Genomic DNA, 72,089 nt, shown 5'->3' on the forward strand with positions numbered 1-72,089 from the left:
AAACCACCTTCCCTATATTCCTCATCACATGCATTGACATCTTCACTTCTGCCATCCATCCATCCTCTCCACAAACATTTACTGAGCACCTACTACATGACAAGCATCATCATGCAGGAGCTCACAACCTCAGAGGATACGAACCCATGACAACCAATCTGAGAAAGCCCTCATGTGCTACGTACTGACTATCATGAAAGCATGGAGAAGAAAGGTGTGAACTGCAAGACCCAGGAAAGGTTTAACTTGGGAGGTAATATTTGCTCTGGGTTTCAAAGGATGAAAAGATACTTAACAGGTATAAAAGAGAAAGGTATTTAAGGCAAAGGAAATAGTATATACTAAACTCCACTTAGCTTACTTTTCCATTCTTAGGATTTCCATAGTTCATACTTACATTATGAACCTCACAATTTTAGTGCTTGCAGTTTAAACATTATTATGTCTCAGACTATAAACTTCTTGAGGCCAGTCTCTATACAGTTCTTCTTTTGAATCTTCAACCCCTAGCATAGTGCTGAGCATTGGGCACACAGTAAGGACCATGCAGATATTGACAGATGAATCTAATACTCTATGAACATTTATGGGTTTCTTAGTTTTTACATGTGAAGGAAAGAAGCTAATACTTCTTGGCCACTGACTACATACCAGGCTCTACGTTAAAGCTTTACATGTATTTCTTCATTCAGAGAAATTTATCAGACAGGATGTTTTTGGAAGATGAAGGTATTAGGAAAAGGAGATTAACATAGACTTCAATATAATGAATCAGGAAAGTTTGAAGAGGATGCCTCAGATGGAATCTGATCACTCACTAGGTTGTGAGGGGGAAGGAGAGAGAGAAGACATTTTGCTCTTGAAACCTCTCTTTTTATGAGTACCCAGTGAATATATCATGCCACTGGCTAGTAATGATATCCATGCTTTATTGATTGCATTGTGCTGGCATTTATCAGGAAACTCTTCTTAAAATAGGCAGTATGTGACAGTGGAGACAGCAGGATCTTTTGAGTCCAGTGAAACTTCTCCACCCTGATTCTGCATGTTACTAAGCATGTGACATTAGGCAAATTTCTTTTTCCTTTTTATTTATTTATTTATTTTTGAGACGGAGTCTCACTCTGTCACCAGGCTGGAGTGTAGTGGCATGATCTCGGCTCACCACAACCTCCAACTCCCTGATTCAAGCTATTCTCCTGACTCAGCCTCCCGAGTAGCTAGGATTACAGGCACCTGCCATGCGTCCAACTAATTTTTGTATTTTTAGTAGAGACTGGGTTTCACCATGTTGGCCAGGATTTCCTGACCTCGTGATCCACCCACCTTGGCCTCCCAAAGTGCTGGGATTATAGGCATGAGCCACCATGCCCAGCCTAGGCAAGTTTCTTAAGCTCTTGAAGTTTTAAATTTCCTTAGCTATAAAATGGATACAATACTAGCTACCTCATAAGATATTAGATATAAATTGCCTAGCATACAAAAATGCTTAATAAGGCTCCCTTCCTTATTCTGCTTTCTCCCTATGTACAACCTATTGGACCTGAAATATTTGGAAGTACTAAACGTGACCAATAAATAAGAAGTGCTTTTCTTTGGCAATATCCTATATTGCAAAAATTTTGTTTTCTCAAATGTCAAGTCCTGTTGATATTGTAGTGTCAGTTATTCGACATATTCTTGGAAGACTAACATTGTTTATAGATGCTTCAGTTTGCATACCTAAAAAAAAAATCCAGATAGAAAAATTGTCATTCCTTAATCATGAAGGACATCAACACAAGTCCTGAAATTCTGAGCTCCCTGGTTTCAATTCTTTTGCTTAAGTCACTAAATCACCTTTTTTCCCTCAATGCCAAAAAAGAAGTGTTTGTATAGAAGGAAAATTAATATTCTCTTTCTCAGTTTCACCAAGAAGTACATTTATTATATGTTCAACAAAGTTGTATTCACTTTTCCAACTGAAAAACATTTAAGAGATTTCATCATATTTTGAGAAATTATTCATCCATCAGAGATTTAGTAGCCACCAAAAAGAACTCCACATTTAATCTTTTATAACATGGGTGTGACTTATAATCTCTACACTAAAAAATTATTAAATGTAATGGAAAACTGTTCATAGACCATAATATTTCTTGGCAAAGAAAAACTGCTTTGTGTTTTTAAAGATATGGTTGAGAATTTAAATGAAAGCTACATGCTTGAAATTAGTGCCAGATGCAACACAATTCAAGCACAATTCGCTAGCTGCATCAGATATTTCACTATGATTTAGTAAAAGGTATCCAACAATTCTATGTTTCATAGAAATCTCACAAATACAAGTATTTCATTCACAAAACGCATGGTTTGGCAGGCTTCCAGGGCAGGAATTTGCTGGAAGGAAGGTAAATTTATTGATTAAAATAAATCAAAGGACTGACATTTTCCCTAGAAAACTGGCAAAACAATAATCAGAAACTGAAGGTCTTACAACCAGAGAAGAAAAGTCTGAGCTATTATTTACATTTATTATAGGCATCCAGTAATGTGATAAACAATTAGGTAGTTAAGCATTCTCAAATCAGCATTGAGAAACTTAATTTTAAAATGTTAGATATTTTTGAAGTAGGATTTTCCAAAAACCTTTGCTATGAAATCTGGTGTTTGTAAATCTTTGTAGTAGTTATAATTATATGCCACCTCTATACTTTACATTTATTAATATGTACACTAAATAGTGAGCATCCTTTAATGGACTATATATAGAAACAATCCAGATCTTTTTTTTTTTTGAGATGGAGTTTTGCTCCTGTCGTCTAGGTTGGAATGCATTGGTGCGATCTCAGCTCACTGCAACCTCTGCCTCCCAGGTTCAAGCTTTCGTGTGCCTCAGCCAACTGAATAGCTGGGATTACAGGCGTGTGCCACCACACCCAAAAACTTATATTTACACAAAATATAAGTTTTGTATTTTTACTAGAGATGGTGTTTCACCATGTTGGCCAGGCTGGTCTTGAACTCTTGACCTCAAGTGACCCGCCCGCCTCGGCCTCCCAAACTGCTGGAATTACATGTGTGAGCCACTGTGCCTGGCCCCAGATCATCTTAAACATGCAAAAATTAATTCCTTCCTACCCCATGCCTCAGTTCTTCCCCCTCTGCTATCTCTTTCCCCATTCTGGTCACATTTCCATCATCAGCAATTGTTATGAACTGAATGTTTGTGCACCCCTAAAATTCCTATCTTGATGCCATAACCCACAGTGTGGCTGTACTTGGAGATGTGGCCTCTAAGCCAGTAATTAAGGTTAAATAAGGTCAGAATGGTAGAACCCTGATCCAACAGGATTAGTGTCCTTTTAAATACAGAGAAGAGACAAGGGAGAGCTCCCCCAACTGTGCACACAAAGAAGAGGTGATGGGAGCACAGTAAGGCGAGGGTGGCTGCCTACCAGGCAAAAGAGGCCTCAAAATGAAACCGACTTTGCTGGCATCTTGATCTTAGACTTTCCAGCATCTAGAATTGCGAGAAATAAACTCCTGTTGCCTAAGCTACCCTGTCTGTAGTATTTTGCTATAACAGCCTGAGTAGATGAAGAACAATTAAGAGGCCTAATGCAGTTACAACAGCACTCCCAGGCACACCTTTCTGTTAACCATTTAACTTTTTAAAGATTTGGATTCAAGGAAAATCCTATGGAGAAGCTGAACAGATTTGGCCAAAAGAGTTTTATACAGATCCTTAACTCATTCAGCCTTGCTTCTACTTTAGACTCACAGACTGTGAACATGAAAAGGGACCTCATCGATCCAAACTTGTTGATTCAGGTTTTACTATGATTCTGGGGTTATAGAAAACTGCTCTCTAAACTTGGTGCATCTTCTGGAAGATGTTGGAGGTGAGATGGTGTAGTTAAGTAATAGGATTAGCCATTTGTTGATGCAAAACTGAGATATATTACTGAGTGCAATGCAAAATTTTATACATGTTTAGCTTGCTTTGAAGAAAGACATTATTGGTAATATTAACAGCAAAAAAGCCAGCTAAGATTGAAAATTAGTGTGGGCCAGGTAACATGTTAAAGGCTTTATGTGTATGGTAGCCTTCCTTATCCACAGGAAATACCTTCCAATAGCTGCCTGAATCCTGGAATAATGGTGAACCCCATATGTAATTTTTCAATCTGATAACCAAGTTGGCTACTAAGTGACTAAGAACCTGATAGCATAACAACATACATATGTGGGACAAAGCGATGATTCACACTGCAGGAGGTTTCATCAGGACACCCAGAATGGGCTTACAATTAAACATCTGAATTGTTCATTTCTGGAATTTTCCACTTAATGTGTTTGGACCTGGGTTGACCCCAGGTAATTGAAATTATGCTAAGAGAAGCCACAGATGAGGGAAGCCTACTGTATTTTCTTTCTTTCTTTTTTCTTTTTTTTTTTTTTTTGCTTTTGAAACAGGGCCTGGTTCTGTTGCCCAGGCTTTTATCATATAATCATCACAAAATTAGCAAATAGGCACACTTATTCTTATTATAAAACACTATTTCGGAAAATGAAAATATTTCTAAAATAGCCCTATTCCCATCCCTATCACACGGGATATTTTATTTTCTTCACAGTACTTTTCTCGCTTATTTTTTTTTCCCCTTATTTTCTATGCTTCCCAAGCACCCACTTCAGGGCATAACACAGTGTCTGCCACAAAAAAGAAAAAAGTTGGGTCAAGTACCCTAGACTCCATCACCAGATAGTAAGCGCCACGAGAGCAGGAGTCTGACTGTTTTCCGCTAACCAGGGACTGGCACGATGCCTGGCACAAAGTGGGCGCCCAATAAGTAGGCGAAGAAAGAAAAAAAAATATATATATATATATATATATAGAACGGAAGAGAGGGAGGGGAAAGGATGAATGAATGAAAACGTTTACAGAAGGGCCTTAGAAAGAAAGCACTCTCCAAGAGTCTCCCTCCCGGTGGCATCAACTCTCAGTTCAATGTCTGTCAGCCCTTTCCTCGCCCAGACGCAGTGGCCTACAGTAGGGAATCAAGAAAGAACAAAGTCTTTAAAATAACGTTCGGAAGAAAGAGAAAAGAGAAAAAAGAAGAAAGAAAGGAATTACCTCCTTCGGGCGTACTAAAAAGTGAAACCGCGCGAGGCCGGTTGCCCTGGCCACCTTAGGGCCAGAACGGCCCCAGCCCATTGGCTGAGACACAGGAGCCAATGAGAAGGCGCGATGTTGACGAGGGTCTTAAGATGGCTGCTGGGCTGCCGCTTCCTGACAGGTGAGTACGGCTTATGGAGGGCTGGTTACCCGCCAGCTCGGGCTCAGGCGTGATGAGTTCGGGAGGGCCTCTTGCGGGCAGCCGAGGGAGCAGGCATGGGCGGCCTCATAGTTCCTTGGCCAAGCCTTCTGGAGCAGGCTAGAAAAGCCCCCGGTCCGGGCCTGCGGAAGCGACGGCGGGGCCGCCCTCAGCTTTCCTCGGAAGGGGTGTCGCAGCGTCCTCCCCAGCCTGTTAGGGGGAGGGAGTTTCTCTGTCCCACCCCGGTCAAAGTGAGAGGAGAGTGAGGAGGCTTTCGATTTGGGAAACAGGCTCGTGTTTACAGTTGCTGTATCCCGGAAAACAGCTCCAGTTAATGAGAATGCCAGCAGGCTAGACATCCTTCGGAATCTGCAGCGCTTAGTTCTGTGCCCAGGAGGGGATTCTTCCCGTTTTGGGATTGGAGTGTGGCATTGCCGCCAGAAAGCCCGCACAGTTCCGGGTTGTGCAGCCAAGCAGGAACAGGTGTACCTTTTAGACCCATCCTCTTGCAATCTTGGACCTTGTAAGTATTTTAACGGTGGAATCGACTTAAAATGAGCTTTGAACTGTTAACTTGGTTTATTGTCTTTTTATGCAGGATCTTGGGTCTGGGGAAATGTTTTCCAGGCCTCAAGTAAAGGACCACTCTCTTTAATTAAAACAGTTGCATACATGCAGAATCTTGCTAAATAAGTAGTTTTTCTGGATAGGCCTATTGTCAACTTAAATTCGCTTTCAGGCCTGTGATTCAGTTGTCCTTTCTGTACCCTTTTTGAGAAAAGGAGCACATTCATTTCATAAAAGTAAATAGGATATTTACATTAATGTTGATGTTAGCATACTTGAAAATAGTAACTATTTTTAAGTCACAGAAACTTGATTATAATGTAAATTATTTAACAATCTAAATAATTGTGGTGGCTTATGATTAGTATACAAGTGAAATTAATTTTAGATCAGACAAAATTCAGGTTTCTGGGATTATTTCTAATCAAATACAAAATATAGTAAATAAGACAGCCTTATATGATGAAAATGGAATTTAAATTCTGGAAAGGAGCCAGAAAGCATTTACTCATTGAGCTGCTCAAATATATCTTGTGGGTTTTGGTTAAAAGCAACTGCCTGGTTGTCCAGAAAATATGACATTATTACTCAATCCTCTGACTGTGACTTTGAGGTATGCAATTTAGTATAGCATCTTACATAGCTTTCTGTACTCAAAAAGTACAGAAAAATATTCTTCTTAACCAAATTTAACAAGTCTTTAAATGTAGGCTAAAATCATTCTCAGACCCAGTCTCAAATTCTTGCCCCCACTTACAACTCTGCCCTGTAAAAGTTCATAATCTAAAGCCGTGGGGCTCTATTTTTGTAAAACAAGTGGATCAGAATCTATTAGGCAGGTGAATTATTCCATCTGTAAGTTGGGGGCGGGGCGGGTAGGGGAACGGTGGATATAGATAGGAATTCCCAGTGGAAGGGTTGTTGTGAAGACTAATGGTTAAACCAAGGCCTACCACAGTGTTTGTATGCCATGTGTAACAGTGACCCGCTTTGTTTCCCCTTTCTGGTTCTTGTGTTTCCATTTGTAACTAGGGTTTCTTCCCATTCTCAGTGTCCTGAAGTGTAGCGTCTCTCTGAAAACATCCTCTTGCCTGAGTTGCTAGGTAAAGGAGAGAAACCTGGGATACTGGCCTCTAATCAGGATTGCAGTCCAGGAGAGAGTGGAATGTGACATCCAGGAATGAGGTGACTCTGGGCATTTAGGGCACTGATAACATCAAAATCATAAAGAGACATTTTTACAGTTGTAAGACATCTCAGAGATCATTTGAGCAAACCTTCATTTTATAGCTTAAGAATGGAGGCCCAGACAAATGCAGTGGCTTTCTCCTAATTATGTTGCTCAGGACTAGAAACCATCTTCCGACATTGAAGACTGTTTTCTCCTATAACCAGTGCACAATCTAGAACAGTTTTTATTATAATTTGATTTCTCCCTGGATGCTGTATTTTGAAAGATTGTGTCTACTAAACCATATTTATGAATGGTTTTTCTGATAAAAATCAGGCCTATAACTACCAGTGAACCTCTGATTAACATGTGGTGAAGAATAATGCTTCACTGAATTTGTCTTTTCCCATAAAGGCAAATGGTACTGTCACACTGAGGGAAAAAATAAAATAGTTTGAGCTTTTTGAAATTAGCTTAGAGATCCCTGTTTCTATATTCTTACTTAGATTAGGACCTACTGAACTGTACCCTGTTTTTGATTCATTGTTACCTGACCAACTATGCTAAATAATGACAATGGGTGGTTTTCAAGGGCAAAAAAAAAAAAAAAAAAAAAAAACCCTAGTTATTCAGACTAGGACAGTATATAAATATTTTCAGTTCATGTCAAATTGTGTCAGCCCAAGACTAAAGATACGTTCTGCATGGTACACATAGAATGTCTTTGACAATAATTGTGGGATGGAATAAATCTTAACTCTAGAGGTGGAGGGTGTGTAAAATGAAGAAGGTGATATATGAAACCATAGAAAGACAAAGGATCCTGAGTCATTTACATTTTCCTTAGGGCTAAAATAATTACATTGAAAATTATTTGGTTGCAGGGTAAAAAAAAAACCTTGTAAATTAATACGTTGGCTGTTATATGGACTTGGCTATAATCTATACTAAAAAAATTAAGTTTCTGTTTCTCTGGTATTCCACGTCTCCTGAGACTGGCTGAGTGAATTTTCACAGTTAAAGGGTAATTTATCTGCCTTAAAATAAAGAACTGTAATCTGAAAGGCGAGAGTAAGAGACACTTCAAAGAAATAGAGAATCATCCTCCACAGCAGCCAAAACAGGAATAACAGGAGGCCTAATGTGGTGCCAGTTGGAAACTTTGTGAGTGACAAGTATATGCTATGAATAAAAAGGTTGTTTTCAAACATTAGTCCAAAGCAAGTCACTAAGCAGCCACTCCATATTGGCTGATCTGTAATTGGGCTGCTGCTTACACAGGCAACTCCGTTTTGCAGGCTCCGCAGTGAGTGGCAGTAGTTATCCGTGTTTATCAGTGACTGCTTAGTCTCCCTTGTATTTTTTTTTGAGAGTTGTGGGAAAATGGCACATGACTTTAAAGATTTTCAAGAGTGGAGTTCAGAAGCATACCTGATTTGAATTTTGCCTGGATTTAGTGGTGGATTCCATTTTTTTTAAGTTATTTTAATTTTTTTCCTTTGGGTATACTCAAGAAATTATCATACCAGGCAGATGCCACATTGAGGACAGATTTTAATGCCACATCAGCAGGAGCTGAAAATATATAATTTTGAGAAAATTTTAAAAGCTATAAAAATGCATAACTACTTAAAGGCTGATGAGCAACAACAACAGCAAAAAGCATGCCTTCTTCAGGGCAACTGAGACTGCTCCCCAGAGGGAAGCATGTTTGGGTGTCCAGAGCATAGACTGTCACCCTGCAGAGATGCTAAAACAGTGGTTTAGTGGGAGACCTGTGCACTGCCCATTGGAGAGTCACCATTGGGTGACTGCTTTTCATGAGCAGTCACATCTGAAGTCCAGGTCAAGGAATACTTGACTCAAAAATTCAACAGAATCTTGCCATGTGTGCAGATGTCATTTCATGAGGCTAGAGATTTTTGCCTGTTTTATTATATACTTCTTTCCCCATGGTCTTGAAGAGTGTCTGGCACACAGGTGGGCATGTAAAAGATTTTATGGACCGGAAGGGAAACAGTTGCTAAGAAATCCAAACCTGAAATTTCTTACTAAGTCCTTAAATGATAATGAGCCTAAAGGTATATTATATGCCCATGACCAAGTCATACTGGAACTTATTACTGCTTTCTTCCCCTTGCTCTCAGAACAGGAGAAATCTTTTTTTATTAATAGCATGACATCTGTTTTTCAATATTGGCATATTTTACATGATGTCTTTTGTGGTATCAGAATATCTCAAGAATACTTCTGCCTCAACTTAAAAAATCCACAGACAGGTTTAGGGCTAGATCTGGGTTTTATGGGGCCTGGAGCTTATGTAACTTTGGGTCTCTTCTTTTAAAAAAGAAATGCAATTTCTGAATAGAAAACTAGGTACAGTGCTTTGGAAGGACCTGTGCAAATGAAGAACCTTGGAGCTTAAGGTTACCATTATCTTCCTGGTAATTTGCCTCTCATTTTATTGCTCCATTCAGAAAACCAAACACTAACATTTGTTATAGATACTTCACATCAGACTGTGAATATCAAGGAAGCAAATGATTGCATCAGTTGCTAAGTGAGTGCACCACAAGTTTTAGAAACTTCAAAACTATATTATGAACCCTGTCACCCATAATAGAAATGATAAAAATGTAATACATGGGCACAGAAATAATAATAGCAAAGAGAACTTAACATTTATTGAGCCCCTAGGACCTCCTAAACACTGTGTTGAGGGGCTTATCTCATTTAATCCTCAGAATAACCCTTTAAGCAGTATAATTATCCTTGTGTTACAGATAAAGAAATTGAGGTTCAGAGATGTTAAATGATTTCCTCATACCACTAGTAGTGGCAGAGTCAAGATTCTAGTTGGAGCAGTTAGATGCCAGAGTCCTTCCTCATAAAAAGCCAACAGAATATTTGGTGAGGATATTTCAGAGAGCCAGCAACTGAGGAGCTGGACCAAAACCACAAAAAGTAAGATCTGATTCTTTGGACCTGGGAGGAAGTCTTTAAAAGATAACAGAAATCTATTATTGCAGAATCCCCAATGCGTTTGTCTCAGAGAGAATGGTAATTTTTTTTTTAACCAGGTTAATCACAATATGGACAGAAAACTGCAAAACAAATTTCTATCCTTCCATTTCATTCCTTCAGATTGATAGTAAATCATTAGCAGTACAACCGACTTCTCTATTTTAGGCATCTTTTGAAGGAACTGGTTTAGGCTCAGTATATGTGCTAAAAGAGACTGTGCCATGGAGATCAATAGTGAATATGTACTCGAGTATTATAATGTTAGTAAATGATTACAATTCTGCTATTTTAAGTCATTTTATTAAACTTAATGGTTCTACCAATGGACTGTATAGCTATTGCTAAATTTTACCTTGAACTTTACTGTTAGCGTCCCAAATATAGTATTGTTATTTTAAAAAGCTGTACATTTTTGTTAAATTGTTAGGATTATATTTCATTTAATATTATTTTAGCAAACAGTATTAAACTGAAAATTAGGATATCCTTTTTACTACCATACCTGCCTCAAACTACTTACGTAGCTTAAAATTTTTCCTTTAGTTTTTTTCCTGCTTCTTAGACAATACACCCTCTGGAAGCTTTGTGAATTAAATATAAGTGAAACATGGAACTTTATTCTCTAATTGGAATAGTTTGAAATGTGGTATTTTAATCTTAAATTGCTTGCAAAAGTATGTCGTTAGGCTTTTAACATTCTTGAGCAATGCTTTATTGAATTTTATGTTTTTTTTAGACGGAACTACTCATATTAGAGAATCAGGGTTCTATTTTCTTTACCTGTAGGTGTATGTTGTAACAAACTTGTTTAAATAGCTTTTAAACTTCTAAACTTTTTTTTTACTTACACAAGTGAAGATTTTAATCATTTTAATATAACAGGTCCATCCTATGACATTTTAGATTAAAAAAAAAAAGGTTTAGATGGACTATTCCCAAGCCATTGTTTTAATTATTAGGCTCCTGGAATGTCTTGCAATGGTCTTAAACTTATTAACATGGTTATTCTATATGTGTAAATTAATCTTTTTCCTCATAGAAGAAAAGATGTGGAGTGGGCTGCTACCTCCTGGCCTAAATGAAAGTGATGTTGAGTCAAACTCTGAAGATGAAGCTACATTGGAGAACTCTGGACTTAACTTACAGGAAGATAAAGAGGATGGGAGCATCAGTAAAACAGAAATCACAGATTTCTCAACAGATGAACCAAAAACTGAAACGGAGTCAAATGTAAATGCCTATGAAGAGTGTCCTTCTGGAATTCCCATAGATATGTGGAATGTAGGTTTTCTCTGAAATGCTCTTGCTAAAGCCTGTGTGTGTACACAGCCCTGTGTGGATCTCTACCCTGATCAGAATGTGTGTGTGTTCTTGGGACTTAACAGGGAGGGAGATGGACTCAGAATGCTTTTACTATTCTCTGAGGCATTGGCCACTTAGATACTTTCTTTTATTTTGTTTTTCATAGAAAGACAAAGGGGAAAAAAAAACTCAAACCACTATGTAGAATTAGCTGTTTGCCTAGCGTGGAACGTGAGGAGTTTCTGTCTTTATTTTATGTTTTATCTATCTTTTTTGTTATGTACGTGAGTTTCACTCTCAAATTATCAAATGACTTATTTCAAAACAAGTGAGTATCAAAACTCAGGTTGTGAATCTCAGAGAACAGAGCATCTCAAGAACTGACTACTGTCATTAAATTGGTGTCTTTATACATGCCAGAATATAATTGTTTTATTACTTAGTGTGTTACTTTTTAAATGCATGTTTTCCTGGAAAGTTTATTTGCTTCTCAATATTTTTTTTCTTTTAAATAGAAATTTCAAGAATTGCATAAAAAACATTCTGAACAGAAAAACACAACCTCAAGATTCAGAGGGAAAAAAAGAAAACGCTCCAGAAAAGGTGTTTTGTTTTAATTCAGGTTGTTAGTCATGCTAATGCTAAGTTGTGACTGAGTTCCACAATTTTTTAAAAATATGATTTTGAAATTACTGAAGTTAGGTATTGACACTGTGAATTCTTTTCAGATAAATTGAAGAATGAGAAAGAATCTCATAGGTAGGTAGAATTTAAAATAGTTATCTATTTTAGGCCATTGTAGAAATTGTTGAACTAATTGTCTCTGATAGTAATTGAACATATGAACTAGTAATTGTAGTAACCAATTAAAAACAGTAAAAATAAAAGATAGTCTATATTGTATAAAACAAAACTTATTATCTTCTTTTAGTGAACAGTCCTCAAATGAAACCCAGTGGAAGGAGCTTACTCAGTATTTTGGAGTCAATGATAGATTTGACCCTCCTGTTAAAAGGAAAAAAGTTGAGAAGGTAAGATTTTTGTTATTGCATCTTATACCAGCTAGAAGGATACGTCTGTGATTAGCCTTGCCTAGAGTACTTGTCCTCATTAATTCATTCAGTTAAAAAGTTAAGATGCTTACTATGTGCCAAAAAAGCTGCTAAATAAGTAAATATATAGTTGTAAATTATTAAAAAACTGTTAACAGAACAGATCATTGTGAAAACATTAAAATGGGACTGCACTTTAGCATGGATGGTCAAGGAAAGCCTTTCACAGAAGGTGCCATGTCACTGAGACCTGAAGGATGGAAAAAACTGTCTATATAAAGAATGCTAGCACAGAGACATCGGTAAAGATCCTAGGGAAGAGTTGTCCTGGGACATTCCAGTAACTGTAGGAAGGCCAGCTTGGCTGGAATGGGGTCAGCAAGAAGGAGGGTAGCCCATGATATGATTAGAGAGGCAGGCAGGCAGTGATCAAATTGTGTAGGAACTTAAAGGGCATAGTAAGGAAATGGGTTTTATTCACAACACAATTGAGAGTCATAAAGGCTTTTAAGTCAAGAGAATGACATGATCTATGTTAAAAAGATTCATGTGGCTGTTACGTGGTGAATTGATTGTGAGACAGCAAAAATAGATTGGAACAGAACAGATAAGACACTTCTAGGCATAAGATAATGATGGACTGAACCAGAATGATTCTGCTGAAGAAGGAAAAAAGTGGATGGATTTGAGGCATATTGTAGAGTAAAATTGATGATATTGGCCTCTGGATTGCTTGAGAAGTGTAGGGAGGGTTTGGGGCGTGTGAAAGGAGAGAGACCCATTCAAAGCTTTGGCTTAAGCAGTGGTGTGAATAGTTATGTTACAAAGAGAAATTTGAGGAGTGGAAAGGATTGAGAGTGGGTCCTAGCCAAAGTTCAGTTTGGGACTTGAGTGTTACTGGAAAGCAGGCGCAGAGTAGATGGTTAGTATAATGAGGTAGGGGTTCAGGGGAGAGTCTGACCTTGAGATGCACATTTGGAGTTGTCAGTCTCTAGACATACTAATACTTAGTAAAGGCTGGTGTGAATGAGTAACTCACATCTTCATACAGGGAAATGTTGACATTTACACGGGAAATGTTGGAGCATGAAAAACAAGTGCTCAGTGGTAGAGCTGGAGGCACAGGGGGCTAGTTGAAACCCAAGTATATTGTATCCTGTATGTAGTAGACAGATGCCTCTTTCATGGATCATTGCTGTAGACTATTGTGTGTACCTAGAGACCTTTGTCTTTTTCTGATCCGTCAGTATTTCTTCCAAAGTACCTCTGACTTTAAGTCCATCATTGCATGGTACTGTGTCATTGAGGCTGCACACATTAAAGAACGGGCAAAACAGAATTTTGCATTTGAATTTTTTGATTCCAACTTTGCCAAAGTTTCTTATCATCCAGAAACAGTCCCTGAAACACTGGGGAATTGGAACCAGAATCTCTTTCTGCCTCAACTAATTATTGCTGCTGAGCAATCTCCTTTTTACAAGTGTTCAAGCAGGTGCAGAAATGCTAAATTTCTTGCAAAGAAAAATCACTAGTACAGTTGAAACTAGAAACCAGGTTTCATGACACCAGTCTCAGTTTCCTAGGCTCAATGCAGAAGGGGTGGTAACTGTTTGCAAGTGTAATTGCCATTCTCTTGTGATGCCGATGGGCTGAGAGCAGTGGCTATGTGGCGGGGGATGCTCTTGACTATACCAAATGTGTTCTAAGGCATTATGGAGGAGGACCTTGCTGGCACCTCGGGTTTGTGTGTTATCTCTGGCAGACCTGTCATTGAGTTCCAGCTGCTCGATGGATTGTTCTTTTGAGGGAAAGAATGGTCAAAGATTGGTTCTATTAGGAAATATATTTTTTTAATTTTACTTGTGAATTAGATGGTCTTTGATTTTTACCTGTTTACAGTATTTGTTGTTTTCTCATAACTATATTGGCATTGCAATGTTTAAATTATTTTTTAGTGAAGTTATAGCCACGAAATGAACTTCCTAGCTACTCTAAAAAGTACAAACTTAGAGATTTGTTTTTACAGTCTATCTTTATTAAAATTTTATTATCCTACACATAAATTGTACCTTCTTGATACCTGCTAGACACCAGGCTTACTCTTATTCATTGTCCAGGATTTGGAATTTGTATGAAGTTACTTTCATATGGGTTACTAGTATTCTTTGCACAAAATTAAACAACTCAATTTTAGGAACCAGTGTTCTATTTCACATTATGCATTAAATGTGTTCTAGAAGAATATTATAACCCAAACACTGTTTTGAAAATGAGGTCTCTGTTTAAGGGAGTCTGCTATAAGTCCTTTTGTGATTGCCCATTGATCTGTTTTATAAGTTTGGGTTTTCCTAATGGTGGTTATTCATCCATATAAATGACATCTGGCTAAGGAAGTTATGGCAGTTTTCTGAACAAAGAGACTGAGCTGGCTAGGCGTGTATCTGTCCAGAATTTTTCCCACATTTAATATTTCACAAATAAACACAAGCATAAGAGGAAAGGAAGGACTTAGTGCAGCCAGATTCTTTCGTGTTCTCTTGGTAGTTTGGTATCATTGCATGCCCCCAGGTTCCCTCTCATTCTTTGGTTTGGGATCATTGGTTTACATGGCACTCCTTTGGCTGTCTGCTGAAGTTTCTACTGTGAATCCAACAGAGTAAATAAACTTGAAAAAATGTCCACATTGGAGATGCTGAGATAAAAGCTAAGACTAAATTTAAGTCCAGCACATAGTGGCAACTGCTCATGAAATTTAGAGATGGTCATGAAAATCTATGATGCAGTTAGAACAAAACTAGCGTGAATTTCCATCCACTGTTTGTTTCTCTGCAGCAGAAGCTGATCTGTTAAAATATCTGAGAGAACCTTCTTATTTCGTATTCAGTCAGCCCTCTAAAATGGTAAAACAAACTTCTTAATCTTGTGTCTATCGTGCAGTCTTTTTTTTTCCTTTTCTTTTTTGTTTTTTGGAACACTGCCAAGCTGAAACTGTTGCTCAACCAAGAATGTCTGTTTACAGCACTGCTGTCACCTGCCTCTCAGACAATGCAGTGGCTTGTATTTTTTAAACATAATCTTCCTAATATCCAAAGCTGTTTTAAAGTGTTCTTTGTATTAAATACAGCTATAATTGTGTTTCTGGCAGCAGTTCTGGGACTTACTAGTAATTCTATAATCATAACATAATTATTCTGAATCTGTGGGAATTTCTTTAGAATAAATTTCACTCCTTAATTTCACTATAAATGTCTCAAGTATTCTTTAGTTGAATCAGTTTGATTAGTCAGCAGTCATTATTGAAGTAATTTTATGTATACCTAATGGATACCTTTTGGCATGAAAAACCAGAGGTACTTTATTAAATGTTAGAGTAATTGTACAGTGTCTTTGATGAATTTTTCAAGTTATTTATGAGAGGAAACCGGTATTTGTGTAGTGTAGCTTTTTTGAATTTTTTTTTTTTTTTTTTTTTAGCAGAGTGCTTTTTCCAAACAGACTCTTCCATGATTCTCCACTACATAGACCAGTTAAAAGGCTGGCTTCCTTGATTGGGTGGAGGGACGGTATAGGGTATAGGGATGTGGAGGGAGGAGGTATAGGAGAGGGAGGTTTAGGGGTGTGGCGGGAGAGGTATGGGGAGTATTGTTCCCTGGTATCAGTTACAAAGCATTCCCTCTCCCTTCCTGTGTGATTCCTGTGGGGTGGGTTGATAGGTCCAGTGTTATTCTCATAATACAGGTGAAGAAACTGATGCTCAGCATAATTTGCCTAAGAAAATAAACCGGGTGAGAAGTGAAGTGAGACTTTAAACCCAAATCGTTTGGTCCCAAATCTAGATTTTTCTGAACCTGTTTTTTTTTTTTTACCTGACTCATTTGATTTCGTGTTTTTTTTTTGTTTTTTTTTTTTGAGGCAGAGTCTTGCTCTGTCGCCCAGGCTGGAGTGCACTGGTGCAATCTTGGCTCTGCTACCTCTGGCTCCCGGGTTCAAACGATTCTCCTGCCTCAGCCTCCTGAATAGCTGGGACTACAGGTACACGCTACCAGGCCCGGCTAATTTTTGTATTGTTAGTAGAGATTGGGTTTTACGGTATTGGCCAGGCTGGTCTCAAGCTCCTGACCTCATGATCCACCCACCTCAGCCTACCAAAGTGCTCGGATTACAGGGGTGAGCCACCAAGCCCAGCTGACTCAAGTGATTTTAAGTGGGTATGATTTATATATATAAAGTTAACAAAATCATAAATAAATAACATGATTTACATTTATATATGAAGGTACCTCTTCTCTCCCACACGTACTGCCCTTCTTTATGAAGAGATTGCCTCATTTTTTTCTAGATATTTAAGTTCAGTAAAGCAAACTTTAGTGGATAATTCATTTGTATTAAGCTTTAAAAAATAAATATATTATCCAAATAAATATTTAGTAGCAGAATATTCATAGAAATATATTGTGGTATAGGTTGACTTTAAAAGCGTTAATCACGTATAAAAGTTATTCTACGTATGCACATATAGACGTTAGCCCATAACGTTAAACCAAGTACCCATACATTTCTTAGATATTTGTAGTCCTATCTTCTTGGCACCTATAGTAAAACTTTAATAATTGGCAATTGCTGCCTTATGGGTTAGATACTTACTTTAGATGAATTTTTTACCTGTGACCAAATTGTCATTCCTAGGTTTGTCTGTGTTGAGATATATCTTAAATTATGTTTTGATTCTAGCCAAAAGGCAACTTAGAAGCACACCAAGGCACTGCAGGCTGTCAATAGCTCCTTTGTACCTCCTGCCACTCCTATGGTATGGAAGACATCCTAGATAAAGTCAAATAAAGGCTACTCTTGAGTCCAGCTTAAAACTTTTCAAAAAGCCTTAACACTCAGACTCTATTTCATGAGACTGCTTACCGACAAAGTTGAATGCTTGGCTCTTGTGCTTGGATCTGAACTCTTGAAGAAGTATGATAAAGTCTGTAGCCTTCTAGAGATAAGCCTTCTCTTTTGCACTAATGGTATCCTGATAGTTAGGTTTAATAATAGGAGCAGCTTATTATTTATTGAATGACTACTATATTCTAAAAATGTGGCTAGGTATTTTGTATACATTTTCTTTGACTCATCATAATCTTGCAGAGAATGTGGTTTTATTCTCATTTTGTTACATGTGAGATAACAGCAACCCACAGAGGTTTAGAAACTCACTCAGGGTTGCTTAGTTCATAAGTAGAGGAGCTAGTCTTTGATCCTAGGTCTGACCCTGCCAGCTGTGCTCTTTGTTAGCTGCTAGGAACTTGTAGTATTTAAGGAGATGGGAATGTTTTACTAAGTGTTTTGAGTATATTTGGAATATTAATATGTTTTCATGGAATCAGAGTTTGAGTGTACATGGAACCAGGAGTTTTTTAGAACTAAAAGAAGCTATCGCATTTTATTTAAATAAATTGCCAGGAAGAGATAGAGAGAAAAGGGCTAAAAATGAAGTTGAAAATGTGATAGAAACCTGGAATTTTTGTTTCTAGAAGGGTTACTCATTCAAGCCAGTCTTCTCATTAGCTTTGAGGAAAACGAGGCTTATGAGTCAAGTATGTCATTTACCCAGAGCTTTGATCACACTTCCTGTCTTCTAGTCCTGTGCTCTTTCCACTGTAATATGCTGTCACCTTTAGATGCTGCTCTGAATGGCTGGGGGAATGGACAGGCTTAAGAATGGATGCTGTTAGTGACCAGGTTGCTGAGATGAAAGGTTGGAGCAGGTCTAGGTTGACTGCTTCCTTGCATGAGATTGGATAAGGTCTGAGTTGAGGTATCAGGCTATGCAAGAATTTGTAGTGCAAGGAAAATTGTAGTTTGATATTAATGTTTTGTACAAATACATTTTGACACATACAAATATGTGTCAGTGGCATTTGAGGCAATGCCTAATATTCTGCACAGGAAAGTCAGGCTATTGTATTTACATTTTTTAAAGAAAATAACTATTTTCAATATAAATTAAATAATAAAGCTGTAGGCGCAGGTACTAGTTTAAGCTCTAGGAGCCCAAGTTGGAGAAGATATTCTCCATGCCCTTGAGGAATATATATTCTAGTACCAGGATAGATTTTTATATAAATGAATACAATACATGTAACTCCTTTTTAACCATAAGGGCGTTATTACTTCAATATTACTGTTGTGAATTGTCTTGGAAGCTTCTCAGAGTAGTTGGTATATAATAAATGTTCCCAGTTTGAGGGGTCCTTTCAGTGTGAATGCAAACATGGATGACTGCAATGTGAATATCAGCTCAGTAGCAAAGAATGAGTGAGTGTCTTCTATATAGAAGGAACTGGGCTGGATCCTGGGACACACCAAGCCAGTGACACACATTCTGCTCCCACTGAGTATAGGACCCAAGAGGGGAGAATACACTACTCACTGTAGTGTGTCAGACAATTAAGTGCTGAAGGGACACAGATACAGCAACAGCACAGAGTGGAGAGCCTGGTGTGGGGTTTCGGGGGGTGATGGGGTCATAGGTATGTAGGGCTGAGGAACTCTGCATAGATACAGAAGGTAACATTCAATGTGAGCCTAAAGGGGTGATTAATAATTTTCAAAGAGAAGCATGTCAGAGGCACAGGGAACATTTAAGAAAATGGTAAATGTGATCACAGATGAAAAAGCATAGCATTGCTGAAGATGGGGCTGAGAAAGCATTTGGGGACCCCACTGTGAAGGGAGTGGGATGTTATTCAAAGGGAGATATGAAGTAAGTGCCTTAAGCTGGGTAATGACATGATACCTGTTTCAGAAAGAGAAGGCTAGTTTGGAGATGGTTATAATATTCCAAATAAGGGATCACATGCCCCTGAAGAAACACAGAAGGAAGAAATGAGAGACTTTTTGCCAAAATAGAGTTCAGATAGGAGCAAGGGGTTGGAAGCATTGAAGATAACTGAGGATTCTGTCAAGGGTGACTAAGGAGGAGGAGAAGCAGGGCAGCAAGGGCTTGTTACAGACATCATGAAATTGAACACCTTGCCTTTGCAGGCCTTCAGTATGAAGATGATTAGCAAGTAGCCGGAGATGTGAGTACTGGTATGGGGAGAAGTCAGATGTTTTGAATTATTTAGAGAGCTAAATCAGCTCATAAAAACTAATTGAAGCTCCAGGACAGAGTAGATTACTGGGGAGGGTGAAAAGTAAGAAGAAAAATATGCTAATCAGAAACTTCAGGAACACTGTGATTAAGGGACAACTAGAGGAGATAGTGGTTAGTTTTAAGAATGAAGACACAGTTGACATATATTTTAGCATACATTAGAATCATATGGATTGCTGGGCCCCCAGCCCTGCGTTTTTCACAGAATTTGCATTTCTAACAAGTTTCCAGGTAATGTTGATACTGCTAGTCTAGTACTTAAACTTTGAGAACCACTGGCTTAGAGTTTAAGGTAATCATGGGTTGCAAGTTAGGGAGGGAGAAGAGAATCCAGGAAGGGACTAAAGCACTGTTCCAGGGAATGAGGTTCCAGTGAAGACAAAGCAGATTGATTGGGTAGAAAGACAGGATGAGTGGAAGAATTGTATTCAGGGAGTAGAATGCTAGATTACAAAGTTTTGGTGGAACTTGCCGATGATGTTTGTCACATGACATACAGCAATCTTACCAAAGTGTACTAATGTACAGAGAGATAAGGAGTGTATGCCTGAATGTAACTCAGTGTACTGCTTTCCTCATGGAGAAATTCTTGTCTCCCACCAACCCCAGCAAAACTCATCTAGACAAAACTGTTTTGTTGTTGTTTTTAAGAGATGGGGGTCTTGCTCTGTCACCCAGGTGAAACTGCATTGGATTGATTAGAGCCTATTTCAGCCTCAGACTCCTAGGCTCAAATGATCCTCTTGTCTCAGCCTCCCTAGTAGCTCTGGAACTACAGGTGTGTGTCAGCATGCCCAGCCAGTACAAAACTGTGTTTAGTCATGAAGCTGATTTATATTCTGGCACAAGCTGCTTATGTTTACATGGACCAAAATAAACAATTTGTAGATTGGCACTGTGCACAGACCAGACTTGGTACACAGGCCACGGCTGAAGCAGCACCGGCCTAGAGTATAGATTTGTGAAGCGCATGAAGTTAGAAGTCCCAGGGTGTTATTTGGACCATCAGGAGAAGAGTTCTGCAGAAATGGAAGAAAGGGATGTTTCTGGAGACTGTTAGATGATCACAAGACAAGAATGGGAGGTGGGCATTAAATCCATATGGTCTCAGGTCAAAGACCATGAAGTGCTGTTGAATGGGCTCCAGCTACACAGGAAAGCAAGCAGCAAAGCCTGTTGGCCTTGCAGGTATGGACTGCTTAGGTGGGGTCTGTGAGAGGGGACTGTGAGAAGGAATAGTCTCTTAGCAACAGACATCAGTGATAACCTCACTGGTCTTTGTTTCTGTAATCTTTTTAGGAAAATTATATTGTGGTTATTTTTTACATCTCAGCAAAGGCTACACAGGAACAAAATTTCTCTCAGTTGACTGGCATAATCAAGCAATATGCTGATGGAGGAGACATTCTGTTATTAAGGAAGGAAGGAGAAGTCTGTAAGAGGTAGAGTATTAACTGTGAATGTAGAGGTTAAAGGATATACTAGATAAGCCATTGTTGGGATAAAATTTGCTTCTAAGAAGCATATATTAGACCATATTTTAAGTTTTTTATTATCTATAGTAACTATTTTCACAAGCCAGAGCTCCAGTTATTTAAGTCCAAGCATCTTTTTATAAATGTGTGATTCAGTCTATCCTAGTCTGTTTGGTAATCTTATGAAAATTAAGATTTCCTGAAGTATCTTTAGTAAATAAAAACATATCCATAAGAAAATAAAATCATTCTTATGTGTAATTTTCCTCTGCTGTTTAATATTCAGTCTAATGGTCATAGTCAAAGACTATGGAGGGCTATTGATTGAAAGTCTTGAGCTATAGGAATGGACAATAAGGAAAGAGACAGAAGAAACTTGTGGTTGAAAATGTAGGCTCTGAGCAAACCTGAATTCATGTGATGGCTTTACCACTGACGGACTCTGGCTTTGGCCCAGTTCAGGAGTCTCAGGCTCTATTTCCTCATCTTTAAAATGGGATAGCATTATTATTCATGGAATTGTTATAAGAATTAAATTAGCTTTTTCTTTTCTTTTCTTTTTTGTTTTTTGACATGGAGTCTTGCTCTATTGCAAGGCTGGAGTGCAGTGGCATGATCTTGGCTCACTGCAATCTCCGTCTCCTGGGTTCAAACGATTCTTCTGCCTCAGCCTCCCAAGTAGCTGGGATTACAGCTGCATGCCACCACACCCAGCTAATTTTTGTATTTTTAGTAGAGATGGGGTTTCACTGTGTTGGCCAGGATGGTCTCGATCTCCTGACCTCATGATCCGCCTGCCTTGGCCTCCCAAAATGCTGGGATTACAGGCATGAGCCACCGCACCCGGGCTAAATGAGCTTTCTTACAGTACTAAGCCCAGAATCTGCCACGTAATAAACACTGTAATTTTTAGCTATTGTTATTATTAACATTATTGTTGTTATTAAGGGAAAATGTAGGCTTTAGATTCACAAAAATCTGGATTTGCCACTTATTTTTATTAGTTCAAGAAGTTATATGACCTCAGGTAAGCCATTTATTGTCTCAGCCTTCTGGTACCAGTGAGAATGGTAACAGCTACCTTCTGGTGTTATTGTGAGAATTAAATGGTCTATATATGTAGCACATTCAGTGTAGTCCTGTGGTATAGTCTTGGCTAGCAAATGTTTGCTTTTCCTTCCTGCCCTTAATTTTTAGGTTTCTTTTCTTTCTAGTCAGGCCTTGAAAAGAGGATAGACCAGGCTGTGGATGAGTGGAATATTGAGAAGGCTGAGGAACTTAGCAACCACCTAGCTACTCGAGAGGTGAGTCAAATTGGTTACACATTTTCTGTATTTTCAATTTGTCTAAAATGAATGTGTGTTCTTTTTATGATCATTAATGAGGATTAAAATATTTCGTCTTAAGATTTTCCTTTTTGTCCATTTTTTTCTCTCTCATTCTGTCATTTATTTTGAAATGCTAGGTTTTATTTTGTCTTTAATGTTTTAAAATTATTCTAGTCTAAAACTCTTGCTAGAAATAATCTGTGATTGATATTGAACCTTAGATTTTACCTAGATCAGAGAGGTTTGTTTCAGGTATGATTAAAAGGCTAGCTTGCTTTTCCATTTGCATCTTTAACTCATTTGAACTCTGAGGGCAACTGTATATTCTAAGGTGACACCCCTCAACATTTTCTTAACCCTTGGTAAAACGCTTTCTTACCGTTCGCTCAGCACATTCCCCTCAGCCCTAAAGAATTTTGAGTCATTTTGTTTTCTATAGTATAAAACTAATAGATACATTGGATATTCTTTTTCCAAGTACAGAAGGCCGCAAGAAGATTCTGACTTACACTCCTGGAGGTGGGTGTGGGCAAATTCTCCTAGTTGAGAATTAATGTCAGTATAGATTAAAGAGTTTATATTGGCATGTGTTTTGTTGGTGGTGGTGTTTTGTAATTCTTTTTTTTCCTTTCTAGGAAAAAATCTCTACCATAGCCTTTTTTAGTGCCTTGATCCTTCCCTCCTTCACCTCAGACTTTAACTACTCCATAGTGTTTAGTTAGATAGAGAGCGTCATGGGCTATCTAGGTAAATTACTGGCCACACTCACTATTCTGACTTGTATGTGGACTTTTTATCCTAAACTGAGACCAGAGATAAATTTGTGATTTCAGCAAATTATTCTATGGAAATACTGTTGTACTCTTTTAATATTAGATCTCATGTAAAAATGTCTACTATGGATGGATGTTTGTTGTGATTTTTGCATTTTTCGTTTTGTCTTTTTCTTTTTGGCTACAGGCCTTAGGTATGTTGCGAATTTTTTATTTTGGCCTAGGGAAAAAACAAGTTCAGAAAGAGGATTCAGAAATTATCTCTTTTTCTTTAAACCTTTTAAAACATTTGTCACATTAAATACTTCTGTGCAGTGTGTGTGTGTGTGTGTGTGTGTGTATGTGTGTGTGTCTGAGAGAGAGAGAGAGAGAGAGAAAGAATATATATTAATGACTAATATAAAGGAAATTATTAAGCCATGGACTTCAGTTAGGGAAATAGGCAAGAATTAACATAAATGGGAGTTATATGGCCTTTCAGAAAATAAGCTGACGTTTTATATAAGGTATTTTTTAATTGTAAAATTTATATAACATAAAGTTTACCATCTTAATTATTTTTAACTGTGCAGTTCAGTTGCATTTAAGTACATTCACGTTGTGCGACCATCACCCCCCTCCTCCAAAACTTTTTGTCTTGCAGACCTGAAACTCTGTACCCATTAAACTCTGTACCCACTCTCCCCTCCACCCAGCCTTTGAATGCTACTCTTCTGTCTCCATGAATTGAATGCTAAGGGTATCTCCTATAAGTGGAATTATTTAATATTTGTGCATTTGTGTTTGGCATATTTCACTTATAATGTTCTCAAATTTACTCCATGTTGCAGCATGTCAGAATTGCTTTCCTTTGTAAGGCTGAATAATACTCTTTTGTATGTCCTTGTTGCATTACATTCTGGGTAATGTATTGTACATTACAAACCCAAAATACAAATACATTCTGGGTTTGTATTGCATTTTGTTTATGTATTCATCTTTCAGTGGACACTTGGGTTACTTCTACCTTTGACCATTATGAATAATGCTGTTACGAATATTGGTGTACAAATATCTGTTTGAATGCCTGCATTCAGTTCTTTAGGGTATGCACCCAGAAGTGAGATTGCTAGATAATAAAGTATTTTTAATGTTTATTTTTTTCTTATAAGATACAGTTCTCCCCTTCCCATCTTTTAAGTTCTTGTGCTTGGAGTTTGACCATTGCTCTGTTTCATCTCTAAGGTAGCCTTATTTTGATTCATTGAGTATAGCTTTCATTGTGTATCACAGCATTTTATTAATCTATTTTAGAATAGAAATGTTCAGATATCTCATTTTGATAAAGTGTGTTGAATAGTGCCTCAATCTCAGTAGGGTTTCAGTATTGTTATTACAGTGGCTTCTTCAGTATGAATAAAGTAGGAGTCCTCCCTGTGATGAGCTCTGTGCTGAAAATCATCTTTAAAATTCTATTCAACAAACATAATGTCTTTTGTTTGTTAGTAAGTAGACTCTTTTGGCACTTGGAATTTTTATTTCCATAGGAAGGCTTTTAGAAATAGTGGCTTCATTTCTTGGCCAGCTTGGAAGTATAGTTATTTTCAAGTATAGTGTATACTTTCACGTAATTATACTTGAAAGCATAGCAAAATTCTACCAGTAGTATATCTAATCTCCAAATTTTGGAGGGTTGACCATGAAAACGTCAGGGAATGGTGGGGAGGGAGAGACAGTGCCTGTGGGGTTGGAAGAGACTCCAATGCTTAGATACCTTTCAAGACTCTAAGGATGGAGTATAGTGAGGAGTAGCTCAAGATTTAAGGGAGCTTTCAGGAACTGAAAGGCACACAAGGCAGCAGTAACCAGTCCCTTGGGATGCAGAAGCTGGTGGCAGTCTGGTCTGAATATCTACTTCATTTGGATCAGAAACAAAACCTTCTAGAGAACTGATAGTTAGGCATTACTGGTGGTGATAAAGTAGTCCATGTCCTGCCATATGTTGAACAAGTGTCTCTAGAATCCCTTTAACAATTATGGAAATGTGTTACCAGTTGCTGTCAGATGCTGGCTACTCTGGTGTCTGTGAGATAGTTCTGAATAAAGCTTAAGACAGGCACACAAGAAAAACCAGCAGGGTCGTAGAGTATGGCTGCCCTGTTCTTAGAAATGGTATGCATTTTTGTCTCTTCACTAGTCTCTTCAGGATCATAGGACTCAACAAGCTGGTGTCCTTTTGCCGTTGCTTGTCCAGTCTTTCTTTTGGAAGATCCCAGAGTTGTGTATTGTATGATCTCTTCCAAGTAGCAAGTGACTGACCAGCAGAATCCCCCAGGTCAGTCAGTTTCCTCAGATTTTGCCTTGGTAAAGGAATAAAAGGGAAGGCAAAGCCTAGTCTTCAGGGTTAAAATATGAACTCCATGTGATCCATGCACAACTGTCCATTTTTTTATCTTTTTCTGCTTATTAGTGCCCCCATCTGAAACAAGAGGAATTCACAGAGAAGCATTTATTTTACTACAGGTTCTATGTTACTTTTAGTAGAGTTAGTAAAAGTTTTTACTAACTGAAGTTTTGAGTTGAACACATTTTACTTAAAACAAAAAAAAATACCCTTTGTGTTTTGAAATTATTTCAGACTTTCAAAAAGTTGCGAAATTGTTAAAAGAGTTCCTATTTATGTTTTACTCAGATACCGGAAATGCTAGTATTTTATGTAACATTTGCCTTCATGTTTTCTAATTTGACATAGTTTATTTAGATTTGCCAGTTGTCTCACTAATTCCCTTTATAGCAAAAGAAACTTCTTTTTCCTGGTCAATGACTTTGCATTTTGTCATCATGTTTCTTTAGTTTTCTTTAACTTGAGATGGTTCTTCAGTCTTTCTTTGTTTCTCAGGATGTTAATATTTTGGAAGAGGCCAGTTACCTTGTAGCATGTCCCTTAAAATTTTAATTTGTCTGCTGTTTCCTAATGATTAATTTTAGGTATGCATTTTTGACAGGAAAATCACAGGAGTAATATTGTGTGTTTCTCAGTGTAAGCTATCTAGAGACTCATGCTATTTATTTGTCCCTTTACTGATGGTGTTATTTTGATTAACTACTTCAGGTAGTGTCTCCAGATTTCTCCACTGTGACATGATTGTTTTTTCCTTTGGAATAAGTAAGTGCCTTTTGGGGAGTTAGAAGATAATCTGAGACTGTAAATGTTCTCTTTCTCATAATGTTTTCTCCCACTTGTTTTAGCATCCACTGCTGATTGTTTTGCCTGTGACGATTTTTATTATGGTGACTGCCAAATGACTTTTGATCTTTAAAATATGATCTCATTGTACTTTTAATCTTCACCTGGCAAACTAAATCTAAAATTTGGCTTACGTGAGCTATTGGATTATAGAATCTTTTATGTGTCTTTGTTAAATCTCTCAGTCAATCTGACTTGGATAAAGTTTTCCTAAATGATGCATGAGGCTGGTGTGGGGTCACCATGTGACATTCTGCCCACCATTGGTTGCATATGAACTCTGTCCTCGTCTACTTTGCTAGTATTCACTACAAGCTTTCCTTTCTATGTACAGTTTGAAGCTGTTTGTCAAAATATACAGAACTAGTGCCTTAGAGGTTTCAGAAATGTGAGCTTCCTTTGAGGATATTAAGATTCTGGTTTTTTTCTTTAGCTTTGTCATAGTGCATTTTCAGAAATGGGAATTGTATGATACTGACTAGATGTTTTCCATTTCTTAAGGGCTATTTCCTGTCACACTTGATGACAAATGAGATTGGTTCAAAAATACATGAGATTTTCAGCACTTGTGAGGATAGTAAATGTTTTTCTCAGTGTTCTTTTTATGTTCATACAAATACAATGCTTTGTTCTGGTAAAATAAATTTATTTGATGTGGGATTATAGCATTCTGATTAAAAGAAAAATAATTTGGGCCCTATTCTTTGCCCTGTATAAGTGGAAAAACATCTGGAAAATGTTTGCTGTTCAGACACAGGCATTGGAAAGATACTGATGTTACTTTCATTAAGCACCTGTGAAGAATAATCAAGATGGAATTTTTGAATAAATAGTTTAAGATTTAATTTTACATATTTATCTCCTTGGTACCAATCACCGTGGATATGAGAGATGGGATTTTGAGAACTAAATATGAGTTTGGGGGCAGAAGCCCTTTATGAATTAAATGTATACGTGCATGGTAGGTGTCCTTTTGGAAATCAGGTATATTGGTTTTTCATCAGTACCGTTTTCTTTTTTCAAGCGGCAGTGACTGGGACCTGCTGATAAAGCCTTTGCTCAGAGGCACAGATCCCAGAGTTCTTAAAGCCTTTTTCAACCATAATAAGTGAAACTAATTTTTGATGTTTAACATTTATAAGCCTATGAAACCAATGGGGCAGCATCAGTATTGAGAAAAATGCAGCCAAAAGTAGAACCATGTCTGAGAATAGGCCTTGAAAACAGTTCTTTAAAAAAAAAAAGTGTGCCAAAATAAGACTGTTAGTGTGTTCCCGTTGTGATACAGCAAGAACATAATTTTCCAGAATCACGTTCCCTTAAATTAATGATGACATTAAGATGTATAGATTCTGGTTTAGGGGGAATGACTCAGTCACGTTCACGTTTGAAGCCTAGATTTTGCCGTCATCTTTGGTTTTGCCATGTAATGTGATTGTTTGCTGACTGTCCCTCCTGTTGGTTAAATACTTTGTTAGCAGTCTTGGAGGAGAGATGAAGTAGAAACATATACTTGGTTTTGTGTCATACTGATGAAATTGTTCTAATTGTGTGTGTGTGTGTGTGTGTGTGTGTGTGAATAAAATACATATTCAAGTATTTGAGCATATTTGTGGCTTGTTAAACTCAGACTTGGTTGGATGTACATTCCATTCGTTGATAGTGATCCTTGAAAATGCCATGCTTTTGTACTTTCTTTTTTTATACATTGTTTAAGTCTAAATCATACCAATTTATAGAAAACAGTAGAAACAAATATTTTAATATTAAATGCTAAATCCTAGATTTAACTAAGGAAGCAGATTTAACCAAAAATTTTACTAATTAAATTCACTAAATTTTATTTTAATAAAAGTTATTATAAATGAAATAGAGTGCTTAAATATTTGGATTTTGAAATACAGGTAAAGTTAATAATGTTGAAGTAGTAACTGCTTACTAATGATTACTTAGATTGAACCTCATATTTTGTAAAGGGGATTTCTTTTTAGGCATCTTTATGTTAGTCTGCTGTAGATAAAAACTAACTTGGTTTGGCAGCAGAACAGTGAATTTCTGCCATCCAAAACGTCATACCTATTTCTCAGATTGATTTCAGTTATACCTGTATAGTGTGATGGCAGAAATGAATGGGGAAAAGAAGGTTGCCTATGAATTTCATTTGAGCTTTCTTATGCCCTTAAAGATTAAGCTTTTTCTGTAAGTGGCTGAAACAGGATTGTCTTTGACAGCAGAGAGTAAACCTGACTCCTTGAAAATACCAGAACTTCATGTTGTAACATTATTAACAGTTTTGCACAAGATACAAAGAATAATCATATTAATTTTTGATGATTTGCAAGGCATTTGATATTTAATATTTATATCTGAGATCCTTTGGTTATAATGCACTGCCATCTTTGCTGAATCCAAAACTCTTTGATTTAATGATATGATAAAATTTTCCATATTTTAAAGCTCAGTTTTTGAACTTACAAAAAAGGTACTAAGGCAGTGACTTCAGCCTTTAGTGCTGTTGAGCTTAATATTGTTAAGAATATAGCCAAGGTGTATCACAGATAGAAATTATATATATATATATATATATATAATTTATACATATATACATAATGAGATAAACATATATATCATATATATCATTTATACATATATACAAAATGAGATATACATATATATATATATCTATGTATATCTCATTTTAATGGCACCCTCTTGTAAAGATATGTGTTGTATTGGCAGAATGAATTGTGCCAGAAATTTAATATTTATTATAAATGAAGTAGACTGCTTACATTTTTGGATTTCAAAATACAGATAAAGTTAATAATGTTGAAGTAGTAATAGTTTGTCAATACTTCAAGAAGTAGGAATGGCTATTTAAAAAAAAGTTTGAATTGAATTGTATTTTATAACTAAGTGAATTAAATGCTTTCTAAATTTGGGTAGGCTGTTAATTTAAAGCCTAAGCTCTGTAGAGCAGTTGCCTAGAACATCTGAAGGCATCTCCTTGAAGAGGACTCTATATGTACATTTGAGGAGACAGATTTTTCATTTTATGTTAACATCTGAGAAGTAGTCCCTTCTCAAAAGTGCTGTGGATGCTGTAGCACTTGCTCAAGTATTCAGGACTTTTCCAGTCAGTTTATTGTTAGCTTTTGGTTTCCTTAAGAGGGTTCCACTACAATTCTTCCTTTTCATTTCAGTTATTAGTTTTATATAGATGTAAGTGCTATTGTCCTGATGGAAAAGGAGCTTGAATTCCCCTCCCCCTGGAAAAAAAAAAACAAAAACCTTTCCCAAATAATGCAGTTTTGATCAGAGTACCTAGAGTGTTATCATAGCTGAAGTTCAAAACATTTGTTTAAATTTTGAGCTAGAGATGCTCTCAAACTGAAGTTTAAATTTACTTCTAGTCAGTGCCATTATGTTTGCATCAAAAAAATAACTGAATTGAAAGACAATATTATATAGTGAAGCAGATCTTTATTGTGTAATCCGGAAAACAAAATTGTTTTCTATTTTTGTGAATACTTTTCTTTGTGTAGAAATGTCTTGACAACCATCTTTCTAAGGTAAAACCGTTTGCTCAGATAGGAAGCTGAACAGTATATTCCAATTAGCTGTTATAAAAATGTATCACTGGAACCTGTGACCCTGCTGAAAGGTTGCAGGTCTTTTCTATTGTCTTAATTATGATTTCTCACCACTGAAGTCTGAGTAAACATAGTAAAAAATGTATTAAGTATTATTTATATGTATTTTAAGGGTTTAAATTTAGTATCTCCATTATTTTTATGGAAAGGAGGTTATTTCATTGCTGTTAGGGATGTGTGTGACGAATATAATCTAGATTTTGCTGTAAAAGCAAATGGTTGTTTTTTTGTTTAAATGATTGTTTCATAGAGTCATCTAATGTCTGCACTCTCTGGCAAAATATATTTTATGTCTCTCTTTCAGATTTTACTACTGTGCCTTCTGCCCCTTACTTTTTCTTTTGTTTGCTTGTTTATTATTACTCTTTCTAGTAAAGTGGTAGAGATTAAGAGACCGTTTTCTTTTTGGTATATTTCACTAATTAGCAATGAGAAAGAATATAGGAGACTGGGGAGGGAAAAAGCCTCTCACCAAAAAGGCTTGTGTTGGTCAGCAGCTAATTCACCAACTAGGGAAGATGGGAACTCTGCCTTTGGAAAAGGTATGTGTGTCTGTTGAGGATCATCTTGAACTGACTCTGTTTCATTAACTTTGGTCATCTTTCAGTGCTTTTTAATTTAAAAGTTCCTCCATGTATCATTTTGTATTATGCACATTATCTGGGGGGCTTTTAAAGGGCTATTTTAATTCTTTGAAGCCTTGTTCTCCTTAATTCTTACAAGTAATTCAGTTATTACATGTGGATCAACAATTAGCACGATGTATGGAAAATAAGCTGTGTCTTCCCAAGTATGGGAGGGCCTGGATGAATTTCTTCACACCTAGTTTAAAGATATGTTTGTTCCCATACAAAATTGTGCACAGCCGTGACGTTGCAGCATTTTAACTTCAGAAAAATAAGACTGGTGTTGAGTGAGTGTTTTTTTCCCAGGTTTTTAGGTGTGCTTATTCAGATCTCATTACATTGAGGATGTTTTCTTTTAACCTTTGGGGTATGATTGGGTGATCACCTCGAATGACGTTCCTTATGCTCTCTTTTAATTATGTTTATCTGTGCCTTTAACTAACCTTAAAAAAGATTTCAGATGTTACAAGTCTAATTAAAGAGACAGACAAAGCACAGTTTATACTGTAGATTTTTTTCTGCAGTTCAATTAATCAGCATGTTTTCTCTTTTAATTAAAACCATTTTAGTAAATTAAAGCCCACAGCAAAACACATATATAATTTGTTTGTAATTAGCTCTTAATTGGTGGTAGTTGAAGCTTAGCACCCTTGGTTTCTTTCTTCATGATTGCCATTTTATTAGCAGCCAGTCATTAATTAATCTTTTTCTAATTAGCTTATAAAACTGTTGATGGCACATTATTGTAAATGTGATTTTAAGTTCAAAGCTTGTTAATAGGCTTTCTTACTTAGAAGAACAGAGATAAAGAAATTGCTGAAAACAGTACTACAGTTCTTAAAAAAAAAAACTCTTTCTTATGGGGGCTGTGTAAAGCATCTAACAGCTTATGGTTAATTTTTTTTATGCTTTTTTCCTTTATGAATGGCATAAGTTGCTTGAATATACATGTCTGTATCCAGGAGTAATTTCAACAGTAGAACATCTTTTTCTCCCTCCTTTGGAATAATGTAATCTACGTATAATTTGAAACCTTAATAGTCATCATTAAAACAGGTGTTATGTAAATAATTTCACTGTGAAATCAAAGTTGAGTATATGAATCATATATGCACATATACACAGGTATATGAATGATATATGTGCATACATACATATATGATAAAAGATATATATTTGTGTTTTAAAAACAATTTATTGAGTTACGCTTTGAAATAAAGTGATAGGAAGTTGTAGGTATAAAAATAAGTGATGGGTGTGTATCCAGTTGTACATATGTATAGCTATACATAGTACACAAACGTGCAAACATATACAAACTGCATGCACATTTTAAGATGACAGTGAAATTAGGTTATTTCTTAGAACAGAGAAAATGATTTGATTTCAAGTAGGAGTTCGGTGACTGGATGTGGCCTGACTTATTTGCTGTCACCAGAGCTTTGGCATCTCAGGTGTGACCTTGGAGGGAAACGTACCAGTTCAGATGTAGATATCTTGAATTTACTATAGCATATACCATATTAAATTGTGGTTTGAGTGAAACACATTAGTCACATTATATTCTTTGTTGAAATATACCACCAGTTTCTTAAAACTCCTTCACTGCATGGCATTCTGAGCTGTTTCTTTAAAATCAATATTAGTACAGAGTTTCGAAAGTTATTTTTTAAAAACACAGTATTATCAGTCATTGGAAGTGCTTTTTCTTATTTGCTTCTTGAACTTTGTATGTTATTTCAACTTTGGCTATTTCTTTACTTGTTTTTTGGAAGGCATTTTATGATGCCTTGCAAGAGACACTAGAAAGGGATAGCTGACAAGGAAAAAATTAAAAATTGGATAAAAAGTAAATGAATAATGTCATATTACTAAAAAGATGAGAGGCTAATTTGTGCCGACTTTTTGCTAATTTTGTTCAAGCCTCAAAATGAGGAGCTGTCACCCGTTCTGTGTAGCACTGATGACAGTGCCAATGATCCATGAAATAAGCTGCCGCTGGCTTTGTTCTGATAAGAATGAACAAATCTGCACAATGTTCGGCTCCCAGAATCTCATTTTCATACTTGCATGCAGGCTAAAAGAAATAAGCTGTTTGCAGGCTTGATTAATCAGACATTGGAGGGGTTTTTGTCTCTTTGATCTCTTTCGTCTCCTAGGTAACTTGCTTGACATTAATGTTGAGCTTGAGTAAAGACAATCAAGAATTGTCGACCAAACTGATATAAAAATTAAAGACCTTAACACTTTAAGTACTCCAGTAATGGTTCCGCTTTACTTCAGAAAACATCTGTTTTCATTTAATTAAAGAACAAAAGAGAATGGCATAAATATTTTTCATAGAGACCTATTATTCCATAAAAAGTTAAAGTATGATAATTGGTATTTTTAAATAAGTGCCTTGAAAGTGTCCAAAAGGGAGGAAAACTTTATAAATCTGTAACAAGCTAGTAATTTTGAAAGAGTAAAATATATTCTGAAATGGATAAGAAATTTACAGTTATGCTAGAGTAAGCTGTTTGAATCAGATGCTTCAAATGATTATCAGCAAACTTTATAATGACAAGATTTTGCAAGAAAAACTAACTTTATTTTGAAGTTTTTGTCTTTTAAAAATCTGTACTGTTACAAGGATGTGCCATTATATCTATTTTACAACCCAATATGATTTACACACGCTAAACCTGTAAAATTGAAAGGAGTTAAAAAAATGTCGCCGTGCATTTGCTTGAGGTTATGCAGACGCTTTTACAAATCTTCCAAGTGGCTGTAAAGATGAATGCCTCAAGGGTCCAGCCAGGGCCCTGCTTTTCCAACCAGCTAAAGCCCTTATCTTAAATCCAAGCAAAGTACCATTAATCTTTTTGAAAGACCTTTTATGGCTTTTAATATATCCCAAATTAGAACATTTTACACCCTTGGTTCCTGAAATATGGTGATAAAAAGCCTTTAGAGCTTAATTTTCCTTACTGCATGCTCTGACCAATTTGCAGTTCTTTGTGATAATGTTTAGACACCTTAATTAAAATGCAGCAAAATATTGGATGTTCTATATGGAAAATGCTGATACTTTGGCTACACATACAAGAAATTTTGTATATATTTTTATTCATTTAAAAAAATTTATTTCCACATTGTGTTGCTATAGTTATCTGATGACCCAAAACAATTTTTTAAATATAAAACCATTGACCACGCTTCTGTGATGTTTACGTCGGGCATAAAGATGCATTTTTCTTTTTATAGAAGGGAAAGGGAGATTCTTGTCGGCCTTTTTATTTGTTTGTAATACTGCAACTCAGCACGATATTCTTTTTTATTCTGGAACCAGTCAAGGTTAATCATCTTGACTGGGAAACTGCGTTTCCTCTCAACTGCCTCTTTCGTAGAAGGTCTTATTATCCTTTTTTATTTTCAGGTATTTTTTCTTTCTCCACAGAAATAAGTGAGACACATTCATTTTAATTATACAAAGGACACAAAAAGACTATGAGTTTTCATCGTCATTACAAGCTAAAAGATTTCTTTCTGTAGAAAATACGCAGACCAGGTTTGTTTAGTGTTTTATCAGCTGAAGAACATTTTATTTAACCTAAGCCAAGGTAAAATACAGTTAGAAAATATACCTTTTTATAGGATCAGGTCTGTTTGAAAGTGTTGGCCTATGTACCTAGTCGTTTATTATAGTTATTAAGTTCACAAAATGATGGAGCCCTCTCATGTAAATAGCTGTTTAATATGTTCTAATGAGTTATTTTTAACAAGCATGTACTGTATTAAGTAACATGTACTCTAAATCTTTACTGTGATGCTGGTTGTGCTGGATTTGGCCTTAGCATTGCTAGAGCACTAAAAGCTTTTACATTCTTAAGAGTACATGACCATGTCAAGGTGAAGAGTCTATTGAAGTCAAATGACTGCAGGCCCAGTCATAGGGAGCTGCTCTTTGGCTTGATTAGGACAGCCATGTTGGGAAATTCCAGTGAGAAAAATGTAAGCTATGTCTTAATTGACAACAGTTTTAGAAAATAATTTTCTCACATTATTACTAGTACATGGCAAATATGGTTCAGTTCATTTTTGTTTCTTACTCACAGTATAGTCTTAGTTTAAATTAAGGTAACCTAGCTGAGTGGGCCATTTTTGGTGGGTGGTTTTGGCAAAACTGAATTTGCATTTGATAGAACACACAGGAATGGAGTTAATGGAGAAATGTGGATTTTTCTGTTTCACCTTTTGGCAATGAGGAACAGGAAAGAGACTAAATTGTCCACTTGAATGTGGAGAGACTTATATGTATCTTAAACACAAGTAGCCAGCTATGACTTACAGCAGATGATAGTTTATTAGGTATATTTACGGCTCCCTTCGTAGCCTGCTGTACCTCCACATTTCCCAGCCCCCTTGTATTTAGTTGGAGCCATGTGAGTAGTTCTGACATGTGAATAGTGACTGACACAAAATGATTTGTGTCACTACTGAACTAAAGCATCAAAGAGCCATTGTGAGGCCCTCCAGCTCTTGTTCCATCATAATAATCCTGAAATCCATATGTTGAGATACTGGCATCATAAGTTAGAGGAAAGCCCTGCCCATCCACAGGGACTTAAGGTGAAACAAGAAATAAAAGTTAGTTAGTGAGATTTGGGGATTTGTTGGATACTGTAAGATTGACTAGTCTTACTAGTTGACAGGTGTTAACTTGATTTTTTTTTTACATGTATGACAAGTGGATAGTTTTTCAGTGGATAGAAATTTCATCTTAATGATAAATTATGTCACAGCCTCCTTCCAGAGTTTCATTTTCTCCTGGGATGATGATGATACAGCCTTTTGATTATTAACCTTTTTTATTTGGTTGACTTATGTGAACTTTTCTTCAATAAAGAACTGCAAATGAAAGAAGAACCAAAAGAACAAAGCCAGCACTGAACAGTCAGATGTAACTGCCAACTCCTTTTCCCCAGCCCCACAGTTTGAAAACAACCTTTTTTGTTCAATGCTGTATCTCCAGCACCTAGAACGGTGCCTGGAAAATTATGCATGTATGCCTTCATAAAATTTGTTGAATGCATGCTACCCTTTTAAAAAGAGGAGCACGACAGTAGTGCTGCTAAATATGGGTTTGAGTTTTGAGAAGACATGGAGGCTGGTCTGCTTTACAATGAATCATCCTTTCTTCATCACCTTTCCTGTTGATGTTGACCAATTTGGCACTGTAGTTCAATTGTTAGCTTTCGTCCATTTGTTTATGTTCTTTATATATATTCTTTACTGAAAAATCAAATCGATTTTTGCTCTCATTTATAAACTCCAGACAGTGCTTGATTACTACTTGTCGATTTCATCCTAAAGGAAACTGTTCTCCAAGATTAAGCTGAAAGACATATCAAGCATGCCACACTTTGCTCTCCTAAGTTTGCTTCTTTCCTTACACATGCTTAACCTCCTGCCATGCCTTACTATTGGCAAGCAGGTCCCTAGGACTTAGGCTTTAATCTGTTGACTTCAGAGTGGCTTCTAGGTCATTTCTTCTTTTTCACATGTCCACTAATATGCATCAGATTGAGTACAAGGGATAGAAAAAGCAAGAAACACCGAAAGAGGTACTTAGTTTTTGTTGTTTAACCTGGGTTCTTAATGGATACTCTTGAGCATCCACATTGGTGGACATTTTAAAAATAAGAGCACACTAAAAGTAGAAGATATCATCATGCTTATCCTAGAGATACTTACTGGGAAACAACTCTGCAGCCAGAGAGCTTTGTAGAGCAGAATGTATAACTGTACGCTGAATGGCTGGAGAAATACAGAAACAAGGCCTGTTTTAGGTTGAGTTAAAGAAGACTTCTGGGATGAGGGGATTTCACTGTGAATGGACCTTATAGGACTGGCAGATGTGTGTAAGGGGGCACACATAGAGGGCCCTGCACAGTGGACACTTAAGTACTGTGGTCCTGGTGCCCAGCCTTTTCACCTTAGCACCCCTGATACTCTTTCTTCTATCAGTGAATTGAAAGCTGTTGTCCATCATACCAATGCATTTATGAAGTAGTAATTAGCTTTCCCATGTTTTATTAATCACATCTGTGACTGCCAATCAGTGCTTCTGATCAGGATGAGATAACTGGTGTGACCATACTGAGTTGCTGTAATTCTAGCCCAGAGCAAAGAAACTTGATGTCTCTGTCAGTGTCTGCAGCCTTATCAGGGGTAAATTCCTGTTTGGCCTGCTGCAATGCTGAAATAGCTTGAAGATCCTCATTACTACCTTTGTGGACCCTCGAGGGGCCTCAGTTTGAGAAGGATTTCCATCCAGGAGACTGGTATAACTAGGGTAGAGGGTCTGTTGGTAGTCAAGGGAGATATGGGTCATATCTATGTATTCATTATACTTTGTTTGAGGGGGACTGAATGTAGAATTTCTGATTTCTAGACATGGCTTTCTTATCCACAAGTTCTCAATTATTTGTATAAATATAATTATCGTATTAGCTGGAATATTTATTTTCACTTTTTTTCTTTTTTTGTACTTTGTATTTCTTAGCTTGGTGTCAAAATTGCCAAAGCGGTTGCCTGCCACAATTTTGTAAAAGCCAAAAAGGAGGTTGAAAATTCACAGGCTGCCCGAAAAAAGAAGAAACTCGCATGGGGGTGAGTTTACTTAACACTTTTAGTAGTAGTTCTTCTGACTTCATAGAAATTGTAGAAATTCTGCTAATATATTTTGTGATCTAGTTTGTGTATAACTGTTACTCATTTTACTTTTTTTGTCTTTGTTGAATATTTATCAGATTATAAAATGGAGGCATTTCTTCATCCTGTTTAATGTTTATTTTGTAATCATTGGAGTATGTGAAAAATTTTTGTTTTGCTTTGGTCTCTTAAGTAAACATGTTCAGCAAAGTTTTTTTGTTTTTTTTTATTAAGAAATAAATTGAGATTTTTATGTTCTTCATTTTAGGTTTGAAGCAAAGAAGAGATGGGAAACCAAAAGCAACATGGGATATATGTAACTTGCCAGAGTGCTTCAAGATATTTGTACTCAAATGCTCAATTTACTGAGAACGTTTTCCTGCCTATGTTAAATACGTCAGAAAATTGATAGAACTAGAATACAAATAAGCATAAAATTTGGGATTTTGATTATCATCTCTTTTCAATCTTTCTCTAAGGACTTTGTCCTATTGCAGTGAATAAAATGAAGCATTCTCTTATTTATATAAGAAATGTAAGAAAAAATATAGAAAGGAAAGGATAGGATTTTGTTTGTTTATTTGTATGGACCCACAGTATAAAATCAGTTTTGCTGCTTTTCATTCATTTGGTTTAGTATAGCCAATGAGCTTCTTGTACTTTCTTCTTATTTTGAGACAGAGTCTCACTCACTCTGTCACCTAGGCTAGAGTGCAGTAGCATGATCTTGGCTCACTGCAACCACTGCCTCCGGGTTCAAGTGATTCTCATGCCTCAGCCTCCTGAGTAGCTGGGATTACGAGTGAAGGCCACCATGCCTGACTAATTTCTTTTTGTATTTTTAGTAGAGATGGGGTTTTGCCATGTTGGTTAGGCTCGTCTTCGTCTCCTGGCTGACCTCATATGATCCACCTGCCTCGGCCTCCCAAAGTGCTGGGATTACAGGCATGAGCGACCATACCGGCCTTGTATTTTCTTATCTGTACCTAGTGTAACTACATGTTTACTGGAACTGTGTTTTTAAGATTGACAATTGTTTATAATGGATTAGTCTAAATACCAAAAAGTCTCAGTTGATACTATCTTTACAAATGACTTGACCTTAATGTTATAAAAGTAGTTACTGATTTTTTATTGGAGGCAGACTTGATATTTCAGAATTGTATAGTAAAAGCAATTTATTAATTTTGGTGTACTTTCAGATAAACTTACAATAAAGAAAGGGCCAAATGTAGTATTTGGAAGATGATTTAAATTCAGCAACACCTAAAAATGTCTTCCTAAGTATCTTTCTTAGCCATGTCATTCTTTAAATTATGAAATGGTTCTTAGAAGAGATAATGGTGTAAGTGCATTAAACAGACAATTATAACTCCAGATGATATAACTTTGATCGTTCTAAGGACTGGTTTGTTTGGTTTTCCTCCCATTCCCCATTCCTCCTTAACAGATTGAATGAATTAATGAGCAGAAAGAAAGGATTGGTAACATGTGAAGTTGTTTTCATTAGATGTGCATCTACTGATTCTAACAGGAAAGGGGCTCAGGGAAATCATAAAACAAGTGGGTGAACAAGACCAGGATTGATTGTGTTGGCACCTCCCTGCTCAGTGTCCAGCAGAGGTAAAGAACCACTCAACATGGTTTTTTTCTCTTTGGTCTTTGTCAGAGGTTTCCTGGCTGTCTGCTATAAACTTTCTCTCGGTCGATAATATAAATTCAGAAACATAAAATGCATCATGATTATAATTATATAACTGTTATTTTTAGACTTAAAATAGTAACACAATTTTATTAATTTATGGTGGCACATTTGAAGTTTTTTTTCCTATGTTCTGGAATAAAAAAATACCTAGCTCATATTTAAGCGTCAAGAAATCATATCTTACTTTCATTTATTTGAGAAAAGCCAGCATAGAGAAAGCAACATTTTAGAAGATTATGTGTCATACTAATTCGGTATCCAGACCAAATGTTGGAAAATCTTATGATTTAATATCCCTTGTTCCATTTTACAGATACGATCATGTAAAACTCACGTACAATATGCATTTCAAACTGCTAAAAGGTAAATATAGACTTTTAGAGTAGAAACCTTTCCTCTAAAAATCTATTGTGGGAGAAATATTAACTTATGCAATCCAGTGGTTTTGTCTGAAATCCTAAAAATATTATTTTTGAGCAGGTGAGTGGTATAGATATTCTCACACATGCGGCCCCAATACGGGCATTTCCCTTTGACTTGTGTCTCTTTTTTTCCTCTCTCTCTTTCTATGCCGTAGAGCATTTAGTGACCCCTGCAGGCATATTGCACTTCCCATACTGAGGCCTTGCCAGAGTGGCCTCCTGTAGGATCTGACTCTCCAGCCATGGAAGTCCTTCTTCAGCTTGCTCCAGTGCCCACAGGGCCCCTCAGCGCCCCCTCGGGGTTCTCATGTAGATGGGAACATTTTAACTCAGCGGAAGGCAGGTATTGCTGCAAAATTAAGTGTAGCGGGGGCTCATTTAATAAGGGAAGCCACATCTCCCAAATCGTCGCTCTTTTCGGGGCATGGGTTGTGGAAAGCTCTAAAACATGATGTATAGCAGGAGAAGGGGTTGGAGGGAAGGATGTGTGAGGACAGGTTGTCGTGGGTTGGCCCTGCTGACATGTCATTTGAGAGCAGTTTTATTTGATCCTTTCTAATAGGAATTAGGCATTTTACTCATAGGAACATTATTCCTAGAGTACACATGCTGCTCAAAGGATGTAGTTACTTGTCCACTCCATTCTAGTCACAGCAAAATAAGGATTGTTTTTGGATCCGTCAGTAGTAACTATGGTTCCTAAAGCTTCAACATGTGCGTTTTCTACCACCAGAATGCCTGAGTTAGATCAGTAATGTAAACGTCAGTTATTGTTAACTGAGATTAACATGTTTCAGGCCATTGGAATGGCATTAATGTAACTATGATTTACTGTTTAAGTACTTTAGGCTAAAACAACTTACTAAAGAACGGTAATTTTGAGCTTACAGTACCGGTTCTGAGAAGTGAAGTTGGCAGTGCATTCTTGTTTGGGTGCCCTCAGGAGGTTTCTGATTTTCAGCAGAGCATTCTCTGTCTTTCACCAAAAGGAGAGTTTGAATATATAATCTTAGGTTTGCTATAATTAGTTCCGATGACAGAAGTAAATACCTCAGCCAAGACTGTAAATCAGTACGTAAACAGGTTTCTGCAACTGATCATAAATCTCAGACTCCATATTTTAAATACATTTATTTTTTTAGGCTGACGGATAAGGGAGCAGCAGGCAAACGATAGGAATAAAATGTTATCTGAACTTTAAGTCACAATGTAGAACTCACATTAAAATCTGATTTTCTTTATACCTTTTGTCTAAAGTATTATCTTTTAACTATTAGCTTATTAATAACTTAAATAAGGCAAGTTTGAATTCTCAGAAAATGAAGATACAATTTATAAAATGTCCAAATTTTTAGTAAGACATTACTTTTTGAGCAATGTATGTCTTGGTAAATTTGAAACATATTGTATGAGGTTGTTGTTTAAACAAAATGAGAGTTGTACATTGTTTTTTAAGAGATGACACAGTTTGAGGAGGCAAGCCGATGTTATGTCAGATCTCATTTTGAAGTTAGTGAAACCTAGTCTAATCCAGAACCAACTGAATCCAAGTTTTCCATTTTGGCAGAAGTTGCTTTTATTTTTAGTATCTGGCAAAGCAACAAATGCTTTGCATGTCAATTTAATATTTTTTCCTGCCAACTGTTTATTCATTGGCTTAAAATTTACACTCTACTAAAGTCTTAGCTCTGACTTTCATGAAACAAATAGTAATATTTGGACAAAATATGTACATGAAAATCTTTTTCTAGAACCAAATGTAGATTGGTATTTGTGACATCAATGGCTTCTAGCACAGTGACGGATTTGAAAATACTCTGAAAAGTGAAAGGCTGTGCAAACCCACTGCAGTACATCTCAAGTGATTTTTATTATGAGGTAATCAGAGATCTGGGTTTTCAAATTTAAATTAGTGGGTGACTTTATGCTAGAAAGTAGAATATTTGTTAGAATAAGTTTACCAATATATATTTGTCTTGGCCTTTGTAGGAGGATACTGAGACATTAAGATCCATTTTTCATTTTTGAGGTTGGGGCACTCTAGATTTTGATAACATGTGCGGAACTGCATTCTTTATTATTTTATCCTCCCTCCACACTGCTTGCCTTAAAAGAAAAAAAACCTACACACATTTCCTAGTGTTACTGCTGTAATCAGCACAGACTTCCTGGGAAGTGATTCTTGCCTTCAGTAAAGGACATGGTAGCATGTGGCCGATGGAGATTGCCATGAGGAAACTTGGAAAGGCATCGAACCATTTTGTGCTAGTGCTAAAGTAAAGTGTGTTTTCTCTTCAGTATCTCCACCTCCTCCATTGTGAGTATTCTGGAGGTGTCTGTTCACTTTGCCAGAATTTCTTCAAATACAGCGATGCTTCAGAGTAGCTTCCTGCCACTAGCTTTCTTGATCTTAATCCCTGGAACACAGCTATAGGCTTCTGGGGAATAGGTTATTAAATGCCATGCAGTGTGCTATGTTTTTAGATGTGCATGTAAAATTAAGAATTAGCTGAGGAATAATTATCTTTTTATTATTATTAGTAGTAGTAGTAACTTATTTTTAGATTCAAGTAAAGTTTGTTTTCCAAGTGAGATGACATTTTTAAGAAATTGAATTTAAGTATGTGCTTTTATATCTAGACCAGGTTTCTCAAGGAAACAGAATACAAGGGAATGAAAGGGGAAGGGAGGGTAGTGCCCAAGAGACGCCTCAGCTCTTAAGTGCTCCCCTGCTAGGTTTTCCCCGTGCCTACCCACTGGCACTGTCCTGGCAGCTCCAGCCCACACCTCCTCCTGGGCCCTGGGCTGCCTCTTGCTGAACAGCTGCAGGGGGCCTGCTATGTGACGGGAATGGAATGAGGTCATCTTTTTCCACCTCTAATTTCTGAAGGGTGTGTCTGTCCAGTTTTTACTTGTTCATTGAACTTAAAGCCTTAGAAACCAACAGCTACAGTACAAGCTGTAATTATTGATGTCTGTTTCATATTCATCTGTAAGTTCTGGCATTTGATCAAGAAGTTAATATATCACTTCATCTTCAGGCTGAATGTGTCTCAGCTATAAAGGTTTTATTGTTTGATGGATAGCATACAATTATGACTACCCACAATAAAAAGTGTTTTCATTTGTAAGATGGGTGATACTAGAAGTAATTATGAATGTAACAAGGAATAGCGAAACAATGAAGCTTTGCGTTTCTTTGAATTTCTCTTTACACAATGCCTGAGGAACATTTTGCTGAATGCCTACTATATGTCAGATAAACTAACACTTGCAGATGCAAAGATGAATAAGCTCAATCTAATAGGAAGTTTATGTAAACCATGTTTTAAACAACTCGATTTTCAGGTGAGCTATTAGGAAATCAGTGAGTTTTTCTTTGCCAAATACAAAGAAATATCTACATATAAGAAGTAAGCTTAGACTTAAAAATTTTAGTTACCTGAGTATATACTTATTGTACAGGTTGCTGAATTTCCTAGCTAGGCAGTCAGCTACGTTGCTCACCAGCTTAGTGACTGATCTGTACGTGCTCACATCAGATTGGGTGGGATTGTTGCCCTGACTGTCTCTCCTGGAGGTGATGAGCATTGGTGGGGTTTGACTCAGGAATGAATGCACTTACTTATTCTGCACACTGTACTCAGTGATTTTAAGCTTAGAGTTTTCTTAGACTGCATCAACATGTCCTTAGTTTTAGCTTGGTGGGGTCACAGTGCCTGCTCATGTTAAGGTAATGCTTGCTACTACTATAGATGTGCCCCTCCAAATATAATGACTCAAGCACAGTACATTTCTTGTTCATGGGAAAAAGAAGGTGCTGCTTGCTATCAACAGGGGCTCTGCCCTGGGCTGTCATTAAGAGACCCGGTCTGACAGCGGCTTACCACCTTCTTTCCCTAGTAATCCTGGGTGTCCCCATGCCAGTCAGCTGGAAGGGAAAAGAGCATGGAAGAGCACTGGTGGGAAGTTATGGGCCTGGCCTGGAAGTGGAATACATTAGTTCTCGCTTTGCACTGGCTCAGACTTACTTCCTTCATCACACCTGACCACAAGGGAGGCTGGAGAATGTAGACTGAGAGGAAAGAAAAGAAATTTTAGTAAATAGCTCACAGTTAACTGCCACATTGCCTCAGTCACATATGATAAAGTAGTAACTTTACGTTTTGCTGATGTTGAGTAGCACAAACTACTATTTGTGATTTGATGGAGTCATTTTTACTTGGGTGTGTTGACAGAGCTGAGTCAAAGTAGCCGCTCATACTACCATGTAGTGGGTGCGGTGTCACAGTGTGATACCTGCTGAAAGAGCATTGCATGCTCAGTCAGTGAGGCAAAGGCAGTGCTAAGGATGTCATAAAGCACTGTTGGGCCTTTACCAGGTAGGCGAATAGAAGCAAGTGCATACTAGGTAGAAGGAACAATGTGACACATTTGAGGCACAGCAAGGACTTAGCAGGGGCTGGGGGAGAGAATGAGAACAGGGAAGTGGAGCAGCAGAAAGAGGTGGCGCTGAAAAGAGCTGTCCAGAACCAACTCACAACTTTGAGAGATGCCAGGGAGATTGGACTTGTGTGGGGAGAGTTGGGTTATGGATGGTGATGTGGGATGAGGAAGGTAGTTGGCAGGCTTTTAAGAGTAATATCATCTTAGTAATTTGGTAATATTGAGTTATACATTTAGTATTTAGTAAAGTAAGTCATATTTATACTTGTGTGTCACAGTACCTGTGGAATGTCATGGAAATGTCAAATGGGCAATTGTGTGTAGCAATCTGAAGGTCAGAAGAGAGGGAGGTTGCAGAGACAGGTTGAGGAAAGAGATCTTAAAAGGTGGCATGTCAATAGGAACAAATGCCACTGAGCTATCAGGCAAGATAATGGTGGAAAGGTGGCTGTTGGAATTAGCATCAGATGCCACCGGTGATCTTGGCCAAATCAGACATCCAGACCAGAAATGCAGTAGATGGTGCAATTGCAATCTTACGTCAAATTTCCTAGAAACGGTGCCTCAGATCTCTTGTGGAGGTGATTTATAAAAGTATGCACTTCAGGAAACATTTGTAAGGGAGGGAGCAAAGCTGATGAGGAAGGGGAATAGCTGAATGGGGTAAAGCCTTAGCCTTGTGCTGGGGGGAGGGCTCTGTGAACTCTGGCAAAGGAGCTGGCTGTCTTTTTTTTTTCTTTTTTTGGAGACAGAGTCTCACTCTGTCACCAGGCTGAAGTGCAGTGGTGCGATCTCGGCTCACTGCAACCTCCACCTCCCGGGTTCAAGCGATTCATCTGCCTCAGCCTCTCAAGTAGCTGGGACTACAGGTGCATGCCACCACACCCAGCTAATTTTTGTATGTTTAGTAGAGACAGGGTTTCACCACATGTTGGCCAGGATGGTCTCCATCTCTTGACCTTGTGATCCTCCTGCCTCGGCCTCCCAAAGTGCTGGAATTACAGGCGTGAGCCACCGCGCGCGGCCAGAGCTGGCTTTTAAACCCTGTATTAGTCAGTCAGTCAGTGCCTGCATTGCAGTGCAGACCAGCATTTTACCTGGGATGAAAGGGATGAATGGATGGATGGATGGATGGATGGATGGATGGGGTGGAGGATACATACCTGGTCCTTCCAGTTAAACTATTTAATAAATAGTCATGACTGAGAACATAAGCCTTGGAACTACTGTTACTGTTGTGTAATTTTTTTTTTTTTTTTTTTTGAGACGGAGTTTCGCTCTTGTTGGCCAGGCTGGAGTGCAATGGCGCGATCTCGGCTCACTGCAACCTCCGCCTCCTGGGTTCAAGCAATTCTGCCTCAGCCTCCTGTAAATTTTTTATAACACTTTGAGGATTCACTGTTATATATGTTCCTTGCCTTGAAGGGACATCTTGGTTCTACATACATATAAATGTCTAGCAGATTGAAAATCTAAAATTCTTTCATTACTCTTTCCAGATAGTATACTCTTGCACTTTCCTCTAAGAAAGCCAAACACACATTATACTTGTTTTATAGATGAGGAAATCAAGGTGCTGGGAAGGTTAAGAGAACTCTCCAGCCATTCATCTAGCATAAAAGGGCTGACATTAGAACCCAGGCTAGTCCTTTACCTCTTTCCCCAATTCCAGTGGTTCTTGAAGTGTAATCCATGCCCACCTGCAAGCAGAATCACTTTGTTAAAAATGTAAACTCCAGGGTTCCTCTCTGGGGCCAGAGCCTGGGATTCCACACTTTAAAATGCTCCTCTGTAATTAGTGCGCACAAGGAAGACTCATTGTCTTGGAGCAGCACCCGCTTCTTACACGGGGAGTCTGGGATGGGGAAGAGGAAAGCAAGCCAGTGCAACTTGCACATGTCTTATCACAAACCATAGGGAGGGAGGCGTGCCAATGGGTATGAATACTGAGTCTAATGCCATTAACATAAATGCTCATATTCCCAAACAGGCTGCCTGTACTAGCACACCACCTCCGTTTTCAAAAAAAAAGGCAAAGATTCTGTGTCAAAGAACTCAATTGGAATCCTTGCTTGGTACTTGCTTCCTTGCCAACAGTGCTCAAAAAGAAAAAGAAAATCCAAAGTCTATGTACATAAAAGTTCCATTCCCGACGGTGGAAGGCTTAATTAAAGTCCTCAGATGTTTCTATACACCTTGGAAAGCAGTTTTATGAAATTCATGTATTACTAGAATTGGCCCCAGCAATTCCTGCAGTTAAAAACCTTGTAACTCATGCAGCTTTGTTAGGAGCAAGCTGTCTTTTTCAAGATTCGGTTTCCTGCTTCCTTTACCTCTGTAGCCTGTGGCAATGAGGGCGGCTCAAGGGCCTTCAACTGCCAAGATGGCACTAGAGGATTTTCCAAGGTTAAGGTCAGATAACAGAATCTGGAAGAAATGGATCCCTCTTCCTACATTTCCTCTTCTCATTATTTCAATAATAGGCATCGAAGGCTTGGGATGTGTCTGGCACTGTAGCGGGCACTGAGGATGACAAACTGAACAAAGCAGTTGGATCTTCATGAAGCTCACATCCTAGAGGGAAAGATGTAATAAGCAGACTCTGCAATACCATATGACCTTTCAAGGGAGGTCCTGGTCAGCAACATCACCTGGGAAATGTAGAAATGCAAGTGCTGGGGCACCAGGCCAGACGTGAACTAAACTGTGGTAGCAAGACCTTGTGTCTTCTGATGGACATTCAAGTGTGAGAACCACTGGGCTCTCACGTGGTGATAAACTATGGAGAAAAAAAGAGGGCCCAGGCAGGTGTGTTGCTGATGCCAGCCGATGTTAGAATAGTGAAGTTATTACACCCTGGACTATGAAGCAAGCCAGATTTTAATCCCAGCTCTGCCCTTACAGGATGTGTAACCTCAGGCAGGCTACTTAATCTCTCTGTACCTTGGGTTCTCCTGAGAAATGGAGATAATAATAGTAGCTATCTGATCAGGATGTGAGGATTAAAGGAACTAATGAATATGAAAGTGCTTAGAATAGATTCTCACACATAGCAAACAATATACTTGTTGGAAGATGATTCTCTGGACAATTCTTGCATTTCTGCACATCTTACAAGCAAGGCACTAAGTACCCTTTTGTTCCAAACTATCTTTGCAAGAATGTTCGTATATAACGTCCTTGAAAGATTGAGATAATGTCTCACTCTAGAGCAAAGAACAGACATGCTTATTCCCGTTACAAAATATTCGGTTTCCTAAGCTCAGAGTTCCTGTTCTTGAATGGAAGCCATGTAGTGTACAGGTGTCTTTTGGCCCTCTTACTGTCATATAGGAATCAATGCAAAAATGCTGATGGCTATTTCTATTGTTGTGAGTAAATGTCTGAATCGGGAGTCTAGTGTCTTCTACTAACATTTGTAAAACTGGCAGACTGACTTGCTAACTTGCAAGTGGGGTGAAATCTCAGACCCTTCATAGTTGTTGACAATTCTGTGAAAGTGTGTAAGTGTTTGTTAGTATTACTGTCATTATTACTCCACACTACATGCCAATTTTCTGGAATAAACAAAAATGTAACTGATGGCCCCAGCCTTCAAAGAATTCCCAAGTGAGGCAAAGAGGTTAAATATCTATGCAAAGATGACACAAAAGACGTACAGTAGCAGGAAGGCACAGGCTTTGGAATAAAACTTGGGTTTGAATGTAGGTTGTGGATGTTTGCCAGCTATGGCAACTCTCTAAGCCTCAATTTCTATTTGTAAAGTGCTATTGCTAATAATGCTTACTTTGTGAGGTTGTGAACATGAAGCTAGTGCACAGAGAGAGTTTAGCACAGGCCTGGCCTGCAGTAAGCACTCAGTTACCATTACTAGTGTTCCTGTATTCCTTTTGTGCTTAGGAAACAAGCAGAGCACTTTCTCTCCCTTCCCTGGGTCTTTAGGGAAGTGAGGCCCCCGTACTGTACTTTCTTCCAGGTGGAAGCTGCTTTCCTTGGAACCACCAAACCCCAACTCAATACGTTCCTGGATTCTGCCCAAAGAATTCCCCAAGGCTAAGCTCCTATAGGTGGGTGGCTAAAGGACTGGCTTCGGAGTCAGACAACTTTCAGTGCATATATATGTCGAGATTTAATACGATAATGTAATGCTTTGAAGTTTATGTGGTTGTTTTTGATGATTTTATTAATGTGCATAATAGTTCTAGCACACAATATGTGTTTAGCCAATGTTAATCACTGCCCTAGGCTACAACACCATGATTTAATAGGCCGTTTGATTTTCATGACTGTATTCATAGGATATTTCTCAATGACTCATACATGGTAGGTGTTCAGTAAATATTTGTTGATTTAATTGGTTTGAATGAACAAAAGAATAAATCCTTTCATCTTTTCTTTCAAGGTATTTATGCACTAAATCATCCTCAGTATACTTTTTTGAAAGCCAAATTTTTCCCAGAGCTCCCCATTTCCTCAGCTCCCTCTCTACCACTGTTTTTTTCAGCTGCTGGGGGCTACAGACCCTCTCTCTAGAAAGATGGACATGTGAACATAAGCACTGCATTTTGCACACAATTTCCATGGTTCGGAGGCTGCCTGAACTTTTCCCTCTAGAGGACCCTGCTTAAATACTTCCATTCTAGGGTGTCCAGCCCATTGAGATGGCCAAGCAATCACATCCCACTTAGCTCCCCAAATCAGCAGTCCGCCATGGACAATCCTCAACACAGTCGCTACTTTGTTCCTCTCGTCAAGTCCACACAAGACCCACTTTCAATCTACTTGTGATTTAAGGATGGCGAAGGAGTACAGCAAATCTAGTATTTTAAATTCCTATTTATAGCAGACTTGTGGTTTTCAAGACAAGCTAATGGAAAAATTGATAGTAAAAGTAGGTTCATTCAGTCTTATTGATCATGCTTGTAATTCTGAAGATTCCACATGTACTTTTTGTAACCGTATTTCTCTTCTCTTCCATTTTCTAGTTGTGAGAAAACCCAGTTGTCCAAGAATTGTCAAGCTTCCCTTGGCCTTAAGGAATGAGCACTCAAGACTGTTCTGGGCCAAGTGTAGTTGCTGACTCCTGTAATCCTAGCACTTTGGGAGGCCGAGGAGGGAGGTTTGGTTGAGCTAGGAGTTTAAGACCAGCCTGTGCAACATAGCAGGACTCCATCTCTACAAAAAATAAAAAATTAGCCAGATGTGGTTGTATACTCCTGTAGTCCCCAGCTACTCAGGAGACTAAGGTGGGAGGATTACTTAAGCCCGAGAGATCGAGGCTGCAGTGAGCTATGATTGCACCACTGCAGTCCAGCCTGACCCTGTCTCAAAGACCCTTCTGAAAGCAGAAAGGAGGAGGTTTTCCAAAACCAAATCATATCAAGCACCTAGCTTGATCTGAAAACATACAGAAGCAGGATTGGTAATTGATTGACAGGAAGGACAACTCAAAGTGGGAAATGGAGAATGGTATGAAAATACTTAAGCAGTACTGCCCAAAGGAAGAAACTGAAAATTTCACCATAGATTTCCTGAGAAGATGAAAGTGTAGGCATTAGCATACTCAAGAATCAGGCAGAGAGTTTTCCCCATTTGGAAGCTGAAAAAGGAGTGATCAGCTGCCCAAGACAAGAAAATGATGTGGACCCAGAAGGAACTGTCACTCACATGTACACTGTCCAGGGGGCTGGAGAAGGATTACAGCCGCCATTTTGGCTTCTCTAGAGTGAAGCAGCAAAACAATGTCTAGTGGTTGCTAGGCAACCATTAGCCCATCGCTGCCCTTTTCCATTAAGCATTATCTGCCTTCTTAGATTGTTTTAATTTATTTTTTAAACAGGAAAGGTAATGCAACAGAGAATTAACGGTGCAACCTAACCATGAAAATGCATTTGAGATTCCCAAATCAGTGAAGGCTTTACAAACGTTAGATCACTCTTGGGTAGTTACTGAAGATAGTGACAGTTGACTGAAACCTCTTCCCCAAATATTTCATCACTAGTCCTCATGTTTCCTAGTGCCAAAAATAATAACACGCTGTGGACATAAGAATAATCTCTGAACATTTTAAAACTTAGGGTCCAAGATCTTTACAGTGATCCAGTTTGGGTAATCTCCGTCCTCTGCTATGACCTGCCCCAAGCTAGATCTTGTCCTGAAGCAAGTTTCTCCATGGGCAATGAATGGTTGTCAGAGGTGGTAAAATGGAGTTCTAGCCCTGGTCAGCTTTGCAGGTAGCTAAAATCATGGTATTCAAAGAACCTGGGCATAAGTACATGGAAATAGCACCTGTTTATGCAAAGAACACTTTCTGACACATAAAAATGAAAAATACCTGGTAGGAGCGAATAAGCATCTTTATTCAGATATACATTGCATTCAAATTTTAAACATAACTAGTGACTTTGACAATAGGAGAACATTGAGGTACCCAATGAGAGGGTGGGAAATCAGGATGAAGAGAGTTACTGGTAGTCTGTCATGCTCCATGCACATAGCCTATCTTTTTAAATACCAGTGGATTTCCTGTCTGGCTCAGGGGGCCTGTCTAGGAAAAAATTCAAGGAAAGACAAGTTGATTCCATGGACTGGGACTCAAAAACTTAAAGCCACACATAACGTTAGCCCTCTCCCACACTTATTTAAGATAAAGGAGATGGCAGTGGTGTGCAGCCTGAAGGATGGACTACACAGATAACTTGGTTTCTATACTAGTCTGATCTTGGGTAACTTTTTTGGGTTTTTCTACAAGTGAGGGCCATAATAACTACTTGGTCAGGGCTGTTGTGACAATTCAGCAATAAAACATGGTCAATTGCAGCTAAGTATAATTATTATTATTACTTTATTGTTGCTGTTATCACCACCTCCACCTCTAATACTGTGCCTGTACAGCTAAAGAAACACTGCTTTCGGTTGCCCCTTTCATATTTGTGTTCTTTCAGGCTGCCTTTGGTACTCTAAGTGCAATTTTATCTGGATAAGAAGAGTATGATATATATTGCTCAGGGCCCCTTAACAGGAAAGGACTCTGGGCACAGCTGTACCCACCAGATACCTGGCTCGGAGTAATTGACACCCTACAGGCAAGGATGGATCAACCTCATGATGCCTACCAAGGTGTGAGGCCCAGTGTGACAGGTGTCAGTCTCAGTCTGTGCAGATCCTCACATATACTGAGATAGAACGGCCATTTTCTCCTATGTGCCCAGCACCATATAAAGTACTTCTTATGCATTATCTTATTCAATTTTACAACTCTGTGAAGTATATACTCTTATCCTTATCTTGCACACGAGGAAGCTTACATGCAGAGAAGTTATACAACTTGCCCAAGACCAAACCCATGGTTAACAGCAAAGCCAAGGCCTGAAGATCTGCTAATCCATTATTAACACAATGGCCCCCAGCTTGTCGAGTGGGTCATCTGATATTGAGAGAAAAGAAGGCCTGGGCAAGCCACACATCTGCAAGGAAGTTAAAGTCCCCATCTTCTGAGAGGTCAGTGAGGTGTAGGATTATGGAGGCCTCACGCAGCACAAAGAATGGCAGCTGACAGCGGCAGCATACTTAGGACATGAACTCACCCACAACCAACAGGCCCCTTCTGGTGCAGCCAACAGGGATGGGAGACATTTACATGAGATATACATTTGGGCGCTGTGGTTGGCGGGGGTAGAGAATAGGTAGATGAATGAATTAGAAGGAGGAAAGTTTGAACCAGAGGAATTTGGTTGTCTAGACTCAGCAAAATGAGAAGAAATGTATTCAGTTATTTATTTGTTTAAGACACACTTAGTATTGTATGCCAGTATATGCCAGGCACTGTACTATGGTCATGGGGCTAGAATGGTGAGCCAAAAGAAAAAGAAAAAGAAGAAGAATTAGTCTTTTCTTGTGCAGTTACTTCCCTCTTGTAGCTTACAGTCTAGTGCTAAAGAAAGACATCATCAAAGAATCACCCAGATAAATAAAAAGTCTACCTGGGATCAATGCTGTCACAGAGTTTGTGGTTTCGGGGGGCATAGGGTGGAGAATGTGACCTGACAGGGGAGACTTCCTTGAGGAAAGGAGAATGGAGTTCAGCTCTAGAAAGGGAGAAAGAGTGAACTGGAACAAGAGAATGTGGAAGAGGGAACAGCCTCTGCAAAGGTCCTCTAGGGAGAAGAAGGAGGCAGGATACACTTGGAGGCTTGACCAAAGCACATGCACAATCAGTAGAATTTGTCAAGTCCACACAGTGTCCAGACTCGGGGATCCCAGGGCTGCTAGTGGGAGCAGGGCCGGCATGTGGGCCCAGATCCCGTCTCAGATCCCCACAGCAACCAGATCCTTTGGGAGCATTGCCTGTGCCCTCAGCCTGTCTACACATCTGTCACCCACTCTTAGCAGCATCATTGAGTCACAGCCTCTGTTTCCCTCTATTGTTGAAGAGCTTCTACTTAGAGCTTTGACGTCTGCTCTGATCCCCTGCTGCTCTAAAGGGTACCATGGTTCTGAAAAAGTCTTCACCAGGTGGGAAAACCATCCCTAGGAATGCAGCAGTTCGACCACTGACCGGGCAAGGGTGCTTCCCGTTCATGCCCAGAATGACGAGGCTCCCCTGGCCTCACACTTCTTACTGCTGCATTCTGTAGAAGGGTGAGGGTTCACTGGCCTTTGGTGCCATGCAGACATGCGATACTTTAGGAGGACATGGATACAGTGTAGTGAAAAATCACTTCTATTATTATCATTATTATGTTTTTATTATCATCTACTAGCTAAAAGGACATATGCCAGAAAGTTCCTGAGTAACTTTTATAAGCATGATTCAGTTAAGTTCCATCAGCAAAATTATTTTTGAATAATGTGATACTAGTTAGCAAATATAAAAACTGCATCAATTTGGTTCCTGTAGTAAACTACTCAGAGAATGGATATAGAGTTCTTCCATTAGAGCTGAGCTATTCCTCCACTTTCAATTTTTAATTAAAAATTCATTGCTATGAAAAACATCTAAACAAAAATTCCCTTCGTTTTTTGGCTTATAAGAACTTTGAAATTGGTGCATTGTTGTAATAATCCCATTCAAATGATTCTATTTTGTTAGGAAAGGACAAGGTGATTTTGATCTGGAGAGTTTTGGGATAATTATAGCTGAGAGTTTCAAATAAATCAATATTTAGGGGTTCCTGCCAGATGGGAAGTGACCAGAGCTGTCAGTGCTTGACAGAGAGCCTCCAACTTACCTGCTGTTTACCATGAGAGTCACAGCCACCCACACCACATGCTCACATGTTACATGTCCTCATTACAGGGCAGTAGTGCTGCCACTGCCCGGGCAGAGCCCACGGGTCGTGATGATGCAGGCTGAGGGCATCCTGAAGACTCCATTAAGGAGAAACCAAATACACAGATTTGTATGAAACCTCACTAATTCCTCACTTTAAAATTTTTGCAAGAGGACTGTTGTTGTAAATTTGCTGGTGTATATAAACAATCCACAAATCTGGTAATTGTGCCTGTCCTATTCCACACTTTGTCAGCTTTTCCCCCTAAGCTCTTTGCTTACCCATTAAACTAGTGAACTCAACAAGATTGTGATGATGATGGCAACGTATTTCTTAGATTTCTCCAAATCTCCACATTAAAGAAAAAAAAAGGTCATAGCAACTAGACACCCAAACCATGAAATTCAACATTCAAGTGGTTGGGAAAAACTCTCTAACAACTTCAAGATCTGCCTATAATTGACATCCCTGCAGAAGAAAGCAGAGGTAAGCAACAGGCATCTGAGAGATCACAGAAAACTTCCAAATAGCCACCAGTTATGTGCTGGAGAGCAGGCTAACTTCAGAATAGACACCAGGTATGCACGGGGAAGCAGAGCAACACAAGACACCTGCAATAAAACCTTTAGGGGCCGGAGCAGCCTGGCCCCTGTGAAATCTCAAAATAGAGTCCACAGAGCTCCCCTTCAGGACACAGCACAGCAGAGGAAAACTGACAATGAAATCAAAATGAGTAGAATAGGGAGAACAGAGATGAAGAAGGAAAGGGAAGGTCCAGGGTATGGTTACAGAGGGAAGCAGAGCCAGAAATTCTCAGAGAGCAAGCCAGTGTATTTATTCACTCACATGCACACACACAGAGGAAGAGAAAGAGAGAAAGAATATTCAGAACTCTGTGAAGTTAGAAAAGCTCATTGTACCAATCTTCCCTCTAAAAGTTTAAGAAAAGTAAAGTCATGTGTCGATAACAAAAACATACTGTACAAAATTAAAAGAGAATAAGGAGCAGAATGATATTCCTACAGACAGTGAAAAAAAGGTAAAGCTCATAGAAATTGTAATGCACCATTTCAAAACCGGCTAAAAGACATTAGAAAATCACATGGGATGTAAAAGAACAACATACATCAGAATTAGAAAAACTCAGGAATGAGTTGACAGAATGCAAGAAAAAATTCAAAATAAAAGAAAAATAATTTTAGAAGAGTAATACAGAAGGAACAGAGGGAAATAAATGGCAAATAATATTTTCAGAGAAATAGGAAAGGAAAAGGAGAAAATTTTCAAAAATGAAAAGGAACTATAGAAGGATCAAAAATATTTGAGGGAAAGAAAATGTGACAAGAATTGGAAATTAGGCAAAGAAGACAAAATATAGATAACAGAAGTACTGAAGAGAAAATCTAATGCAAGGAAATAGAACAACTATTAAAAACTCTACTTCAAGCAATGTTTTCAAAAATTAGAAAGAAAATGATTTGAAAACACATGTTGAAAAAGCATGCTATGTACCTGAGGATGTTACCCAGAATAATCAACGCGAAACCATACTGTAATATAATTATTGGGTCTTGACCAACACCAAGACAAACTGTAACAAACTAGTAAAATTGCTGGTAAAGAAAAAAGGAATCTCTAGCAAAGAGCCTGTAACTTAAAGGGGAAAGAAAATTAGTTATCAGACTTTTCAAAGCAATGCTTTGGGTCATAAGAAGATAGAGTGACAGAGTGGCATATTTAAGATACTCATGAAAATGTGAGCCAAGGATTTTAATTTATCAAAACCGATCTTCAGGGTACAAAGGTCATCTATGAACTATGATTATCATGCAAATATTCAGGGAAAATTGTTCCATGAACCCTTCCTAAGGAATCTAGTAAAGAATGAGCTTCAGACTGGAGAGACATTGATGTGATCTCTCCATTTCCATGGAGACCATATCAGACATAGGCATGACTGGTAGTGAGCATTCTATACGTGGAGACGTGTGGAATTGAGAATAAAGAGCAAAAGACATTTATAATATGTACTAGCTATATGTTCTGGCCATATATATATATATATATATAGCACAGACCAAAAGTAGGTGTCAGGGGGAAATGAGGAATAAATCCTGGCAAGTCATTAGGGAAATGTAAATTTATTTCACAATGAGATATCAGGTCACACTCACTTTGATGACTATGATTAATAATAATATAATAATGAAGGAAAATAACAGGTGTTGGTAAAGATGTGAAGATATTAGAACCCTCATACATTGCTAGTGGGACCATAAAATGGTGCAGCCACTATGGAAAACAGTTTGGTAGTTCCTCAAAAAGTTAGAGTTACCATACGACCCAGTAATTCCACTCCTGGGTAGATACCAAAAGAACTGAAAACAGGTGTTCACACAAAAGCTTGTGCATCAACATGCATTGTAGAATTATTTACGATAGGCAAAAGATGGAAACAACTTAAATGTCTGTCAACTGATAAATGGATAAAGTGCAGTATATTCATAGAATGGAATACTATTCAGATATAAAAATGAACTAAGTGCTTATGTATGTGACAACATTGATGAACCTTGAAAACATGATGCTAAGTTAAAGAAGCTTGATACAAAAGGCCACATATTGCAATAATTCCATTTATACAAAACATCCAGAGTAAGCAATTGCATAGAGACAGAAAGCAAATTAGTAATGTCCAGAGAAAGAGGAGGCAGGGATGGGGAGTTGATTACTAATGAGTACAGGGCTTTTTTTTTTTTGGTGGGGGGGATGGAAACCTTCTGGAAGTAGACAATGGTGATGGTTGGACAACTCTGTGAATATACTAAGAATTGCTGAACTGCACACTTTTAAGACGATGAATTTTATGGTATGTGAATTGTATCTCAATTTAAAAATGTAAATATTGGCAGATCATAAAAATAGCTGAGCTTACATTTACTCAGCTATTGGTACTGTTATTTAGACTAATGTTTTGCAGACATGGTCTGTGACACACCTGTACTGGATTACCCAAATAACTGATCAAAATGCATTTTCCTGGGCCCCCCCACAAGACCTCCTGAAACAGAACCTCTTGGAATGGGAGGAAATAGAATCTGTAATTTTAGTAAGCCTATGGGTAATTCTTTTGCACAAAATGATGTTTAAAAATGATCTTAATGGTTAAGGTTGATTTTATATTTAAAAAAAAAAGTCTTTTAATGAACAAGAGATGCTGTGTGGCCACAAGCTCCTAGTAGGAAAAACAACTCTTAATTGCAGACCAAAGGTACCATTCTGGGGTCTCCCTACATCATCTTCTAGGAATTTCCTTTCCCCACTTCTCATGTTGAGCTCTCATCACCTGTACCCCACACCTTCCACTTTCTTAATCTCTTGTTTTGGTGAGACCCTTCTTCCAGAGCTTCCCAAGAAAGAACACAGAGGAGAAACTTTTTTGAGCACTTACATGATTGAAAATGCCCTATTCATCTATGGCCATATCACCCTGAACATGACCAATCTCATCGGAAAATGCCTTAATCCACCGTGTAATTGTTTGACAGTCTGAGTTTAGAGTTCTAGGTTGGAATTAATTTTCCTTCTAAATTTTGAAAGTCTTACTCTGCTACTTTCTAGCTTCCATATAGCTAAGGAGAAATCTAAAGACGTTGTGACTCCTGATTCTCTATGTGTGATGTGTTCTTGGTTTTTTTCTGTTTTTCCTCTGGAAACTTGTAATTTCTTCTCTTTGTCTCCTGTGTTCTGAAAGCTTGTGTTGATGCACTTTTACAAGATCTTTTTCATTTCTTGTCCTTGGTACTTAATGGGCCCTTTCAACTTATCATCTAATGCCTTTCAATTATGGGAAGCTTTCTTTAAATATTTTATTGCTATATCCCCCCTTTAAAAAAATTCTCCTCTCTTTCTAGAACTGCTTGAACTTTTTTGCTCTATTTCTTTGGGAATATTCTCAATTCATGTTCCAAGTTTTCAATTGAGGGTTGCATTTCTGCTGTATTTTAAATTCTCTGTGCTCTTGTATTAATCAAAATATTCCTTTTTTATAGCAATCCGTTCTTATTTCATGATTGTAATATCTTCTCTCTTAGAGGTTTATTTCTAATTACCATATTATATTTTCCACCAGATTGCTTTTTAATGTTCATTTGTTTTGTTTTCTATGTTTTGCATTATAATACTTGGTTGTCTCATATTTAAGAGTGGAGGGATGAAATGTTAACATAAAGCTCTGGGAACAGAAGGGGAGCTGGAGCACTCGGCTTGCTTTCTCTCTCTTTTTTTAAATTGCACTTTAGGTTCTGGGGCAGGCGTGCCGAACGTGCAGGATTGTTGCATAGGTACACAGATGGCGCTGTGGTTTGCTGCCTCCATCCCCCCGTCACCTATATCTGGCATTTCTCCCTCTGTTATCCCTTCCCAACCTCCCTACCCCATGCTGTCCCTCCCCTTGTCCCCCACAACAGAACCCAGTGTGTGATGCTCCCCTCCCTGTGTCCATGTGTTCTCATTGTTCGACACTGCCTATAAGTAAGAACATGTGGTGTTTATTTTTCTGTTCTTGTGACAGTTTGCTGAGAATGATGGTTTCCGGATTCATCCATGTCCCTACAAAGGACATGAACTCATCATTTTTTTATGGTTGCATAGCATTCCATGGTGTATATGTGCCACATTTTCCTTGTCCAGTCTATCATGGATGGGCATTTGGCTTGGTTCCAGGTCTTTGCTATTGTAAACAGTGCCGCAATGAACATACTGTAAGGTTTGTTCTCACTGAGTTTAAAAGGAAGAGACTGAGGCCAGCACAAGAAGATCCAATGCAAAGGGTTTATTCAGGCTCCCGGGTGAGGTTCTGCGGTCCGACAGGAGGGGCCGGAGAAGTCGCATGGACTCCTTTCAGATATGGGGTTTTATAGGGAGTGAAATAGCTGGATTGGTTTGGGAGAGCAGGGTGTGGGCAAAGCAGAACTACCATTGGGTATGGTTACAGGGCTTTGTTTGCATACAGGACTTGGCTGCTATTGGCTAGTAGGACTCGACTGCTATTGGCTATTAAGACTCAACTGCTTCTATTGGTCAATAAGACTTAACTGCTATTGGTTATTAAGAGGCTAGGGTTACAAGACCTTGTTTGCATACTGGGCTCTTTAAGGGAAGGCCAGGCTGTGTGAGCATGGGAGAAGGGAACATGCCCGAGCATGTCTGAGCTTGCCCAAGCTTGTCTGGGCTTGTCCGAGCTTTTGGAAAAGGTTGGGGGAGGTTGCATCCGAGCTCCCGGCAAGGCAACCGGCTTTACATTCCTACCTTTTGATGATAGATAGAGGGTGCCACTCTTTCTGACTACTTCCTGCTGAACAGGGGCAAAGTAAGGGGGACAGGTCAGTTGGCTGGTGCCTCCACTGAGACTTGGATGAAGGGATGAAGCAGCATTTGGTTAACAGCCACTCATCCAATTTCTCGCATGTGAGCTTGTAGGAACTTGAGAAGAAAAGGGGCCATTAGTAACAGTAAAAAGATTATGATGATAGGAGTGATAATAGGAGTCAGCCAGGTAAGCATGGGGTGCCACCAGCTTAGGGACAAGGCTCCTGTATTTTTTTTTTTCGGAGGTCTTCCTGGAGATGGTGGAGAGTGTTGATGTTCTTCTCCACTAGGCCTGATTCATTGATGTAGTAGCAGCACTCTTTCTGGAGAAACATACAGGTATATCCCTTTTCTGCTGTCAGTAGGTCAAGGGCCCGCCGGTTTTGGAGAGTTACCTGAGCTAGTGACGTGATTTGTTGTTGGAGGGAGGCCAGAGAGGTGGCTGATGCCTCAATGGCCACACGGAGCTTGCTTTCTGATTGAGCGGCTGAAGTAACACTGTAACCCATTGCTCTGCTTCCTACTCCAGCAGCCCCTAAAGATGATGCTAAGGAGAGACCAACTACTACTGGGAGGAAGACAGCTCATTTGTTTTGGTGAACAGGAGGAGGTGTAAGGAGGGATAGGAACTCCGCTTGCCCATATACCTTTAGCTGTGGAACTAGAGTCACAGGTACACAGGGGGAGGGAAGTGAGGCATTTATAACCTTGGTTAGAGTCCCATTACACCAAAAGTGTCCTCCTGGAGGTGCATAAAAAGTGGATTTTACTCTTATGGTCGTGTTGCAGCTGGGGCTATCAGTCGTTCTGTAGCAGAGGGAAAGATCTCGGGAGTGTGCCTTGAATAGCAGGATCCCTGTTAGGGTGGTGTTAGGTCCCATAGGTGATTGAGACAAGTTGAACCCAATTTGGAGGGGAACTGTGGCTAAGGGGGATTTGTTAAGGGAGGCACATAAAAAACAATTAGTAAAGTTTATGGCTTCAGTTAAACTTAACATATTGACACCCTGCTGTACCAGTGCTGAGAGAAAAGTTGGGGTTTTTTGCACCTTTATTATCACCCTTATTATTACTACTGTCATTACTACAACCTTTATTATTACTACCATTACCATTATTACTATTACTATAACCTTCATTATGATTATTACTACTTTTACCATTATCACTATCGCCTTCATCATTACCTACAACATACTACCATCATCTTCATTATTACCTTTGTTATACCTTCATTATTACCTTTATTAAACCTTTATTACCTTCATTATACCTTCATCATCATTACCATCAGCATTATTAACAGTCACCTTCATCTCGAGGGTCTGAGTTGGTTAGTTAAGGTGGCCTTATTCTGTAGGTCTATCGGGGAGGCGATGTGCCTTGAGGGTGGCTGAATCTGTGACTACTGCATAGGCTGCTTTTTGTCGCCCCTCGGCTGTCACTATTGAACTCCCATTTACAAAAAGGCAAGGTCTGGGCTAGAGAGAGGAAGGTTAGACAGGCCCTCCCGAGGTGTAACAAATATATTCATTAGTTTAGGACAGAAATGTGCTGGGGAGGGGGAGTGGGATGGAAGAGGAAACAAAGTAGCCGAGTTGAGTAGAGAAGTGGGATGAAGGCTGACTGAAGGATTTTCAAAGAGAAAGTAGGACTCAGAGTATAGAGGAATGGTAAAGAAGGCATCTTTTTCTTTTCTTTATGGAAAGCCCTAGTTTGGGTAGGTTTTGGACTAGGCATCCTAATGGTGACTTGGGGTCTAAGCAGGACTTCTGATTCCCCATAATTGGCTTTTGTGGGACAGTTGGAAGCGAGGAAGGGATAGGAACAGATATCACACCTAACATGGGCAGAAGAGTTTCTTTCCCAGAGGGGGTGGCTGAGAAAACCTACAGGCTATAATGATTATAATAAGGAAGAAAATAAAAAGAGACAGGGCTAGGGCTATCTGCCACAGGAGAAAATTACAGGGTACAATAAAGACAGTACCACATATATGAGTGACGAACAAAGGGTGGGTGACCCCCAGATGGGAGACCAGCCTGATGCCTTCCCGGCCACATCCCCGAAGGGATGTTTCAAGGGCGTCTTGGCTAAGGTGTACCCGTATAATCCCTGGGCCTACTTACCTCAGGATGGAAGTCCGAGTAAGATAGCTCTGAGGTGAATCACCATTATGCCTTATGACATCCCTGTGGAGCCACGGGTTGAGGCCCACACAAGCCCCATAGCTGTTAGGCCATGGGACTACACATAAACTCACTCACTCACTCACTCACATAGGAATTAGGAAGAGAGAAAAATAGAGTTAAAGGTAGAAAGCAGCCACCATCTTAGGAGCGGGGCACAGCTGCCATCTTAGATAAGAGAGAGAAAGAAAGCTAAGAGCGGGAAGCAGCCACCAACTTAAGGGCAAGGTATGGCCGCCATTTTGAGAGGGAGAGAGAAAGAGAGGGAGAGAGAGAGAGAGAGAGAGAGAGTCAGAGAGACAGAAAGAGAAAGAAACCGAAAATAGTTTTTTTTTACTTAACAGGAGCCTTTTATGCCAATGGGCTAGTTTAAAACAAAGAATTTGGTATAAGCTGGGGGTTTGGCTCTGCTGTGAGGCAGGGCTGCTTAAACGGGGCTTCTGAGTACCCACACCTCGGTTGCTGGTGAGGGTTCAGGAAAGTGGGGACGTCTCCCTCAAATTCCTGACCCTAAAAACCCATCATGGGGAGAGAACAAGAGTGCAGGGGACATCTCCTCTTACACTCAGGTCCTAAGCCGGAGTCACGGACCCACGGCGGAAATACGGGGTCACAGGCCCACGGCAGTCAGAGTCCCAGACTCCTGGTGGGAATCCCAGATGCTGTGCAGTGGTTTCGGAAAGGGACTCCCCGAAAACAGCAGGTAGGGTAGTGGGTAACAGAAGTCTTACCTTGTGGTGAAATGGCAGCTCCCCAGTCCAGCTTTGAGTGGAGGAGTCAGTTTCCCCCAGGAGGGGTCTTACAACTCCTCCCAGGTTTTGTCACCACTTGTAAGGTTTGTTCTTGCCGAGTTTAAAAGGAAGAAACTGAGGCCAGCACAAGAAGATCCAATGCAAAGGGTTTATTCAGGCTCCCGGGTGAGGTTCTGCAGTCCGACAGGAAGGAACAGAGAAGTCGCACGGACTCCTTTCAGACATGGGGTTTTATACAGAGTGAAATTGCTGGATTGGTTTGGGAGAGCAGGGTGTGGGCAAAGCAGAACTACCATTGGGTATGGTTACAGGGCTTTGTTTGCATACAGGACTTGGCTGCTGTTGGTTAGTAAGACTCGACTGCTATTGGCTATTAAGACTCAACTGCTATTGGTCAATAAGATTTGACTGCTATTGGTTATTAAGAGGCTAGGGTTACAAGGCCTTGTTTGCATACTGGGCTCTTTAAGGGAAGGCCAGGCTGTGCGAGCATGGGAGAAGGGAACATGCCCGAGCTTCTCCGGGCTTGTCCGAGCTTTTGGAGAAGTGGGGAGGCAGGGGTTTGTGTCTGAGCTCCCGGAGAGGCAACCGGCCTTACACATATGTGTGCATGTATCTTTATAATAGAATGATTTATAATCCCTTGGATATATACCCAGTAATGGGGTTGCTGGGTCAAATGGAATTTCTATTTCTAGGTCCTTGAGGAATTGCCACACTGTCTTCCACAATGGTTGAACTAATTTACACTCCCACCAACAGTGTAAAATTGTTCCTATTTCTCTGCATCCTCTCCAGCATCTGCTGTCTCCAGATTTTTTTAATGATCTCCATTCTAACTGGTGTGAGATGATATCTCAATGTAGTTTTGATTTGCATTTCTCTAATGACCAGTGATGATGAGCATTTTTTTGTATGTTTGTTGGCCTCATATATGTCTCTTTTGAAAAGTGTCTGTTCATGTCCTTTGCCTACTTTTGAATGGGTTTGTTTTTTTCTTGTAAATGTGTTTTAGTTCTTTGTAGATTCTGGATATTAGCCCTTTGTCAGATGGGTAGATTGCAAAAATTTGACTGCTGGTTCACTCTAATGATTGTTTTGTTGCTGTACAGAAGCTCTGGAGTTTAATTAGATACCATTTGTCTATTTTGGCTTTTGTTGCCAATGTTTTTGGTGTTTTAGTCATGAAGTCCTTGCCTATGCCTATGTCCTGAATGGTTTTGCCTAGATTTTCTTCTAGGGTTTTTATGGTGTTCGATCTTATGTTTAAGTCTTTAGTCCATCTGGAGTTAATTTTAGTGTAAGGTGTCAGAAAGGGGTCCAGTTTCTGCTTTCTGCACACTGCTAGCCAGTTTTCCCAACACCATTTATTAAACAGGGAATCCTTGCCCCATTGCTTGTTTTTGTCAGGTTTGTCAAAGATCAGATGGTCATAGATGTATGGCATAGCCTCTGAGACTTCTGTTCTGCTCTATTGGTCTATATCTCTGTTTTGGTACCAGTACCATGCTGTTTTGATTACTGTAGCCTTGTTGTATAGTTTGAAGTCAGGTAGCATGATGCCTCCAGTTTTGCTCTTTTTGCTTAGAATTTTCTTGGCTATGTGGGCTCTCTTTTGGTTCCATATGAAGTTTAAGGTGGTTTTTTTCCAGTTCTGTGAAGAAAGTCATAGGTAGCTTGATGGGGATAGCATTGAATCTATAAATTAATTTGGGAAGTATGGTCATTTTCACAATATTGATTCTTCTTAACCATAAGCATGGAATGTTTTTCCATCTGTTTGTGTCCTCTCTTATTTCCTTGAGCAGTGGTTTGTAGTTCTCCTTGAGGAGATCCTTTACGTCATTTGTTAATTGTATTCCTAGGTATTTTATTATCTTTGTGGCAATTGTGAATGGCAGTTCATTCTTGATTTGGCTCTCTTTAAGTCTGTTATTGGTGTATAGGTATACTTGTGATTTCTGCAAATTGATTTTGTATCCTGAGACTTTGCTGAAGTTGCTTATCAGTTTCAGGAGATTTGGGGCTGAGACGATGGGGTCTTCTAAATATACAATCATGTCGTCTGCAAATAGAGACAATTTGACTTCCTCCTTTCCTAATTGATTAACTTTTATTTCTTTTTCTTGCCTGATTGCTCTGGCTAGAACTTCAAATACTGTATTGAATAGGAGTGGTGAGAGAGGGCATCCTTGTCTGGTGCCAGATTTCAAAGGGAATGCTTCCAGTTTATGTCCATTCAGTATGATATTGGCTGTGGGCTTGTTGTAAATAGCTTTTATTATTTTGAGATATGTTCCATTGATACCTAGTTTATTGAGAGTGTTTAACATAAAGGGCTGTTGAATTTTGTCGAAGGCCTTCTCTGCATCTATTGAGATAATCATGTTATTTTTGTCTTTGGTTCTGTTTATGTGGTGAATTATGTTTATAGACTTGCGTATGTTGAACCAGTCTTGCATCCCTGGGATGAAGCCTACTTGATCATGATGGATAAGCTTTTTGATGTGCTGTTGCAATCTGTTTGCCAGTATTTTATTGAAGATTTTTGCATCTATGTTCATCATGGATATTGGCCTGAAGCTTTCTTTTCTTGTTGAGTCTCTGCCGGGTTTTGGTATCAGGATGATGTTGGTCTCATAAAATGATTTGGGAAGGTTACCCTCTTTTTGTATTGTTTGGAATAGTTTCAGAAGGAGTGGTACCATCTCCTCTTTGTATGTCTGGTAGAATTCACCTGTGAACTTATCTGGACCTGGGCTTTTTTTGATTGATAGACTAGTAATTGCTGCCTCAACTTCAGCCCTTGTTATTGGTCTATTCAGGGTTTTGACTTCTTCCTGGTTTAGGCTTGGGAGGGTACAAATGTCCAGGAATTTATCCATTTCTTCCAGGTTTACTGGTTTGTGTGCATAGAGTTATTTGTAGTAATCTCTGATGGTAGCTTGTATTTCTGCGGAATCAGTGCTGATATCCCTTTATCATTTTTTATTGCATCTATTTGATGCTTCTCTCTTTTCTTTTTATTAATCTGGCTAGTGGTCTGTCTATTTTGTTGATATTTTCAAAAAACCAGCTCCTGGATTTATTGATTTTTTGAAGGGTTTTTTGTGTCTCTATCTCCTTCAGTTCTGCTCTAATCTTATATCTTGTCTTCTGCTAGCTTTTGAGTTTTTTTGATCTTGCTCCTCTAGCTCTTTCAATTTTGATGATAGGGTGTCAATTTTCAATCTTTCCTTGCTTCTTATGTGGGCATTTATTGCTATAAGTTTTCCTCTAGACACTGCTTTAAATGTGTCCCAGAGATTCTGGTATGTTGTGTCTTCATTCTCGTTGGTTTCAAAGAACATCTTAATTTCTGCCTTCATTGTTTTACCAGTCAACATTCAAGAGCCAGTTGTTCACTTTACATGATGTTGTGCGATTCTGAGTTAGTTTCTTAATCCTGAGTTCTAATTTGATTGCACTGTCATCTGAGAGACTGTTTGTTATGACTTCCATTCTTTTGCATTTGCTGAGGAGTGATTATCTTCCAATGATGTGGTCAATTTTAGAGTAGGTGTGATGAAGTGCTGAGAAGAAAGTATGTTCTGTGGATTTGGGGTGGAGAGTTCTGTAAATGTCTATTAGGTTTGCTTGGTCCAGATCTGAGTTCAGGTCCTGGATATCCTTGTTAATTTTCTGTCTCATTGATCTGTCTAATATTGACAGTGGAGTGTTAAAGTCTCCCGCTATTATTGTCTGGGATTCTAAGTCTCTTTGTAGGTCATTGAGAACTTGCTTTATATATCTGGGAGCTCCTGTATTGGGTGCGTATGCATTTAGGATCATTAGCTCTTCTTGTTGTATTGATCCTTTTACCATTATATGTAATACCCTTCGTTGTCTCTCTTGATCTTTGTTGATTTAAAGTCTATTTTATCAGAGACTAGGATTACAACTTCTGCTTTTTTTTTTTTTTTTGCTCTCCATTTGCTTGGTAAATCTTCCTCCATCCCTTTATTTTGAGCCTATGTGTGTCCTTGCATGTGAGATGGGTTTCCTAGATATAGCACACTAATGATTTTTGACTTTTTATCCAATTTGCCAGGTTGTGTCTTTTAATTGGGGCATTTAGCCCATTTATATTTAAGGTTAATATTGTTATGTGTGAATTTGATCCTGCCATTTTAATGCTAGCTGATTGTTTTGCCCATTAGTTGATGCAGTTTCTTCATTGTGTCAATGCTTTTTACCATTTGGTATGTTTTTGGAGTGGCTGGTACTGGTTATTCCTTTCTATGTTTAGTGCTTCTTTCAGGAGCTCTTGTAAGGCAGGCCTAGTGGTGATGAAATCTCTCAGCAATTACTTGTTCATAAAGAAATTTATTTCTTCTTTGCTTTTGAAGCTTAGTTTGGCTGGATATGAAATTCTAGGTTTAAAGTTTTTTCTTTAAAGATGTTGAATATTGGCCCCCATTCTTTTCTGGCTTGTAGGATTTCTGCCGAGAGATCCATTGTGAGTCTGATGGGCTCCCTTTGTGGTAACCCAACCTTTCTCGGCTGACCTTAGCATTCTTTACTTCATTTCAACCCTGGTGAATCTGACGATAATGTGCCTTGGGGTTGGTCTTCTTGAGGAATATCTTTGTGGTGTTCTCTGTATTTCCTGGACTTGAATCTTGGCCTGCCTTACTAGGTTGGGGAAGTTCTCCTGGATAATATCCTGAAGAGTGTTTTTCAGATTGGATTCATTTTCTCTTTCACATTCAGGTACACCTATCAAACTTAGATTAGGTCTTTTCACATAATCCCATATTTCTTTGAGGCTTTGTTTATTTCTTTTCATTCCTTTTTCTCTAATCTTGCCTTCTTATTTTATTTCATTGAGTTGATCTTCAATCTCTGATATCCTTTCTTCTGCTTGGTTGATTGGGCTATTGAAACTTGTGTATGCTTCATGAAGTTCTCGTGTTGTGTTTTTCAGCTCCATCAATTCATTTATATTCTTCTCTAAGCTGTTTATTCTCATTATCATTTCATCAAAACTTTTTCAAGTTTCTTAGTTTCTTTGTATTGGGTTAGAACATGTTCTTTTAGCTCAGAGAAGTTTGTTATTACCCACCTTCTGAAGCCTGTTTCTGTCACTTCATTAGACTCATTCTTCATCGCACTTTGTTCCTTTGCTGGTGATGAGTTGTGATCCCTTGGAGGAGGAGAGGCATTCTGGTTTTGGGTGTTTTCATCCTTTTTGCAGTGGTGTCTTCCCATCTTTGTGGATTTATCTACCTGTGGTCTTTGTAGTTGGTGATTTTCGGATCGTGTCTCTGTGTGGACATCCTTTTTGTTGATGATGAAATTATTTCTTTCTGTTTTTTAGTTTTCCTTCTAATAGTCAGGCCTCTCTGATGTAGGACTGCTGGAGTTTCACTCCAGACCCTGCTTGGCTAGGGATCACCTGCAGCAGCTGCAGAACAGTAAGGGTTGCTGCCAGTTTCTTCTTCTGTTATCTTTGTCCCAGAAGGATACCTGCCAGATGTCAGACTGAGCTCTCCTTTATGAGGTGACTTTTTGGATATACAGGGGTCATGGAGCTGCTTGAGGAGACAGTCTGTCCCTTATAGGAGCTCCAGTGCTGAGCTGTGACCTTTGTTGTTCTGTTCAGAGCTGCTGGGCAGGTATGTTTATGTCTGCTTCAGCGGAACTCATAACCACATTTTTTCCCAGATGCTCGGTCCTGGGAAGGTGGGGCTTTATTTATAAGTTCCTGACATGCTGTTCCGTTTTTTCAGAGCTGCTCTGCCCAGTAAGGAGGTAGCCTAGTCACAGTCTGCTGGCAGAGGTGTTGCTGAGCTGCCGTCGGCTCTGCCCAGCTGCTGTGTGAACTTCCTTGCGGTTTTGTTTATGGAGGTATAGTTAGAACTGTCTCGGTAATGGCGGTCTGTCTCAGGAATGATGGACTGCTTCTGTAATGGCAGACTGCCTCGGTAATTGCAGACTGCCTCAGTAATGGTGGAGTGCCTTGGTAATGGTGGACTGCCTCAATAATGGCAGACTGCCTCGGTAGTGGGTTAGGGAGATCCAAGGTGTGAGTCTCCCTTGGAAAATGGTCTTTCCCAGAGAGGTTTTCCTAGTTTACCTATTCTATGCTTGGATGTCTGATATGCTTGGGCTTTGTGTCCCCACCCAAATCTCATCTTGAATTGTTATATCCAGGTATTGAGAGAAAATGCTAGTGAGAGGTGATTGGATCGTGGGGGTGGTTTCCCCCATGCTGTTCTCATGATAGTGAGTGAGTTCTTATGAGATCTGATGGTTTTACAAGTATTTGGCAAGTCCCTCCTTCACTCACTTTTCCCTCTCCTGCTGCCATATGAAGAAGGTTCTTGCTTCCCCTTTGCCTTCTGCCATGATTGTAAGTTTCCTGAGGCCTCCCCAGCCATGTGGAACTGTGAGTCAATTAAGCCTCTTTCCTTTATAAATTACTCAGTCTTGGGAAGTTCTTTATAGCAATGCGAAAACAGACTAATACAATGCCCAACTCACTGCCTTCAGCCCAGATCTCACTCTTCTGAGCTCAGACCCTGTTATCCAGTTACCTGCTGAACATCTCTTTGCCTTCCTTTTTAACGAGAGGTCCAGGAATCACAAGATTTAGCTAACTCCTACACAACCTCTAGGCCTCACATTAGGTGTCCCTTCCCCCAGGAAGCCTTCCCTGACTCTCTCTATCCTGATGGGGTGCCCCTCTGCTGTGCACCATGTGGGCCTGTACTTCCTCTATGACAAACCTTAGCATATTCTGCTGTGAGTCCTTGCACTGTGTCTCCTCCACTGGGCTGCAAGCTCCACGAGGGCAGGACTGCACCTCTGTTTTGTTCATGGCTATGTCTCCAGCACCTGGTTGGAGACAGGGTGCCAAGGCAGTGCTCTGTAAATGTGTGTCCAAAGTGAAACTGAAGGAATTATTACACCATCCAAGTCTGTACACAGGTGAGTTTGAAGTGTGACTGTTAATGGTGGTGCCTAACTCACAGGCTGGCTTCAAAGCCATTTCCAAAAGAGAAACTTGTAAGATGGTTGCACGACAAATTGAATAAACCCCCCAAGCTAATTGGGTCTTTGAGTGGGATTGCGCTCCTTTGAAAAAATATGCTTTAATACAATAGTTTTAAGACAAAAACAAAGGAGTCTTGTTGAATTAACCAAACCTCATGCAACAACTGATGAAACACCAGGGTGGTTTTCTTCTCTGCAGTTTTATTCTGCATTTTTTTCTGTAGTTGTCTCTCCTTGCTTTATCCAAAAGCCAGAGAGATAAAGAGGTATGTGACAGATTTGCTGTTGAGCAACTCTTTGCTTTTATCAATCCTGAGGTTTTTATTTTTATTTTTTTCAGAAAAGAAAGGGAAGGAAAACAACCTTGGGAATGAATTACAAAGTATTCATTCTGGTGCCACATATATGAAAAAACAAAGGGGACTGGGTAGGGATAGAGAAACCTGAACAAATGTCTGCTGAATGCCTACTGTGTGCAAGGCAGTCTAAGCACCTACCATGTGCTGTTCTAGATTTTTTTTTTCTGAGACAGTCTTACTGTGTCACCCAGGCTGGAGTGCAATGGCGCGATCTCAGCTCACTGCAACCTCCGCCTCCTAGTTGAGGTGATTCTTCTGCCTCAGCCTCCAGAGTAGCTGGGACTACAGGTGTGTGCTACCATGCCCAGCTAATTTTGTATTTTTAATAGAGATGAGGTTTCACCAATGTTGGCCAGACTGGTCTCAAACTCCTCACCTCAGGTGATCCACCTGCCTCGGCCCCCCAAAGTGCTGGGATTACAGGTGTGAGCCACTGTGCCTGGCCTAGACATTTAAAGTATCTCATTTCTTTAGAGTTCTCAATAAGTCTGTGAAGTAGATATTTTTATCCTGTTTTACAGATAGGTGAGCTGAGATACTGAGATGTCAGAGAGAAGGGGACCAACAGAGGTTAAATTACAGAATAGCACATGGTTGGGGAATGGGGTGCTAGGATTAGACCGCAGACTCTTCAGATTCCAAGGTCATGCTTTCCCCATCACATTGCAGAAATTTTCAACCCTTGATGACTGAAGCTGACAAGAGGTCTGCAAATTTGAGTTTGAACAACCAAGATTTGATGTAAAATAAGCAAGCTTGATTGGTGGTCAGAAAATACTGTAAAGAAAGTGCTTTCCTCCTGCTGCCCCCCTTGTATGATTTATGTGAGTTTTGTTGCCTGTCACATTGGGGTTAAAACAGCCCCTAGCTATGGGTACCACAGATCAAGGACATGGGTCCCAAGTCACCCACTACATATGGTCAAGTTTTTGGGAATCAGGGACTCCTTTAACAATCTGAAAAAAAAAAAACAGGTACGGTTCTTCTTTGAAAAAAAATTCACAGAAACTTATATACAATTTAAGGAAGACCAGAAAGCCTGGGAGTTTGGGAAGGGGTTATTCCCAAAACTCTAGGTCAAGAACCTGAGCTGGACACTAGACTCTTCAATGACAATCTTCCTCTGTGTGTGTGTGTGTGTGTGTGTGTGTGTGTGGTGTGGTGTGTGTGGGGTGTGTGTGTGGTGTGTTTGTGTGGGGTGTTTGTGGTGTACAGTGTGTTTGGTGTGAGGTGTGTGGGGTACACTGGGTGGTGTGTGTGTGTGTGTGATACATGTAGTGTGTGGTGTGTGGGGGTGTGTGTGTATGTGTGGTGTACAGTGTGTGTGTGATGTGGTTGTATGTTTGGTGTACAGTGTGTATGTGGTGTGTGGTATGATTGTGTGTGGTGCGTGTGTGTGGTATATGTGGTATGTGGTGTGTATGTGTGGTGTACAGTGTGTATGTGGTGTGTGGTGTGACTGTGTATGATGTGCAGTGTGTGTGTGGTGTGTGGTGTGATTGTGTGTGGTGTACAGTGTGTTGTGGTGTGTGGTGCACGGTGTGTGTGGTGTGCATATGCAGTGTGTGTTTGGTGTGTGGTGTGTGGTGCATGGTGTGTGTGGTGTGCGTATGCAGTGTGTGTTTGGTGTGTGGTGTGTGTGTGCAATGTTTGTGTGGTGTGTGTTTGTGGTGTGTGTAGTGGGTGTGTGGTACATGGTGTGTGTGGTGTGTGTGTGCAGTGTGCGTTTGGTATGTGGTGTATGTGTGCAATGTGTGGTGTGTGTTTGTGGTATGTGTGCAATGTGTGGTGTGTGTTTGTGGTATGTGTGGTGTGTGTGCAGTGTGTGGTGTGTGTGTACAGTGTGTGTGTGTGGTGGATGCAGTGTGTATGTAATTACAGTAAATACTCATTTAACATCATCAATAGATTCCTGAAAATGCAAACTTCAAGTGAAACAACAAAGCCAATTTTTTCCTCAACATTACAACAAAAAGAAGAAACAATGTTATTTGAAGATCCACTGTACATAGTTTTGCTTAAAGTTGCAGTTTCCAACAACCTTTTGACAACGTGAAGCAAGGACTTACTGTGTACATATAATGGAGCACAAGGCAGAGAGAAGTAGAAAGTAAATCATATTCTTCCAGAATCTATTCTATAGCTAGAAATGTGCACTAGGCTTAGAGCTATTTGCATGTGTGTCTCGTCCGGTACTGCAGCCTCCTTGCAGGTTAGCCCTTCTCTGCCAGCAGCATTTAGCTTAGGGCCTCCCAACTTGCAGGTGCTTTTGGTAGGTGTTGATGAATTAACTCATATTCTTGCAATTATTCAACCCCTTATCCAATCAATAGCAGACTTCTCTGCATGAGGACAGATTACCCTGCCATGTCATCTCCTAAATTCTGGTCCCTGTGCTGCTGCTAATCAGACAGTGGCACCTTGGTCAAGTCACTCTTGCTCTCTGGGCCTGATTCATTCATTCTGTGCCCTTGCTATGTACCAGGGGCAGAGCTGGGAAGTCACTGGGGTTATAAGATGGATGACTCAAGGTCTCCAATGCCAAGAAGATCTGTCTTGTAGGATGCCTTGAATACAAACAAGTAAGGGTGATATTTTAATCGTTTCACAACCATCAAGGCCTGGGCACCAACCCCTCAGCACACTCATCCTGGGGACTCACAGCCTGGCAGAGCCTTGCAAAGAAGCACAGTACCAAAAGACCATTGCCACTGTGCAGGTGTGTGCCAGGTTCAGTGATGGCAGGACAAGGTGCCTAAATGTTCTCAGTTGACGAATCTGTAAAATGGGAGGTTAGATCACAGCAGAGTTTAGTCAATGATAGCTCTGCCAGTGGATCAAATTTGACCTGCCAGTTATTTTTGTAGACAAAGTTTTATTGAGCATAGCCATGCTCGTTTGTTTAAATATTGTCTACAGCTGTTTTTATGCTATAATGGCAAGAGCTGAGTCACTGCAACAAAGATTGTATGGTCCATAAATCCTAAAATTTTTACTCTCTGGCCCTTTCCAGAAAGGTTTGCCAACCTTTGGACTAGATAATCTCTACTTTTCCTTTCATCACAATACCTCCATGACTTCCTAAGCAGGTAGAACACACTGTTTGCATTAAATGTGCTTTTCTTTAAAGAAAGTCTTTGAGTCCTAAGCAAATAATGAGTGCCATTTTCAGAGACAATGGGGACTGAAGACC

General features: G+C 39.0%; 1 protein-coding gene across 3 annotated transcripts; it reads left to right on the forward strand.

The window, feature by feature from the left end:
• The first annotated feature begins 5,230 nt into the window (after window positions 1–5,230).
• FAM204A (family with sequence similarity 204 member A) lies at window positions 5,231–38,730 on the forward strand. 3 transcript variants are annotated; one of them, XM_012448050.2, is made up of 9 exons: window positions 5,231–5,282; window positions 5,626–5,823; window positions 11,102–11,343; window positions 11,880–11,967; window positions 12,093–12,123; window positions 12,296–12,395; window positions 22,256–22,345; window positions 37,195–37,301; window positions 37,612–38,730. In XM_012448050.2, the coding sequence occupies exons 3-9, from the start codon at window positions 11,110–11,112 to the stop codon at window positions 37,661–37,663; spliced, it is 702 nt and encodes a 233-aa protein (XP_012303473.1). In that variant the 5' UTR covers window positions 5,231–5,282; window positions 5,626–5,823; window positions 11,102–11,109; the 3' UTR covers window positions 37,664–38,730. The 3 variants fall into 3 exon arrangements, with proteins under 3 accessions (XP_012303473.1, XP_012303472.2, XP_012303475.1); XM_012448049.2 differs by lacking the exon at window positions 5,626–5,823 and having other exon boundaries at window positions 5,236–5,282; XM_012448052.2 differs by lacking the exon at window positions 5,626–5,823 and having other exon boundaries at window positions 5,247–5,282; window positions 11,105–11,343.
• The last annotated feature ends 33,359 nt before the right edge of the window (window positions 38,731–72,089 follow it).

This window comes from Aotus nancymaae, unplaced genomic scaffold (genome assembly GCF_030222135.1).
Source record: "Aotus nancymaae isolate 86718 unplaced genomic scaffold, 86718_ANA_hifiasm-v0.15.2.pri h1tg000010l, whole genome shotgun sequence".
NCBI classification, from domain to species: domain Eukaryota; kingdom Metazoa; phylum Chordata; class Mammalia; order Primates; family Aotidae; genus Aotus; species Aotus nancymaae.

Bases quoted from the DNA above. Each gene is read 5' to 3' on its own strand.
- FAM204A (XM_012448050.2), top strand. From the start codon at position 11,110: ATGTGGAGTGGGCTGCTACCTCCTGGCCTAAATGAAAGTGATGTTGAG. The intron at 11,968-12,092 runs GTGTTTTGTTTT...AATTCTTTTCAG, and splicing joins AAGAAAACGCTCCAGAAAAG to ATAAATTGAAGAATGAGAAA. The intron at 12,124-12,295 runs GTAGGTAGAATT...ATCTTCTTTTAG, and splicing joins AATGAGAAAGAATCTCATAG to TGAACAGTCCTCAAATGAAA.